This window comes from Salmo salar, chromosome 19 (assembly GCF_965601325.2).
Source record: "Salmo salar chromosome 19, fSalSal1, whole genome shotgun sequence".
In the NCBI taxonomy this organism is placed as follows: domain Eukaryota; kingdom Metazoa; phylum Chordata; class Actinopteri; order Salmoniformes; family Salmonidae; genus Salmo; species Salmo salar.
The window spans coordinates 18,763,358-18,832,622 of record NC_138309.1 but is presented as its reverse complement, the minus strand read 5'-3'; the positions used below and the strand labels follow the sequence as shown (position 1 = coordinate 18,832,622).

Here is a 69,265-nt window from a genome sequence, read left to right as displayed (position 1 = left end):
TCCCTCATTAAAATGCAAATAATTTTATAACATTTTTGACATGCGTTTTTCTGGATTTTTTTGTTGTTATTCTGTCTCTCACTGTTCAAATAAACCTACCATTAAAATTATAGACTGATAATTTCTTTGTCAGTGGGCAAACGTACAAAATCAGCAGGGGATCAAATACTTTTTTCCCTCACTGTATGTTAGCTTAGTAGAAACCCAGCCCCGGGCCCTTAGACTCTAAGGGAATGCGATACGCATTTCTCTAGTAAAAAGACCGTTGCTGCTGATAATACTGCCATCGTCGTTAAGGTAAGAGACATGTATGTGTCACCCATGTATTGGATGCTGTCTTGCCAAAGAGAGTATGGCATATCACTAACTGTAAGTTGCTCTAGATAAGAGTGTCTGTTAAATGACTAAAATGTAAATATACATGGGTTACATATAGTCCTAGTAAGACAGAAAGACGCTGTTTCGCTCGCTCGTATGCTTTCTCCAGTACGACAGTTTCAGCCACTTGTGAATTGAAGGAAAGTTGTCGGGTGCACAGTGCACTGTTCGGATGCTGGAATTATTTGGATGAACTTGCTAAGGTAACCTACTTCTTGAAGGGATTTGTTTGACAGTCAGATGAAAACATAATGACTGGTTGTGTTCATGACACATTAAAAGGTAATACATTGTACATGTCTTCACTATAAAACCCATATATTGTTTGGGAACCCATATATTGTATGAGCAGCAATAGGAGGGATGGGGTGGGGGGTGGGGGGGGGGGATCAGACTGGCCTCTGACTGGAGCCTCCAAATCACTAAGTCCGCCCCTGCAAACAATCAAAACATCAGTCCTGGTAGCTTGACTGTTCCTGTTTAAAACCTCTTAACGATCGGACCCTTTTTTTCAATGTTCCCCGAAAATGACATACCCAAATTTCACCGCCTGTTGCTCAGGACCTGAAGCAAGGATATGCATATTCTTAATACCATTTGAAAGTAAACACTTTGAAGTTTGTGGAAATGTGAAATGAATGTAGCAGAATATAACACATTACATTGGGTAAAAGATAATACAAAGAAAAAAACACTGTTGGGGCTAGGGGGCAGTATTTTCACGGCCGGATGAAAAACGTACCCAATTTAAACAGGTTACTACTCTGGCCCAGAAAATAGAATATGCATATTATTAGTAGATTTGGATAGAAAACACTCTGAAGTTTCTAAAACTGTTTGAATGGTGTCTGTGAGTATAACAGAACTCATATTGCAGGCAAAAAACCTGAGAAATATTGAGTCAGGAAGTGGGAAAAATTCGAAATGTAGTTTTCTTTTGAATCCCTTGAAAAACTACAATGACATAGGATTTACGTTGCACCTCCTAACTCTTCCATTGGCTGTCAACAATCCCTTAGGAACTCCTTTCATCCGTCATCTGTAACCGGGCAGAAAATTCTGGCTTGTTCAATCCCTGGCCAGTCTGAGAACAGGTGTCTTATGACGCGCATCCACGTGACTTAGCTGTTGTTTTATTTTTCTTGTATGACGAATACCTATTGCCCGGTTGTAAAATTATCGCAATTTTACGTAAAAAATTACGCTAAAGGATTGATTGTAAACATCGTTTGACGTGTTTCTACAAACGGTAATGGAACTTTTGGCCATTTCGTCTACGGATTTGCGTCCACGCCACATGGCATTGTAAAGTGTTCTGGATGGGTCAACAAAATGGATGTATTTGGAAATAAATGATGGGCTTTGCAGAACAAATGAAAATTTCTTGTGGAAGTGGGTGCCCATCCGAGTGCATTCCGCCGAAGATCAGCAAAGGTAAGTAAATATTTCGAACATATTTTTAGAGATTTGTTGACGTCGGGGTTGTAGGCTAACTGTATAGCTTAGCATTGAAGGCTAAGTTCTGTACTCAGAATATTGAACAATGTGCTTTTTCCATACAGTTATTTTGAAATCTGACAAAGTGGCTGCATAAAGGAGTAGATTATCTCTAATTCTTTAAATAATTGTTGTAATTTTTTTTAAACGTTATGAGTTCTTCTGTAAATTAAATGTGCCTATTCACCGGAGGTTATCGGGGAGAACATTTTCTGAACGTAACGCGCCAATGTAAAAATTGGGTTTTTGGATATAAATATAAACTTGATTGATCAAAAAATGCATGTATTGTCTAACATGATGCCCTAGGAGTGTCATCTGATGAAGACTGTCAAAGGTTAGTCCTTAATTTTAGCTGTATATCTGATTTTGTGATGGCTATCGTGCTTCTTTTTTTTTTTTTTGCTGAGGTGCTATGCTAAAATAATCTAATGTTTTGCTTTCACCATAAAGCCTTTTTGAAATCGGACAATGTGATTGGATTAACGAGTAGAGTATCTTTAAAATGCCGTTTAATACTTGAATATTAATTTTGAGATATTTCTTTTTTAATTTCGCGCAGTGTTATCTCACTGGTTGTTGTCCAACCAATCCGTATCCCCAACAGGTTTAAAAAAATAAATAATTGTACCTTCATCTTTGAAATGCAAGAGAAAGGCCATAATGTATTATTCCAGCATAGGCACAATTTTGATTTTGGCAACTAGATGGAAGTAGTGTATGTGCAAAGTTTTAGACTGATCCCATAGAGGTTAATCCCTGGGATCTATTTCGAGAGGAACTTTGTTCTTCGTCTTTATTTTCATTCAGCACTCTCATCAGGGTCATTACAGTTCCTTAATCACTGCCATATTGTATTCCCCTGGCCCAATCATGCAACTACTCTACAGCTACATATTGCCCACTCCCAATTCCAGATGTTGACCTATCCTTCCTGGCTCTTGAATAACTATGATAATAATTCACAACTGTGGAAATGTTTTCTTGCACAGAATTTTTGTCACATTAGAGAATCATTTATACAACTATTTATAACTATTTATAACTCTTATCCAGAGCGACTTACAAATTGTCGCCCTGTGTGAGGGCGACAATTTGTAAGTCGCTCTGGATAAGAGCGTCTGCTAAATGACTTAAATGTAATGTAATTGTAAATTTATAAAACTTTATAAAACTACAAGGGGATGGATTTTATTGTGTATGTTTTGTCATCAAGTGTCTGTCATCAGATTTCCTTTCATCAAGAACATTATTAGGTCTTGATTGTATTTATATATCTAAACAGTAGGCCTTGTGGAACTTTCTTCCAAACGAAATACAGGATAAATAGATAGAAAATGAACCCCAGGCAGTATCTGTTATCAGCTAAAGCCAAGCAAGCACACCCATAAGAACTGCCAGGTGTTTAGTACCTGTGGCCAAGTTTGCAGGCCAAGGATTGAGCTGGGAAACAATCTATGCCTGAAGCTATATGGTATGCAGACATGAAGATTCTGGCTCTCTTTTCCTTCTTATAAACTCAGCAAAAAAAGAAATGTCCTCTCACTGTCAACTGCGTTTATTTTCAGCAGACTTAACATGTGTAAATGTTTGTATGATTAAAACAAGATTCAACAACTGAGACATAAACTGAACAAGTTCCACAGACATGTGACTAATAGAAATGGAATAATGTGTCCCTGAACAAAAGGGGGGGGGGGGGGGCGTCAAAAGTAACAGTCAGTATCTGGTGTGGCCACCAGCTGCATCAAGTACTGCAGTGCATCTCCTCCTCATGGACTGCACCAGATTTGCCAGTTCTTGCAGTGAGATGTTACCCCACTCTTCCACCAAGGCAACTGCAAGTTCCCAACATTTCTGGGGGGAATGGCCCTCACCCTCCAATCCAACAGGTCCCAGATGGGATTGAGATCCGGGCTCTTCGCTGGCCATGGCAGAACACTGACATTCCTGTCTCGCAGGAAATCAAGCACAGAACGAGCAGTATGACTGGTGGCATTGTCATACTGGAGGGTCATGTAAGGATGAGCCTGCAGGAAGGGTACCACATGAGGGAGGAGGATGTCTTCCCTGTAACGCACAGAGTTGAGATTGCCTGCAATGACAACAAGCTCAGTCTGATGATGCTGTGACACACTGCCCCAGACCATGTCGGACCCTCCACCTCCAAATCGATTCAGCTCCAGAGTACAGGCCTCGGTGTAACGCTCATTCCTTCAACGATAAACACGAATCCGACCATCAACCCTGGTGAGACAAAACCGTGACTCGTCAGTGAAGAGCACGGTGGGTTTGTGCCCATAGGCCACCATGTTGCCGGTGTTGTCTGGTGAGGACCTGCCTTACAACAGGCCTACAAGCCCTCAGTCCAGCCCCTCTCAGCCTATTGCGGACAGTCTGAGCACTGATGGAGGGATTGTGCGTTCTTGGTGTAACTCGGGCAGTTGTTGTTGCCATCCTGTACCTGTCCCGCAGATGTGATGTTCGGATGTACCGATCCTGTGCAGGTGTTGTCACACGTGGTCTGCCACTGCGAGGATGATTATTATGAGCTGCAATTCAGCATTGCGTCATAGCGAATGAGTCAAAGGCAAAAATGTAATGATATAGTTGTTTATACGTTTTTCCTCTAAGCTTACATGTTTCTACTCCCTTGAGTCTCCTTGTGGCCCTTTTAGTCATTGCACATGGGAACAGCCACATATGCCAAGTTATTGTTGCTTTTTGAAAAGTCCTGATTTAGTGTGTCTATTCTTTAATCCTACTTTTTGCATAGTAAAAACACAAATGAATACCTGCCATCTTGTCTGGATTTTGAAGCCAAACTACTACAGAGGCAATTGACAATGGTCACAATTGACCAAGGTCACAATCACATGGAAATCATGAGAAACATATACAGAAAGACATTCAGTAGCCAGACTCAAGCCCCCACAGTGACGTACGTGTTGCTTTTGGCAGTGTGGATCAGCTTTAAGGGTCTATCAGAGTAACAAAGGTGTGTACGCACAGCAGTCTTCTAGAATATTGGACCGTTGGCATTCACACTTCCAAATTGTCAGCGCAGCTCATTTAATTTCTCCAACTGTCAACACATTCAAATGAATAGATGTGTACCGGTAGATTTGTTGGTTGGTAGGCTAATTGGGGGGAGGTGGGTGTTCGGGCTGTGCGTCCCCCAAAGATGGTGGTCTAAGAGCTGGTACCTATGTCACAATGGGACGATGGACTATGTCTGTAATGAGTATTTCTGTCTGTAGTAAAGCCCTTTTGTGGGGAAAAACCCATTCTGATTGGCTGGGTCTGGCTCCCCATTGGGTCGGCCTGGCTCCGAAATGGGTGGACCTATGCCCTCCTAGGCCCACCGATGGCTGCGCCCATGGCCAGTCATGGGAAATCCATAGATTAGGGCAGAATTTATTTATTTAAATTGACTGATTCCCTTATATGAACTGTAACTCAGCAAAATCTTTGAAATTGTTGCATGCTGCGTTTATATAGTACCGGATCGGACCCTCCTTTGCCTCCAGAACAGCCTGGATGTTTTTTGGTTGTCACACCATTTTAATAAACACTAGACACTGTCATGAATGAAAAGCTCAGGAGGGCGAGTTACTTAGGTCACTCGTTTTGCACATTCTAATGTTCAATCGAACAGTAACTAAATGCCTCGATGCCTGCTTTATACGGCCACGAGACTCACTGTCTGTAGGCCAGCTTCCTTCCCTATTACGCCTGCCGAACACCTGCTCTCGCCACCGGTAACAGAACTTCAGGAAAACTGTGCCTGACAGGTGGGGGCGACGGATTGTAACTCAGCAAAATCTTTGAAATTGTTGCATGTTGCGTTTATATTTTTGTTCAGTATAGTACCGGATCGGACCCCCCTTTGCCTTCAGAACAGTCTAAATTCTTAGGGGGATTCTACAAGGTGTTGGAAATGTTCCACAGGGATGTTGGTCCATGCCGACGCGATGGCATCATGCAGTTACTGCCGATTGGACGGAGGTACATTCATGCTGCGAACAGCCCGTTCCATCTCATCCCTAAGATCCTCTATTGGGTTGAGGTCTGGGGACTGTGCAGGCCACGCAAGTAAACTAAACTTGCTGTATTACATTTACATTACATTTAAGTCATTTAGCAGACGCTCTTATCCAGAGCGACTTACAAATTGCTTCTGAAGGCACTGTACAAGGACAAACCATGACAGTCAACATTTTTATAAAACAGTTTTATGAGTGTGCCCAGTTATGCCATTCTAGGCAAGATCAACACATGCCATCTGTGTCATCTATAGTATGGCAGATAAAGATTTCAAATGGGTGAATAGACTAGAATAAGGATGTGTATCATGCACAGCTGGTGCATTTTAGCTGAACTTGCTAATTCAGTAAGACCTGGAAACGAAACATCATTGGCAACTATTCACATCGGCGAGTTTAATGTTGCAATCACTAGGCAGCCAACTGCCTATAGTAGGAAACAGATTTCTAACTTATAATAAGTCACGTATCTAACACATCGCAACACCACAATTTCTTAAAATTTGATTTTAAACCTAACCGCACTGCTAACTTTATGCCTAAACTTAAATTAAGACCAAAAGCACATTTGCTTAACATAATTTTTAAGACAGAAAATTTTGATTGTGGCTGTGCCATCTAGTGGAAACCTATCAGTATTCAACGAACGTATTGTTCCAAGCAATATTTTTCCACTCTTCAATTGTCCTGTTTTGGTGATCGTGTGCCCGCTGGAGCCGCTTCTTCTTGTTTTTAGCTGATTGGAGTGGAACCCGGTGTGGTCGTCTGCTGCAATAGCCCATATGTGACAAAGATTGACAAGTTCTGAGATCCGAGATGACGTACTTTGCAGTTTGTGGCCCGCCTATTAGCTTGCACGATTCTTGCCATTCTCCTGCGACCTCTCATCAACAAGCTGTTTTCGCAAACAGGACTGCTGCCTACTGGATGTTTTTTGGTTGTCGCGCCATTCTCAGTAAACCCTAGTCACTGTCACGCGTGAAAAGCTCAGGATGGCGGACGTTTCTGAGATACTGGATCCGGCGTGCCTGGCACCAACGATTATAACGTGCTCAAAGTCGCTAAGGTCACTCGTTTTGCACATTCTAACGTTCAATTGAACAGTAACTAAATGCCTCGATGCCTGCTTTATACGGCCACATGACTCACTGTCAGTAGGCCAGCTCCCTTCGCTATTACGCCTGCCGAACCTTCGCTGTAGTTACCAGAACTTCAGAAAAACTGTTCCTGACAGGTGGGGGTGAAGGACACTGGGAGACTCTCCATTACATACTCCTTTCCCATTGGATGAGAAAGCCAGAGGTCCCTCCCCTCTGACCTTCTCCTCCAATGGATTTTGAGGAGGCGAGGACAGAGGAGAGAGGATGCGAATAGTATGCAATTGAGATTCCTTTGTATACCGTTGTCCTAGCTAGCTAGCTACCGTGTCAACCTCCGCCTCTTCTTCTGTGGGGTTTATCGCCAGTTGGCATCCAACGATAAGGTGCATTACCGCCACCTACTGTACTGGAGCGCCCCTGCCTCCCACCTGTGAACGGGAGTCCTAGACCAATAGAAGTATAAAGAGGGGTTCCTGCAGATGCAGGAATGCCCCGGAATGCAGGCTGCAATTGCACCCTTCTCGAATATTCGTGACTCATGTTTTGGAAACATAGTTTCAATATTTATTTTATTACGCCTTCTTTTTGCTGACTGCAAGACAAGGCAAAAAGGTTGATCGCCGATGGACACACACTGAAGAACCTTTCAACAGATAAAGGTTGCGCAACCAATGGTTGTGTGCCACGTCATCGACTGTGCATACAGGCACAACATTGCTATAACATAATGATGTTAGCTGATATGTAAAATACCTATCCAGGCGTTGTAAGATCTGACCTGGATCAGCAATGTCTGGGCAGAGGAACACGACCAAGGTAAGTCCTGTACCCTAGCCAACCTACATTGGATTTGAGAGTTTGAATTGTCTACACGTGTCTTTGGCTTCCCGCTTGATTTTGAATGAAATTTGTCCGCTGTTCTGATAGGCAGCTCTGTAATTGGATGACCTTATTTGTCTGTGTTCCCGGTTCAACCGAGGTACCGGGTTAACTTTGGTCCTGTTCCCCTGCTCAGACATTGCATGCATCAACCAATGGTTGGGTGCCATGTCATTGACTGTGCCATCAGGCACCAGATCGCTATAACACCCAGCCCTGTGATTTCAAAAGCTAACTTGTATCAGTATGTCTTCAGAACAAAGTTCACAATTTTTTACATTGTTCAACATGAAACACAATAGTGCAATGATCACTTTTAAAACATCATTGTAAAAGTTCTTAGTACTTCTTCATGCATTATATGTTATCTGATGACAAGTTTAGAATCAACCAATGGTTTTCTATGATTGACAATTATGCCAATGTTGAATGTTTATCCTTTAAGCTTGGAAAAGAGACCCTTAAACCCAGACTTGGACCACACACCCACTCCACTGAATAGCAGGCTAGTCATTGCTTTGCAATGCTTGCAGTTAGCCACTGATTCCCTCCAAACCACTCATTGTTGAATGTGCAATTTCCAACTTGTTGTGTAATGTTTATGTCCAATAGCCAATGAGAACTGATACGTTTTATCTCTAATTTCTCTTCATTATTTCTCTTCATCTCTAATTTCTCTTCATTATTTCTCTTCATATGACAAGGATTGAAAAGGATTTGCCAGTAGATTGTCGACGTGATTCATGATGATTGGCTGCTAGCTTGCTAGCTAAGATTTAGAAAGTATGATGTTGACATGATCAGTCTAATCAAAGCTACTGTAGATGTAACGTGATTTGAAGTCATTTTATCTGTGGCCAATGACCTTTAGACTTCATGGATGGGCACTTCTAATGTAATTCTATGACAGCACCCAAGGGGCTTGAATTTTTTAGCTCTACCCGTAGATTTTGAGGTGACGTAATGTCCCCATGAGTGACAGAACACTGAGACAATCACTGCACAACTAGAGAACATTACCAACCCCTATGTTCCATATTTTCCACTGCCTGCCGTACCACCACAGAAAGCACCAACATTTTGGAGCTGCCTTAAGAAACGAGAAAATAGATGATGTTTGTATGCAGCTTTATAAACTCAATGACAATTTTTTGTACATTGTTTGCAAACTGATATGTGACATGTATTAATGCCAAAATAACATGCAAAACAGGCAAACAGGTGGAGCTTTGCCTGCCCTCAGGGATGGGTCGCCACTGCTTGTAGATAGGGTTTTCGCCCTGGACGGCACAAGAGAAACAAGGAGAAAACGTTAGAATTGTAATGTACAGTCAGTCATAATATATCTGTCACATAACATGTCAGTCGTGTGACAACAGCTGCAACATGAGACAATTTATTAGGAAAAAACACCACTGCAGAATCCAAGCCATCCATTTAGAATATCAAACGATTATGAAGCATTCTTTGGACAGATCTTTCCAACTGATCGTGCTATCACCTGGATACGCTGCTGTCATTGTGAGTGAGCATTTATGTTGTCATCCATGGAACACTTTTAGAAGAAATATCAACAAACGTCACAGTCACAACATGCCATTTCCATCATACTGTAGCATTAAATACAATATAAATATTAGACTTAAACTGAAGTGTACTGGGCCTACATGTAACCACCTGTTAATACTTACCTCCATTTAAACTACTAACAGATGGGACAGCTTGTGTTGACCAACAAAACAATAGATATTATTGTGGGTTTTAATATCCCCTCATATGGATCTTTCTGCATAGTTTCATCAACTGTCTTATTTGGCCCAAAGAGACCAAATGAATGCCAGAAATATTGAGATGGATGAAAAAGTGACAGTTTACAGTATGTCGACAGACACAAACATATAAACAAACAAACAAACAGGAAACCCATGCAGGAAAACAGAGGAGAGGGAAAGTAAATACAAACTTATAGAACCACAGCTTTATGTCCATAGTTCGGATTCTGGAACTTATTAATAGGGCTCTTGTAAATGGGATTCTCTTGCAATGGGGAGAGAGTGGGGCAGAAAATGAAGAACAGGAAACAGAGAATGAAATGAAAAGCATGGGTGAAGACAAATGAGAAGGAATGAAACAATGATATGACAAAGAAGTGAAAAAATGAATCCCCTGAAAAAGGGGTATTTCTACATCAGGATCCAAGACTCAGAGGTTGATCATCTCCCTTTGAAAATCATCTTACAGTGCTGGTTATATTCCCCTTTAATATGTAACAAGTCAGGTCAGTCTGCTCTCTCATACAGTCATTTAGGTCTGGTGTCTTCTCCATGTACCATAATGAGAGGGTCCAGAAGCCTCAGTGCCCTGCCCATGTCACCAGACCAGAGAGGCTATCACATGTGGCTGGTCTGACTGGGAGTAATCAGGATGAGCTGAATCATTAAGGATTTCAAACCCTGCCTGCTGTCTGGAATTTAACCTCTCCTGCAGTGTAGATGACATGCCACTAGGTTGAAGTATAACACAGAACAAACTAAGCTGCTGTAGCCACTCCCATGAAAAGACAGATGTGTGTCCAGACCTTTGCATTCCAAAAAGGCTTCCTTTTTTCATAGCCATATTTTGCACAGAGATTACTTAAAACTACAGGGTTTTAAGAACATTTTAAACAAATTGTTGGGTAGGACTGTGGAAAAATGTGTGTGACATCTTATGAAGTCATCGTCAAAAGCAACTATCATCAAAGGTTGAGAGAGAGTAAAACATTTCCAATTCTGTATTCCTTCAGGAGTCTGTTCTCTGCGTAAGAAATTCACACAGTGGCCATATCTATAACACCAGTTTTCCAGATCTCAATCAACTTACTGAAATTACAGTCAGGGAGAATACAAACTAGGACCTGCAAAAGTACATCATCATCATCATCATCCCCATTATGGGCCATAATGAATAGTGGTCCTGTATCTACCACCTCCACTCTCTTACTGTGTCCCATTTAGCATTCATCTTCTCCTTCTCAAACTTGGCGAACTCTCTCCTGTCGTGGATGATCATCAGCAGCTTCCAGATGAGAAGCAAAGCCAGGCCGATCAGCACGATGCCCGCCACCACGCCAGCCCACAGTTGGGATGATCGCAGGGCAGTCTGGAACACAGGCAGGAAACACACAGTCAGGAACATTCAGTTATACCAACTTGTGTTTATTTATTTAACCAGGCAAGTCAGTTACTGTAAGAGCAAATGCTGATTTACAATAAAGTCCTTCCTGATTTGCATTATATATAGGCCCAGGAACTTTACCTGACCATGTAAGCTGACTAGGAAAAACTACAAGTAGTGCCTAGAATTCTTCCTAGTCAGGTCAAAAACTCCTAGCTCTAATCACAAAAGGACTCATTAGACAAACAAATAACTTCCCTTTTCACTGTAATATCCTCAGTCACAATGATATAGTAGGCTGTATGTAATATGCTCTCACCTAGTGTTTCCACCACATGGACCTCCTTCTCTGTCTTGTTGTTGACAGCGTAGGTGTAGTAGAACCAGCAGTCGTTGGCATCCCTCTCCTTACAGTGCATCAGGGGGAAAGCCTGTCCTGGCTGAGGCAGCTTGCCCCTGTCCTTCACCTTGATCAGGTTGAAGTAGCTACAGTCTCTCTCACACGTGTCCTTCTTCTCCCCCGTCCCAAAGGCCCTGCACTGAACACACTCCCTGTGGAAGACAGGACATTGACATGTAACTCTGTACAGATGGAGTAACACACGCAGGTAGTCTCGCATTTGGATGCTTGCTAGACTTGTGACATATTCACTAGTAGGACTGTGGCAGTCACAAAATGTATCGTCAAGCAAATAACTGTCGGTCTCATGGTAATTGATGCTAATTAAAACACATTTATCATCTCCTGGCTTCCACACTTACAAACCACTGATGCAGACCTTTGGAACATCTACATTTTAAAAAGTCTAATAAATCCATGTAATATAGCCTACACCTTCACAATAAATCCATTATTTATTTTAGACAGGTTTAAAGAAACATGATATGAAGAAAATATAGTCTATTTCAGAAGAACAGAATAGCATACTCTTAGTTGTCCTTATGTTAGGTCCTGATCTGGCTATGATAAATGGCTATATGGGCTACAAAGATTTGCTTTGAATTCCGTGGCATTATTTTATATTATTTCATAGTATGAAGAATATAATTGAACAAAGCTGAATAAAATAGAAAGGATATTTTCTCCAAATGATTTTAGGGAGTGCGTATTCTGTGTTGAGTGATTAACAAAGAATGAGGTATTCCTATATGCTTCATTTAGAGTTATTAACGTAACTTTAGTTGTACAAACGTTGGGCTATATGCTTTAATATGTAATACTTTGTAAGGATGCGTGATGTGACTAATGATGATTTGAAAAAAGTTGCTTGAAAGGCATGAGCTCTGCTTAGTGTTTTTGCACAGGCTGTACACACTTTATCAGTCTCTCATTCACAATTTGACAAGCACTTGACAAGGCCTCAAGTGCTGCGTTGTACCGTTCTATCTGGGTGCTGCGCGCTCCGAAGCACCTCTCACTCCCATGGTTCTCCATCACGTGATCGGGTCTTTCTCACAGGCTACAAGTGAAGACAGACACATCCGGGACGCAGCTGCCCACGTCCTTATCCAATTCTGAGGTGAATATTTGAAGATATTGGAAGAACTGTCCACATGTACGTTTCGTCAGCCAACAAAATGAGTAGGCCGAACGAACAGCAAAAGTACTAGCCTATGTCAATCTACTATCCCCCATAGTACAAAAGTTGACCTATTCTATTCTGTGCGAGAAATAAATATTCCAAACAAAGTCTGTGACATTTGTGGGATGCGATAGATCCCAAATGAATGCAACCACTAGCATCAAAAAACATTTTTCAAGCTAAATGGCTAATGCAATAGATCAGAACGTTTAGCTTTAAATGTTGATAAACTATTAGGCTATTTCTTCATATTATAAACTCAGCAAAGCGCATATGGCAATAGGCTATAAGCGCGAATATTCCATTAGCGGGAAAACACCATTATTAAAACTGACCGCAAATGCGATTATGCATGTAATGCTTTTATTATAAAGGTGCATTTTTATGGTGAAAATGATCTTCCCCAAAATTGAAACTCATGCGCTGCTTATGTATGCCAGTTAGGCTGTACACCCCTTGTAAAGCAGATTAATGTGCTTAATTTTAAGACGTTATTTGGCCACTTTAGTTGCAATATGCCTATGGGCTAGGCTACATGAGGTGTGCGACTATGATTAGAAAAAGTAGCAAAAACAAGGCATTGTTTCTTGCCTTATTCTGGGCATCATTCACAAGTGATAACATATAATTCACAAGTTATTGGCTAATATTGTCACCCATCAGACTATTCTTGATTTAATCTTGTCTTTACATAAACTAAATACATGTGAAATAATTTTTTATTTAAAAATTGGACCATTATCATGCACTGGTCTCAGAACATGTCATCTATGCACTTAAATAGCGAACGGAGGACGTTTTTCCCGTGGTTCCTTTTCATGCCAACCAGGTAGACTATACTCCTCTTGTAAATATAAGCAATGTGCTTAATATTAGGAAAGTTGAGAAAAAAATACAGTAGGCCTAACCTATAGAAAGCTGATGAGATCCTCTTAATAGAGGACATGACTCACGCATATGCATAGCCTATAGAAATGTTGCACAACATCGGGGTGGCTGGTAGGCTAGGCTGTCATTGAAAATAAGAATTTGTTCTTAACTGACTTGGTAAATAACATGGGCTCTCATGCAGTGTGTGATTAGAGTGCTGAATACCAGGCAGTTAGCAAGTTTGGTAGGCTACTAATGACCATCAGAGCTTGGAGAAGCCTATTTACCGTGACTAAATGGTCATGTGGAATTTGACTGCCTTTGTGACTGCCGGTGTGGCAGAAACATGGTCACCGCAACAGCCCTATTCACTAGTCTACTGGAATGCAAGAAAGCTGGATATTGAGGTTCCACTCCACATGCAGGTGTTTGTAGTGGACAATGCTGTACCCTTGCCACCACTACTGGTTTTAGATAGCACAGTTGTGTCTAGACTGTTCATTGGTCCCCTTTCTTGGAATTATCAGAAGAAAGTAAACAAAGGTCACAATAATAATTGAGGTTAAGACAGATAAAGGAAGACATCTCTTTATGCCTACGTAAAAGGTTAAGAGGCATTCAACTCAGGCTGAGGAAAGAGAGAAGGAACCGGTCCCTCAGATTAAAAAAAATAAAAAGCAGAATTCATTTCAACCATCATAAAAAACCTTTATGTAATCCACACAGCATTCCCAGAAGGAAATACTATCACGACTTAGGATAACCAAGGGGCAGGCAAAAGGGCAGGTCGAGGGCAGGCAGAGGTTCGTAGTCCAAGGCAGAGTCAAAAAGGGACAGACCGGCAAGCAGGCTCAGGGCAGGCAGAAAGGTCGGAACGGGGAAGACTAGAAAACAAGAACAGGAGAAATGGGAAAGACGCTGGTGAGAGCTGACAAAACAAGACAAACTGGCAACAGACAAACAGAAAACACAGGTATAAATACACAGGGGATAATGGAGGAAAATAGGAGACACTTGGTGGGGGGTGGAGACAAGCACAAGACAGGTGAAACAGATCAGGGTTTGACAAATACAGCATATGAAGGAGTGGCTTCGGGAAAAGTCTCTGAATGTCCTTGAGTGGCCCAGCCAGAGCCCAGACTTGAACCTGATCAAACCTCTCTGGAGAGACCTGAAAATAGCTGTGCAGTGACGCTCCCCATCCAACCTGACAGAGCTTGAGAGGATCAGCAGAATAGAATTGGAGAAATTCCCCAAATATTGGTTTGCCAAGCTTGTAGCATTATACCCAAGAAGACTTGAGGCTGTAATCGCTGCCAAAGGTGCTTCAACAAAGTACTGAGTAAAACGTCTGAATACTTACGTAAACGTGATATTTCAGTTTTTATCTTCAATAAATGTGCTAAAAAAAACGTAAAGCCTGTTTTTGCTATGTCATTATGGATTATTGTGTGTAGATTGATGAGGAAATAAAACAATTTAATCAATTTTAGAATAAGGCTATAACATAACAAAATGCGAAAAAAAAGTCAAGGGGCCTGAATCATTTCCGAATACAATGTATCACAGTCAAATATATAGGATACGAACATTCCATTCCAGCTAAACAATGGACAGACAGGACCTGAGACTAAAGCATACATTTTGCATTGTGGTTCACAAAAAATAACATATTTCATCTAAAATCTATGAATAAAAACATCTGAGAACAGTAATATTTTACACACACACGAAGGTACCCATAAGGAATCATTTCTGATGTAAAAACAGAAAAGTGAATTTTTTTCAATATAGCGTTTTGGAAATAAACTCGTTGTATATTATTGTTTTCTGCATAGTTAAAACAGAATAAAATAAACAAATACAATTCATTCATTCATTCCTTTATTCAACTCACTTGTGTTCTGTGCAGACCCCTGGACAGGTAGGACAGATCTCACAGCTGGGGCCCTGGAACTTTGGGTCAGTACACTTGCAGGTGCCACACTCACAGGTGCCTCGTCCGTTACAGATCTGCTTGTTGGAAGCCAGGCAGGTCGTGGTGTCCAGAGAACAGTCACAGGCACTGCCTGTCCAGTTGGCATCACATATACACACCCTACACTCACAGTGACCATGTCCTGCCACAACACAACACACAGGGTCAGAGATGATCCTCTAAAGTTCAAACATCATTTGATATTATAGATAATATTCTAGATTAGAGATGAAATGAAGCTAAATTGAACACGGTAAATCTCACTTCGTAAAAGGCGATGTCTGATTTGATCAACTGATCTCTAATTTCATTGGGAAATGACCCATTACACCACAAACACAGAGGTAGTTTGTGCTCTGAGGAAGATGTTACACTTGTCTTCAGATGTAACACAGGTCTTGACCATCATTTCACAGCAAACACAATCTTTATTGATCATCCAATGAACTGAACTCACGTACCTCCACAGAGTTTGTTGTTGGAGCGGTCACAGTTGAAGTTGTCACACTCGCAGAACTTCCCACTGTAGCGTTCCTCTGGGTTCTCTCTCTTCTTACACTCACAGGTTCCACACACACAGTCTCCGTTGTTGCTGCAGATGTCTGTACCGTTGTCTTTACGGCAGCTCTTATCCAGGTCTTCGCTGGTCACCTCGTTGGTGCTGCACTCACACTGTCTACCAATACGGCCCTCATTGCACCTGACAGATAGTAAAGGAAATGTAATGTTATTAACAACAACAAGGGAGGACTGCATAAAAGACTGCCTATGTAAAAATATTCACATGCAAACAGTCACATGCTAATGGCCCATAGAAATAGATTTACAACACATTATATATACAGTATCTAATATCATAATGTATCTCTATGCCATGGAAATGATTACAATATGGAAGGAGAATAAGGGTTTAAATCTTCTGCTAGTGAAACATAAGTGCCTTACCTGCAGGCTCCACATTCATATGTCCCGTTGCCGTTGTGGCAGATCTCACTGTTCTCAATGCCATGTTTGTGACAGTCACACTCGCAGATGAAGTTCAGAGTGATCTCCACCTCCTCATTGAACCCTAGGGGTTTGATCTTGATGGTCTCTGGTTTGCCCATTTTAGGACACTGCTTAGCTGTGATGCTTATGATGAAAAACACCTACAGATCAGGGATGACATTTTGTAATAAAAACAATGACCTTGACAACTCAGACACCTACAGATATGGAAAACATTATATTTACTTGATCAGAAAGCTAAAATAATAATTGTACCAAAAAGCTGAAGAAAAAAAAAACATATTTAGAATAGAAAACATTCAATGGCGTGTTGTTTTGGTTTCTCACCTCGTCACCGATGGAGATATTGGAGCATTTTCTTCCCATCTCTCCCTCACCAGTCACTCCGTTCTTGCAGCGTGACTGGTACATTATGGTCACTCCCTCTGGTAGCTTGCTGTTCTCCAGAATCACCTCTGAGGAAAGAGACTAGCACATAAAGAACAATAATTAGCCCTTTGTACAGGATATACAACATATACAACATTTTCAGTAGACTTCAGTTTTACAAAAGCAGAAGAGCATATTTTTGACTATTCCCATAGAAAGATCAGTTCAGAAAGAGAAATGTGATGACTTAACAGTAGCAGCAGCATGGTTTTGCCAACTATTTTGAGGATGAAAGTGCATCTTCTCCAGTAACTAAACCAATCCAATCTATACTTACATTGTAGGCATCAATAATGAGGTTGATAACATTGCTGGAGTTGGCAGAGAGTGTCCCCACCGCAGATTTAGGAATGAGATTCTTTAACTCCTGAGAGAGAAAACACAATACACTAAATGATCATGTACTAGAATGTCAATCTCTAAATACTCACCAGAAAAGTCTAGAGCAAAACAGTTTTGTCATGTTTTGCCTGACCCATTTAGATTGCGGAGTAGTTTGATTGTGGTCTGCATCACATAGTGGTAAGGTCAATCTAAAGTTACAACTTTTTGCAGTGTTGTGAGGTTCTAAATTCAGAGATCCAAGGATGCGTCCTAAATGGCACTCAATCCCTACATAGTCCACTACTAATATCGGGAATAGGGTGCCATTTGGGATGCATCGTGGAATCAACTAAATGAGAACGCCATTCTACCGAGGTTGACAGATTGCAAATATTGTCCAAACATTGGACTGATGGGGATATGATAAAAGGTCATTACGGAACTCCAGACAGACTTCTAATTGGCTTGAAAAGCACTAGAGGGCAGCAGGGAACATTGAAAGGATGCTGCCCAAATGGAAACCTATTCCCCACAAAGTGCAGTACTATTGACCTGGGCCCATAGGGCTCTCGTCAAAAGTAGTTCACTTTTTAGGGAACATGGTGCCATTTGGGGAACAAGCAGAGCTCTAAAGAGATGCTACTGGTAACAAGGAGCAGATGCTGCTTTCAAAGAGTTGGGCTTCTTCTAACAGACAAGCACAGGAAATTGAAAAGAATTCCACACACACATCCACACACACACCCACGTACAAACACACACAGACACACACCCACACACAGTGTAATGGAACAACTGACTGACCAAGTAAACAGGCTGGAACTCCTCTGTGATGGCAAAGATCGTCTGGATGTTGTTGTCGCTCAGTTTCTGAACCAGGTGAGCGATGGAGGGGTAGTCCTGTTACAGGGAGACAATGAGGAAGTACAGGTACCAGGTAAGCCCTTCGATGACATCACTAAGGGCAAGTAGCTCATTCCCTTTAAATATTGTCATATTCAAAATACAGACCACACAGAAGACTAGAAAGAAAAGTCACAATACATACAGTACATAGGAGTGCATCATTATACTACATATCGCATTATTATACTACATAGTGCATTACTATAATACATAATGCATTATTATACTACATAGTGCATTATTAAACTACATAGTGTATTATTATACTACATAGTGTATTACTATAATACATAGTGCATTGCTATAATGCATAGTGCATTATTATACTACATAGTGCATTACCGTAATGCATAGTGTATCATTATACTACAAAGGATATTACTTTAATGCATAGTGCATTATTATACTACACAGTGTATTACTATACTACATAGTGCATTACTATAATGCATTATTATACTACATAGTGCATTACTTTAATGCATAGTGCATTACTATAATACATAGTGCATTATTATACTACATAGTGTATTATTATACTACATAGTTCATTACTATAATGCATAGCGCAGTACTATAATACATAGTATAATATTATACTACATAGTGCATTATTATACTACATAGTGTAATGCAAAGTGCATTACCATAATACATATTGTATTGTTATACTACATAGTGCATTACTATAATGCATAGTGCATTACTATACTACAGTGCATTATTATACTACACAGTGTATTATTATACTACACAGTGCATTACTATAATACATAATGCATTATTATACTACATAGTGCATTATTATACTACATAGGGCATTATTATACTACATAGGGCATTACTATGTGTATTATTATACTACATAGTGCATTATTATACTACATAGTGTATTACCATAATGCATAGTGCATTACTATAATACATAGTGCATTATTATACTACATAGTGTATCACCATACATACATAGTAGTGGCTCATTGTGTACATGTTGTTCTCCAGGTGACATTTCCCATCGTTGGGCAGAACTATCCCTCCCAGTTTCCCGTCTCCAGCAAAGTGGAAGCCAGCATCAGTGGAGAACACCAGCAGACGGGTGACATTCCTCCAGCCAATGTGCTCCTGGGGAAGGGAGGGAGGAGGCCTATTAAAAAATTAACCACATACAGAAAAAGGACACAGCCTACAGAAATACCAGAGAACAAAATTACAAGACTTACAAAAGATTCAGGAAGTATATATCAAAAACTATGAACAACTATGTCAGAGGTTGCCCTCTTAAAAACAGAAGTTTAGCACCCTAGAGTGAATGAACTCTCAAACGTTTTATAAAAAGGCCTTCTCTAAGCATATACACATTGTCGTGTCTTTGGCTATGCCGGATATCATAAGTAATGACCTGTGTGTGACCTGAATAATTCTTCAGGAAGGAAAGTACTGGTGACTTCTTCAGAGGTCCCTGCTGGCACACGCTGAAATCAAGAGGAAGTACCCGGGGCGGGACTTCCGTTCCGCAAGGCGGAGGAATTTCAACGTGGCCCAAGAAAACAAAATGGCTGTTTTCCCTTTGTTAGTTTAGGATTTCGTGCAAGCTAATCCTACTTTATGCCTGAAAAAGGCACAACATAGGATTCCCTTGGCAAAGGAAAGGTTTTACTGATAACATATTATGTTCAAACCCTTTTTGCCGTTATTTAACGATGTTTTAACCGGAACTTGCGGCAAACAACGAAATGCACCGTGGTCTACTCACATGGAAACGCAAGAGAGACAGAGAGATAATTATCGCTGGTCAAGCTAATATCTCCTGAATTTCAATCGGCTGGTTCTTTGTCCTCGCTCGAGAAATTAATAATGACCGAGCCTATACGCGTCTGAAACAGCCCTGCGTTTGGCCAAACGCTCTATTTCTCAGATAGCTTTATCAGCCCTCATACAGAAATGTACAGTTTACGCTACCCACTGACTACGTCAGAGCACAACACGGAGGCATTTCTCCAGAGCACACGCACCAATAATTCCTGTCTTCAACTCCCATAATGTGTATAATAAACTTGGTATATTATATAATCTGCTTTTAAATTTTATATAGGCTGAATCAAAATGAAAGTGTCATCCTATTTTAGATTCCTCGCACGGGGGCTCCAATTATGTCGTGTCTTTGGCTATGCCGGATTAAGTGATATAACATGCTATTCTATAAAATCCTTTCTCTGTAATTAATATTACCTGATTAAGCTAATCATGTAAATGTAATTAACTAGAAAGTCGGGGCACCACGAAAGAGAGTTTATAGAGCTGTTATCTTCCGAATAAACTCTTAAAGACCTAGTAATATTTTACATCAATAGCAGTCAATATTAATCGTCACCTTATTTCAGTCTCATCTGAAAGTTGTAAATTCTTGGTTATCTTCACGAACCCTGGCTAACAAGTTGAATCAGCAATACAAAATTGGGTTTAATTATTTATTTACTAAATACCTAACTAATCACACAGAATTACATATACATAGAATACAAATTATGTCATACAGAAAACGTCCCTGGTGGACGGAACCTGTATGACGGCTGGTTACACAAAGAGAGGGGGTTGGCTTGAATGAAAGAGCGGGAAGACTGAGGAACAAAGGGAGAAGCTATGCTATCGTAAATACAGTATGTTAAGCATTCTAAATTACCGCCCATTTGGAAAAGGAAAATGCAATAAATATTTACTCTGAGCTGCGCTTCGGTAGGTTGGTCATAGATGCTGGCCGTGTTGGCCAACAGAGATCTTCCTGTCCTCGGAAGAATGTCACTGGTGGTAAATTGCATACGTTGTAGTATCGTCATTGCGTGTTAGATTGGATACGTCGTCCGTCCTTTCCTAGCCCACGTTTACAGCGGCCGCTGCTAACTTAATGGCTAGGAGGTATCACTTCTGTAGTGAATAAGAGTTCAAAGTTCATACCATTCACAACCAAAGCTCACGCTGAGGTTGGATTCGTTCTGTAGTTATTATCTGAATCCTTCTGACATTGGACCGTCGCCCTAATGTACCCGGAACAGAATGTTACATTTTCGTCAAGGGCTTATATGGTGGAGGGAGAGAAGGGTGTGTTTCATAGTTTATAACCCATGTCTCTTCACAGGGGCGGGCCACTGATTGAGCAGAGCTCTAACCTTATGAAAACCCAATTCTCTCATTTGGAAGCTAAAATTACATTTCATCTTTTCACAAATAGTTTCATATTTAAACATTTAAATTGCACAACAATTCCATGTGAATCTGATAAATAGAATGTGTAGACTTTCCCAGATACAGTTTATGTCGTCCTGTCATCAGCCATAATGTCTCAGATGACAACCGAACTGACATCATATTCATTAAGTACCAACGCATATTTTCCACTGGTTGGATTACCGAAATATGGTTCCTTTCCCCCCACCGTTTGATGTTCCCAGACTCTATATGTTTAACAAAGGCTATTCAAGAGTCCTTCAGTCGAGTCAAGAGAGAGAGGGGAGAAAGGTATTTATGGGGGGGGGGGTCATAAACCTTACCCACAGGCCAACGTCATGACAACGTTAACTTGTTATGGATAGGGGGCAGTATTTTCACGGCCGGATAAAAAACGTACCCGATTTAATCTGATTATTACTCCTGCCCAGAAACTAGAATATGCATATAATTATTAGCTTTGGATAGAAAACACTCCAAAGTTTCTAAAACTGTTTGAATGGTGTCTGTGAGTATAACAGAACTCATTTGGCAGGCCAAAACCTGAGAAGATTCCAAACAGGAAGCGCCCTCTCTGACTATTTCTTGGCCTTCTTGATCATCTCTATCCAAAACAGGGGATCTCTGCTGTAACGTGACATTTTCTAACGCTCCCATAGGCTCTCAGAAGGCGCCAGAACGTTGAATGATGACTTTGCAGGCCATGGCTGAAAAACAGTAGCGCATTTGGATAGTGGTCGATCTGAGAACAATGAGACTGGGGGCGCGTGCACGAGACGACTCCATGTTTTTATTTTTTCGTCTTTGAACGAAAACAGGGTTTCCCGGTCGGAATATTATCGCTTTTTTATGAGAAAAATCGCATAAAAATTTATTTTAAACAGCGTTTGACATGCTTCGAAGTACGGTAATGGAATATTTTAAAAAATTTTGTCTCGAAACGCGCCGGGCACGTCACCCTTCTTTACCCTTCGGATAGTGTCTTGAACGCACGAACAAAACGCCGCTATTTGGATATAACTATGGATTATTTGGAACCAAACCAACATTTGTTATTGAAGTAGAAGTCCTGGGAGTGCATTCTGATGAAGAACAGCAAAGGTAATCCAATTTTTCTTATAGTAAATCTGAGTTTGGTGAGTACCAAACTTGGTGGGTGTCAAAATAGCTAGCCATGATGGCCAGGCTATCTACTCAGAATATTGCAAAATGTGCTTTCACCGAAAAGCTATTTTAAAATCGGACACCGCGATTGCATAAAGGAGTTCTGTATCTATAATTCTTAAAATAATTTATGTTTTTTGTGAACGTTTATCGTGAGTAATTTAGTAAATTCACCCGAAGTGTTCGGTGGGAATGCTAGTTCTGAACGTCACATGCTAATGTAAAAAGCTGGTTTTTGATATAAATATGAACTTGATTGAACAAAACATGCATGTATTATATAACATAATGTCCTAGGAGTGCCATCTGATGAAGATCATCAAAGGTTAGTGCTGCATTTAGCTGTGGTTTTGTTTTTTGTGACATTATATGCTAGCTTGAAAAATGGGTCTCTGATTATTTCTGGCTGGGTACTCTGCTGACATAATCTAATGTTTTGCTTTTGCTGTAAAGCCTTTTTGAAATCGGACAGTGTGGTTAGATAAAGGAGAGTCTTGTCTTTAAAATGGTGTAAAATAGTCATATGTTTGAAAAATTGAAGTTTTGGGATTTTTGAGGAATTTGTAATTCGCGCCACGCCTCATTGGATATTGGAGCAGGTGTTCCGCTAGCGGAACGTCTAGATGTAAGAGGTTTTAAGCCTCGACTCCAGCCATTCTCAAATGAGAATAGGGTGTTGAGGTCTGATACCATGAGACAGTCAATATAAAGCCCTGATAAAAGTATTATTGGAACTTTATGGGCTGGTTTTCTGGACAGATATCAAGCCTTGTCCTGGAGTAAAAAGTACGCTCAATGGATAAAGCTTTTCAGTCCAGGACTAGGCTTGATCTATGTCCGGGAAACTGTTCCTAAATATGATAATAAAAACATATTACTTACACCACACACAGCCACTTGCATGATGGCATCGAAGCCTCCCTCTGGTGAGTCCAGGTTTCCATCGATCTGCTGTTGACCAACCAGGGTGTTAAACTCCTGTCCATTGCTGGTCAGCTTCAGGAGGTTCTTATAGCTGAAGGGACTGGTGCAGTTCTGGTCCCCAGTACAGGGGTTCCGCAGCTTCTTCTCTACAAAGGAACCAAAACCTAGAAGAAGAAGAAGAGATCCATCCCATATATAAACTGTATTGTTAGAGAGACGGGACACCAATTTCTTAGCTTCAAAACATCTATACTAAGATCAAACCGGAAATCTTTATGGGCATTATGGGTATTGTAGTACAGTGGTGTTTGGAGGATATTTTGGCACGGGTGTTGTTATTGGCATTCAAACCGTGCCAATATATCCTCTCAACACCGGCTTTGAGGGCATCATCACTTTTGCACTTTTATAGCCAACATATTCAAATAATGATTGACAGATCTTCATTAAAAATGTTTATTTTTTTATGAATTCATTCATACTATGTCATCCTTCCACAAGATATAGGCCCGACACAAATCTAGGGTTGCTACCTAAGCCGGCTGGTTGTTCGTTCTATCGGTTTGGTTGCTAGAGACTTGACCCAGTCGTTCAGTCTTTATGTTCTGTATGAATGCGACCCAGTCGTTCATCCTAAATGTTCCATTGCCATACTGGCTGGTAACATTCTTATCCCTTGCTTCCTAGCTGGCCAACTATGGGTAACTTACAGTCAAGTCAAAAAGTGCATCCAGAATAACAACAAAGTTGCTGGACTGTCACATGTGTCGTAGTGGAGAGAAGCCCAAGGCGCAGCGGGAATGTGGATACTCATCTTTTTAATCAAAACACGAGAAAAGCATCCACAGGGAAAAAAACGATAAACATTACTCACGACGGCAACAGTGTAGCAGGCTAACAAACGCAGTGCTCACAAACAATTACCCACAAACACACAGACAAACACACCCTACTAATATAGGACTCCCAATCAAAGGCAACTCAACACCCCTGCCTTCAATTGGGAGTCCCACCCCAATTAACTATACATTTCTTTGTATATATCCATAAAAATTATGCAAGTTGATTCATGATTTTGACTGGCTGAGAAACACTGCCTGTGTCTGTCTCGTCCCAACACGTACATTATTATGGGACAGCTTGAGATCGAATTTGAATATTGAAACAATGTTGCAAATGTCAGAGAGGCAGACAGCAAAGTTTATACAAATCTCTGCTGTTGAAAACTAAAGGTTGTCTAAAAGAAATGTGAGATCATGTCTAGATGCTTTTTATAGCAGAGATCAAGTTTATAAAGTGCTTGGCGGGGGCTGATGAGACAGTGGATTGCACAGCCAGATGGAACAGAGTAAATAGTCATTTTAAAGTCATAGCCCATGGTAACTTGTGGAATAGACACCTGCTGGATTGCGGTTTTAACCAATCAGCACTCAGGATTAGACCCACCCATTGTATAACTATGCAATATCCACCCAACCCGAACTGAAAGCAGAAGAGATCAATTTAAAATGGAGAAGAGGTTCAAAAAAATATAAACATCCCCAATCCTCATACAACCAGGCTGATTCTCAATCTCACCGATTCTGAAATCAGATGTGATCTTTGACATCTCCAGCATCAGCTGTGTTCCCAGGTTCTTGACGTTTTCCAGATCATCCTTCATGGAGTAGGACAGGTCCACCAGGTAGTAGAGGTCGATGGGGTAATCCTCAGCAAGTTTGAACTTCAGGTTAAAAGACTGGGGTTCACCTGCAGTACACAGACAAATGGGCAAGGTTAAGCCGGGGACTACTGACTTGCTAACTCTGGCATATTTACATTGATGTGAACACTGAAATCTTGATTCATGTGCACCTTCCCTGTCAAATAAGGTGCTGGCCTTCACATGAAAGAGTATAAGGAACATTCCTTCCAAATCATAATAGCTAAAACACTCAAAAGAAAATGGAGGCTACTGTAACTAATCAACATAACAGTGAAAGACCGCGGAGGAACAGCAGGAGAAATAAAAAAGACCTTCAGCAAAGCTGCGTCAACAATGGTTGTCAAGCAATATGTTTTGGCTGAAGCAAAGTTAACTAAGACTGCATCCCTAATGGCACCCGATTCCTAACATAAAGCACTACTTTTGACTAGAGCTAAAAGTAGTGCACTAAATAGGGAAAAGGGTTCCATTTGGGACGCTACCCAATCAAACGTAACAGTTCCATGTAAGTTTTTACCAGATCTGAGGCTGAGGGTGAGTTTCTGTGGCTGGATCTGTGTGATGTCCTCTGGTCGGAGTTTCCCTTCTCCCTGGTTGCGGTTGGTCACAACCTTGTCCTTCAGGACCCGCTGGCTGCCTCGGGGGTTCTCTACCTTGGCGGAGCTGCAACCTCTCTTCCACAGGGACTCCAGCTCGTCACAGCGGGTCGATGTGGCCTCACCCTGCTTCAGGAACTCCTGGGAGAGAGGAGGTATAAGTATTATGAAACATTGCATTATGGCACTCAGAGGAAATCCACCCAAAAATGTAAGGTCCTTATTTTCTGAAAATGTATTTCCTACAGTCCCAAGCAGGTTATAAAGGTTACAAACAATATTGCCTGACACACTACTGTTTTAATTACAAAGAACAGTTTAGATTCTTCTTTCTATGATTTGCATACACCTGCAAGTTGTAACGCTGAGTCAGTGGATATTTTGGGTGTGTAGCATCAATGCAGTAACAATGTTATTGGAAAATTCATATCCACGTACTGGGTTCATGCACCAGCCACATTTCGCTCCCACTTGAATACACTCCCCACAGGATTTGGCATTAGCCTTGATGCACTCATTTCTTTCTGGAATGGAAAAACAAAGATTGCTTCTTTTCAAACTCATCATAGACTCCTAAAACCTGACCAGGAAATAAGCCAGAGTGTACACATTGTGTAATTTGGAAAACTGTGTGGCTCAGAGATAACAGTAAATGGAGTCAGAGACAGAATGGAATATTCCGCTGTTCCATGATGTCTTCACTGCTATGCTCAAAGAAATGCTCAAAGAAACAAACACTGTAAACCCCAGTGCGATGTCATTACTCATCTTTTGAGGAAACTTGTTGCACTTAATATATCTGAGTACAGTTACTTAAAGTGATTTTGAGTGCCTTCGGAAAGAAATCAGACCCCTTGAGTTTTTCTACATTACAGCCTTATTCTAAAATATATATATATTTTATTCTCAGCAATCTACACACAACACCCCATAATGACAAAGTGAAAACAGGTTTTTGCAATATTTTGCATATGTATTGAAAATAAAAAACAGAAATACCTTATTTACACAAGTATTCACACCCTTTGCTATGAGACTTGACATTGAGCTCAGGTGCATCCTGTTTCTATTGATCATCCTTGAGATGTTTCTACAACATCATTGGAATCTACCTGTGGTAAATTCAATTGATTGGACATGTTTGAAAAGCCTCACACCTGTCTATATACGGTCCCACAGTTGACAGTGCATGTCAGAACAAAAACCAAGCCATGAGATGAAAGGAATTGTCTGTAGAGGTCAGAGACAGGATTGTGTCGAGGCACAGATCTGGGGAAGGGCACCAAAACATTTCTGCAGCATTGAAGGTCCCCAAGAACACAGTGGTCTCCATCATTCTTAAATGGAAGAAGATTGGAACCACCAACACTTTTAATTGTTGATGGTTCATTGAACAAGCATGGGAAACAGTGTTAAAATCCTTTACAATGAAGATCTGTGAAGTTATTTGGATTTTTACGAATTATCTTTGAAAGAGAGTCCTGAAAAAGGGACGTTTTTTTGTTGTTGCTGAGTTTGTATGTGTATATGCATGTATGTTATATATGTGGGTATGTGTATGTATATATATATATATATATACTGCTCAAAAAAATAAAGGGAACACTTAAACAACACATCCTAGATCTGAATGAAATAAATAATGTTATTAAATACTTTTTTCTTTACATAGTTGAATGTGCTGACAACAAAATCACACAAAAATAATCAATGGAAATCCAATTTATCAACCCATGGAGGTCTGGATTTGGAGTCACACTCAAAATTAAAGTGGAAAACCACACTACAGGCTGATCCAACTTTGATGTAATGTCCTTAAAACAAGTCAAAATGAGGCTCAGTAGTGTGTGTGGCCTCCACGTGCCTGTATGACCTCCCTACAACGCCTGGGCATGCTCCTGATGAGGTGGCGGATGGTCTCCTCCCAGACCTGGACTAAAGCATCCGCCAACTCCTGGACAGTCTGTGGTGCAACGTGGCGTTGGTGGATGGAGCGAGACATGATGTCCCAGATGTGCTCAATTGGATTCAGGTCTGGGGAACGGGTGGGCCAGTCCATAGCATCAATGCCTTCCTCTTGTAGGAACTGCTGAATCACTCCAGCCACATGAGGTCTAGCATTGTCTTGCATTAGGAGGAACCCAGGGCCAACCGCACCAGCATATGGTCTCACAAGGGGTCTGAGGATCTCATCTCGGTACCTAATGGCAGTCAGGCTACCTCTGGCGAGCACATGGAGGGCTGTGCGGCCCCCCAAAGAAATGCCACCCCACACCATGACTGACCCACCGCCAAACCGGTCATGCTGGAGGATGTTGCAGGCAGCAGAACGTTCTCCACGGCATCTCCAGACTCTGTCACATCTGTCACGTGCTCAGTGTGAACCTGCTTTCATCTGTGAAGAGCACAGGGCGCCAGTGGCGAATTTGCCAATCTTGGTGTTCTCTGGCAAATGCCAAACGTCCTGCACGGTGTTGGGCTGTAAGCACAACCCCCACCTGTGGACGTCGGGCCCTCATACCACCCTCATGGAGTCTGTTTCTGACCGTTTGAGCAGACAGATGCACATTTGTGGCCTGCTGGAGGTCATTTTGCAGGGCTCTGGCAGTGCTTCTCCTGCTCCTCCTTGCACAAAGGCGGAGGTAGCGGTCCTGCTGCTGGGCTGTTGCCCTCCTACGGCCTCCTCCACGTCTCCTGATGTACTGGCCTGTCTCCTGGTAGTGCCTCCATGCTCTGGACACTACGCTGACAGACACAGCAAACCTTCTAGCCACAGCTCGCATTGATGTGCCATCCTGGATGAGCTGCACTACCTGAGCCACTTGTGTGGGTTGTAGACTCCGTCTCATGCTACCACTAGAGTGAAAGCACCGCCAGCATTCAAAAGTGACCAAAACATCAGCCAGGAAGCATAGGAACTGAGAAGTGGTCTGTGGTCCCACCTGCAGAACCACTCCTTTATTGGGGGTGTCTTGCTAATTGCCTATAATTTCCACCTGTTGTCTATTCCATTTGCACAACAGCATGTGAAATTTATTGTCAATCAGTGTTGCTTCCTAAGTGGACAGTTTGATTTCACAGAAGTGTGATTGACTTGGAGTTACATTGTGTTGTTTAAGTGTTCCCTTTATTTTATTGAGCAGTGTATATAAATATATTTACCCCAAAAATATATGGGGGATTAGAAATGATGCAGACAATTACATTGATGGAAGCTACAATCTGCAATATTAAAGCTGATCTACCCCCTTAAAAAAAAGGTACTAGCTAAAGGGCCTGAATACTTAAATGTGATATTTCAGTTCTGTTTTTAAAAAGATTTGCTAAAATGTAAAAAAAAAACTAAAACATTTTTTGCTTTGTCATTATGTGGTATTGTGTGTAGATTAATGAAGAAAAAAAATATTTTATACATTTTAGAATAAGGCTGTAATGTAACAAAACGTGAAAAAAGTCAAGGGGACTGAATACTTTCCGAATGCACTGTACATGCAAAAACACAGATATTAATTTTTTTATCTTTTTTTAATCTACCTGCAGTAGATTTTGTTGTCATAAATAAAAAGTTGATGTGACTTCTCATTGTCCCCCACAATGAAATCAGGGAGGGAACTGTGGATCTGTGACACATCAGACAGCATTGGCCCGATTTTGACGAAACTTGGGTGGATGACGTGTCTTGCCACAGAGATACGGCATTTAGAAAGTTACACTGATTGGCCTAAACTGGGAGCTATAGTAATTAACTGAAATGTGTTAGTCACACACAATCTCAATTTGCTCAACGGGGGGGGGGGGCACTGCATCATTTGTGTGGGATGACATGTTTGCTGTCGGCTTGTTCAGTTTTGAGTCAGGACAACTTAAACATTTTAAGAAATAATGACTTTTCATTGACTTTGAGATCAACTTACTTGAAGTATTTGAGTAAAAAATGTCTTGGGGTTTACAGTGTAGGTGGAGCTGCTTCTTCTTCTGGCAAATGACATCATTACAATACAGCAACATTCTCAGTTGGGGTCGGCTCACCCTTATGGAACATCAGGCAGTTAATCACTATTCTGTACTGTATATTTATGATGCGGTTTAGTAGAAATATATTATGATTAGATGATGTACTGTGTAGTCAGTGTACACAAACAGAATACTGGTGTTACTGTTGGTTTTGTCTAACAAGGTGGAAGTTTCAGTAAGCAAGGCAGAAACTTGAGATAGGATGGAAAAAATACATTTTCCATCCTATCTCAAGTTTCTGCCTTGCTTACTGAAACTTCCATATTCATTTTATTTCACCTTTATTTAACCAGGTAGGCTAGTTGAGAACAAGTTCTCATTTGCAACTGCGACCTGGCCAAGATAAAGCGTAGCAATTCGACACATACCACAACACAGAGTTACACATGGAATAAACAAAACATACAGTCATAAATACACTAGAACAAAATTAAACAAAAAGTCTATATACAGTGAGAGCAAATGAGGTAAGTTAAGGCAATAAATAGGCCATGGTGGCGAAGTAATTACAATGTAGCAATTAAACACTGGAATGGTAGTTGTGCAGAAGATGAATGTGAAAATAATCTTACCTTGCTGAGCACTGCTGTAACAAATGACTCCTAACAACGTTGAAATCAGAAGTAGTTTCAGGTCCATCTGAAAAAAATAAAATGTGTGGGGATACAGTAATAAAGGTGGCGGTGAATACTGTGTTTTTGTTTACATTTCTTGTACCATAGAAGACAGACGTTGTGGATGTATTTACATATGTAGTACCATATAATGCATTAGGCTTGGTGACCTATTGCATACATTTTCCTTCCCTTGACAAAAAGGACCAGTTAACTGATTAAGCCGTAGAGCCCGAGTTCTTCCTGGTCAGGTGGTCACATGGTCTTGACCCCTATATATTCCAGATATAATCAGTAACTGTATTAACTCATGACGTGGGCCATTACTCTCCTTATGGTCCCATGTAAGCTGTGGTTCTCTAATGGTCCGTTTAGCCAGGGAAGCCAGAGTGTATTTAGTCTCCCTGTCGTTAAGGAGGGTTGAGCTGGGGACTGAGTGTAAAACGGGGAATGATTCATTGACCTGAGTCGTCAAAGGTTGTGTGTGTGTGTGTGTGTGTGTGTGTGTGTACCGGATGGGGATCGATATACATGGCAGGAAGACTTTTGACCCTATGGACCCTAGCTCGGCTATTTACAGGCGGGAGGAAGGGAGGGAAGGAGGGAGGGTGATGGAGAAGGAAAGAATGAGAGAGAGAGAGGGAGGGGAGACTGCAGGCTAGTGAAGGAAGAAGAATGCCATGTGAGAGGAGGTTGTTTTATTGAATTAACTCCTGACTGTTATCCTGTGACACACTGAGAATAGCAGACCTCTGCCTCCCTGCCATCAGATAGTTTATTACCTCCCATTATAACCAGGCCTTTTACAGATAGCCGAGAGAAATCAGCCTCAATGTTTCAACTCTATTTAGTAGTACAGCTTTAACAGAAGCTGTTATCTCAGGGTAGTAAGTTGGTGGTTTGAAGATATCCCTCTAATGGTGTGGGGGCTGTGCTTTGGCAAAGTGGGTGGGGTTATGGCCTGCCTGGTTGGCCCCGTCTCGGGGCATCGTCGGACAGGGCCACAGTGTCTCCCAACCCCTCCTGTCTCAGTCTCCAGTATTTATGCTGCAATAGTTTGTGTCAGGGGGCTAGGGTCAGTCTGTTAAATCTGGAGTATTTCTCCTGTCTTGTCCTGTGTGAATTTAAGTATGCTCCCTTTAATTCTCTCCCTCTCCCCTCCCGGAAGACCTGAGCCCTGGGACCATGCTTCAAGACTACCTGGCCTGATGACTCCTTGCTGTCCCCAGTCCACCTGGTCGTGCTGCTGCTCCAGTTTCAACTGTTCTGCCTGCGGCTATGGAACCCTGACCTGTTCACCGGACGTGCTACCTTGTCCCGGACCTGCTGTTTTCGACTCTCTCTCTACCGCACCTGCTGTCTCTAACTCTGAATGCTCTGCTATGAAAAGCCAACTGACATTTACTCCTGAGGTGCTGACCTGTTGCACCCTCTACAACCACTGTGATTATTATTTGACTTTGCAGGTCATCTATGAACATTTTAACATCTTGGCTATGTTCTGTTATAATCTCAACCCGGCACAGCCACCTCTCAGAGCCTGGTTCCTCTCTAGGTTTCTGCCTTTCTAGGGAGTTTTTCCTAGCCACCGTGCTTCTACATCTGCATTGCTTGCTGTTTGGGGTTTTAGGCTGGGTTTCTGTATAGCACTTTGTGACATTGGGCTTTATAAATACATTTTATTGATTGATTGATTGAAATGGGTGAGTGGACAATGCTATTATGCTGATGGAGAAGATACATCCATGACACAATCCCCTAAGGTGGAGAAGGGGGTTGAGAGTGCACCAATGTGGAGAATTTACCAGAAACTTCCTGTCTCAGTACAACAGACCAACCCTAGCGAGTTTAGTAGGCATGCATCCTATTCCTTTGGGATGCAGACTTCAGCTGGTAGGCTACAGGACAATCCTCTGCATTGTCTCTCTACTGAGGCCATCCATCCAACACAGAACTGCTAATCACCAGCATGCTGTCCTAACATCAATGCACATGGTTTACATTAAGGATAGGAGGGCTAGTGATGAGGAAGCTCAAGAGGAATTCTCCCCCATTTTACAGTGGTGGGAAGCTGTCAAATGACCAAAATATATACCCCTGGCCTGTCAATGACAGCTAACACTACACAGTTACTGCACTGAGGGTGCTGTGCGCGTCTGTATGTTGTCGTTTGTATGTGTATGTTTTGTAAAACAATACATGTAATTAAATCTTGCAAAAGATTGCTGCTGCATTCTCAGCACTGTACGTGGTGAGAAATAAGTTCTGGCAGTCAGTACTGTATGGTGTTGAGTGAAGCATTCCTTGGCACCTTGTGTGTGTGTGTGTGTGTGTCCCATCATGTTCTATATAGAGCCTAGCAGGACAGACAGCCTGTCTTCAACCCCCAGATTAGATCAGATGGACTAGGGCCTCTGACTGACTGACTGGCTGACTATAATTCAGTTATTGATGAGTTGTTGACGAAACAAATGTCTTAGAGAAAGAGATTAAGGCAGCCTTTTGCTTTAGCTAAAAGCTTCTGCAAAGTAGTTGAACTCCACACAACAACAATGTGTACAAACGGCCCTGAAAACCCTTTGTACCAGATAGAATAAACATCTGTGATCTCTGGACAGAACCAAAACCACAGCCTCTGTTGGTCCAGCACAGAGTTCCAGGGAACCATTATGTGTGAAACTATGCCTTTAGAATGCCAGCGAGGGGTCAAGTTAGAAAAACAAAAGGGCTGCTTCTATTCTATGAAGTTTAGCAGCTGGTGACAGGAATGCTCTTCAAGTCCTCCACTGTCAGAGGGAAAGGGACTAGTGGACAGAACGATATGTAGACCAAAACACTGGTACTGTACTAACCCCTATTTAAGACACATTATTGCTTTTAAGGAGTTACATCTTAAACTCCATTAGTAACTTAAGAATCAGTTTCTTATACCGTAAAACGTATAAAGGTTAAGAACTTTCGTGAAAGAGCACAGTTTGAAAGATATGGAAAATAGAAATCAAACCAGATGGACATCAGAAATAGATGGTAGAGGTTGAGGGTAGAGGAAGGACAGGAGTAAAAACAAACACAATAGAACTGCTGTAAAACAGTGTCCATAAAATGTACGTAGTATGTATAAGCTGGAAATACAGGCCTAAGCGTTGTTGTTTACGAGTTTGCTCCAATCGGGGGAGGGGTGGTTGGGTTGGAGGGTAATATACATTTTTTTAAAGATATGTAAGTTTTGTATGTGTATATGTACGTTTTGTAGGTGTATATGTAAGTTTTGAATGTGTATATGTATGTATTTATATGTGTATATATACACTGCCGTTCAAGATTCTGAGGTCACTTAGAAATGCCCTTGTTTTTGAACGAAAAGCAAATTTTTTTGTCCATTAAAATTACATAAAATTGATCAGAAATACAGTGTAGACATTGTTAATGTTGTAAATGACTATTGTAGCTGGAAACGGCAGATTTTTTATGGAATATCTACATAGGCGTACAGAGGCCCATAATCAGCAACAATCCCTCCTGTGTTCCAATGGCACGTTGTGTTAGCTAATCCATGTTTATCATTTTAAAAGGCTAATTGATCATTAGAAAACCCTTTTGCAATTATGTTAGGGAAGCTGAAAACTGTTGTGCTGTTTAAAGAAGCAATAAAACTGGCCTTCTTTAGACTAGTTTAGTATCTGGAGCATCAGTATTTGTGGGTTTTATAACAGGCTCAAAATGGCCAGAAACAAATAACTTTCTTCTGAAACTCGTCAGTCTATTCTTGTTCTGAGAAATGAAGGCTATTCCATGCGAGAAATTGCCAAGAAACTGAAGATATCGTACAACGCTGTGTACTACTCCCTTCACAGAACAGTGCAAACTTGCTCTAACCAGAATAGAAAGAGGAGTGGGAGGCCCCGGTGCACAACTAAGCAAGAGGACAAGTACATTAGAGTGTTTAGTTTGAGAAACAGATGCCTCACAAGTCCTCAAGTCCTCTAAATAGTTCAACATTCACAAGACCACAGGGCCAGACGGATTACCAGGACGTGTACTGCGAGCATGCGCTGACCAACTGGCAAGTGTCTTCACTGATATTTTCAACCTCTCCCTGTCCGAGTCTGTAATACCAACATGTTTTAAGCAGACCACCATAGTGCCTGTGCCCAAGAACACTAAGGTAACCTGCTTAAACGACAACCGACCCGTAGCACTCACGTCTGTAGGCATGAAGTGCTTCGAAAGGCTGGTCATGGCTCACATCAAAACCATTATCCCAGAAACCCTAGACCCACTCCAATTTGACTACAGCCCCAACAGATCCACAGATGATGCAATCTCTATTGCACTCCACACCACCCTTTCCCACCTGGACAAAAGGAACACCTATGTGAGAATGCTATTCATTGACTACAGCTCAGCGTTCAACACCATAGTGCCTTCAAAGCTCATCAATATGCTAAGGACCCTGGGACTAAACACCTCCTTCTGCAACTGGATCCTGGACTTTCTGACGGGCCGCCCCCAGGTGGTAAGGGTAGGTAACAACACATCCGCCACGCTGATCCTCAACACAGGGGCCCCTCAGGGGTGCGTGCTCAGTCCCCTCCTGTACTCCCTGTTCACTCATGACTCCATGGCCAGGCATGACTCCAACACCATCATTAAGTTTGCCGATGACACAACAGTGATAGGCCTGATCACCGACAACAACGAGACAGCCTATAGGGAGAAGGTCAGAGACCTGGCCGTGTGGTGCCAGGACAACAACCTCTCCCTCAACATGATCAAGACAAAGGAGATGATTGTGGACTACAGGAAAAAGAGGACCGAGCACACCCCCATTCTCATCGACGGGGCTGCAGTGGAGCAGGTTGAGAGCTTCAAGTTCCTTGGTGTCCACATCACCAACAAACTAACATGGTCCAAGCACCCCAAGACAGTCGCGAAGAGGGCACGACAAAACCTGTTCCCCCTCAGGAGACTGAAAAGATTTGGCATGGGTCCTCAGATCCTCTAAAGGTTCTACAGCTGCACCATCGAGAGCATCCTGACTGGTTGCATCACTGCCTGGTATGGCAACTGCTCGGCCTCCGACCGCAAGGTATTACAGAGGGTAGTGCAAACGGCCCAGTACATCACTGAGGCCAAGCTTCCTGCCATCCAGGACCTCTAAACCAGGCGGTGTCAGAGGAAGGCCGTAAAAATTGTCAAAGACTCCAGCCACCCAAGTCATAGACTATTCTCTCTGCTACCGCACGGCAAGTGGTACCAGAGCGCCAAGTCTAGGTCCAAGAGGCTTCTAATCAGTTTCTACCCCCTATAAGACTCCTGAACACCAAATCATATGGCTACCAAGACTAAAATTTGATTTGATTTGAGAGGGTGGGAGAGAGGCTGTGTTATTCTTTGGGACACAGCTAGCCCTGATGTTATCTTTAGGTCATGACGCCAACACATCTCATCAAGACGTTTACTCCCCCCCCCCCACACACACACAAACCCCTCACTCAAGGATCAATACCACCACACATTAGATAATGTGATGCTGACCATAAACAGAAGCAGCTGCATGTCTTTAGTCCATAGCATCCTTATTGTCAATTTGACACAGACCAACTTGTATAAGATTCCAAGGAGCTGATTTCTTCATCCCTCAACCATGACCAACTATAGTGTATATTATCTATTATAGGCCTGTGGTCCTAGAGTTGAGCCCACTGTAGGGTCTCAAGCAAGGTAACCTAGGCAACGCATCTACAAAAACGTCCAACATCAACATTACAGGAAACATGACAATTACATGTTTGTTGTTGAATAGGAAAAATAAAGCAAAATCGTCAAATAAAATGAAGTTTGGAACACTATTTAAAAAATAATATCTTGCCCCAAAACATATTTATCTGTACTAGCGATTATGAAAATTCAACCTTTCCATCATCGCTCAAAAAGAAGACAGATTGAGATCCATCTGGAACAATTATTCCCTCTCCTCTCCACTCAAAATATTTATTCTGGTCCAAGTTCGAAGACTGCCAAGATCCTACTGTCTCTGTCTGTGAAAAACTAGAAATCTGTATAAGGTACAGTTAGAAATTTACCGGGGTGGGCGTGTCTAAAATAAGGGAGGGTTGTCTTCTACATCTGCATTGCTTGCTGTTTGGGGTTTTAGGCTGGGTTTCTGTATAGCACTTTGTGACATCGGCTGATGTAAAAAGGGCTTTATAAATACATTTAATTTGTCAAACTTTTTTTTTTTAATTTGAGGAGGGTTGTGTGTTTTTTTTTCCATTGGGCAGTGTGTTTTTTCCCTGGTTTACATTTGCCCTTTTTGCAGGTTTTACTATAAAAATGTATTCCATCTTAACCAAATTTCCTCATCTGCTTGAATGTGTCTCCCCCTATATCAAGGTCCCTTATGCACTACGCTTTTCCGTGTGCTAACTTTTACTATACCGCAATCTACCAGTCTAACTCTCTATCTTGCCCTCTATCCACTAGTCATAGTGACAATACATTTATATTTACATTTATATGTATTGTCATTTAGCAGACACTCTTACTCAGAGTGACGTAGACGGGCAATTAGGGTTAGGTGCCTTGCTCAAGGGCACAGACAGATTTTTTCACCTAACGCTCTAACCGCTAGGCTACCTGCCATCCTACCACAATAGTGGTAGGTGGATCATTTGTCCAGATCCGCAACAGGGTAACAAATGATACCACACATAAAAGCATTCAAAGCTGCATACATTTTCTATATGAATCCACAATAACAAATAGGAATAGCTCATAGGCAGCAGAGAGGCTGGTGCGTCACTGCGCATGAAAGAACAGTAAACATATGAGACACGCAGCTCAAAAAGCTCCCACTATTGCTCTCGTTTAGGGACAATAGAATAATCCTACCTAGACTAGCCTACAACACCACAATGCAATGAATAATTGCATTATTGTTTTCAAGTGAGTACAGATTTCTACTCTAGGCTGCAGTGAAAATGTCATTTGAATGATGATGCAAAAGCCCTGTGATTTGAAAGTATCATTCCATTTGGATCAGTTGTGTGTCTACTCTCGACAGTTTATTAGTTCTAGAAAGGCAGAGTAGCAGGCCCAGTCTGGCTGTATTTTAACTTCAGATACTGAGATACGCTGTCTGTTGTGGATCATCATTCTCCCAAGTCGTCCTATAATAATGTGGCCATATATGCTCCCAGCAGGCCCAGTTATTCAGGAAAGCTTAACGCGCGTTCTGAGTCCTCTCCAATCCGAGAGGCTATTCCTTGCGCATCTTTAATATTGCCTAAATATTTGTCATTTAACTTTTAAAATGTATTACCTTCTATATGTGTATAAACACAACCAGTCAATGTTTTAATCTGATTAAGGTACATCAGAAATATCCTGTAGGCATGCGCACATTTGTCCAAAATATCATTCCAGCATCCTCAAAATGGCTTGACATTAACCAGATTTTCATCCAACCTTTATATGAGAGTAAAGTACAAATCTGACCCCCCCCCCAATGTAGACAAAACTAAATACGCTGAACAAGGTGGGCTATTTTTGTGTCTGTAAAATTAATTATGCGAGAAATAGTGGTGGAAGCGCTTTTATGCTCAAATATTGCTATAATAACCATCATATGGAAGTAAACTTGGAGTCACACGATGATATGTTGTGTTATGATGAACTTCACAGGGTGGTGAAAGTACATGGTGATGACGTTCCTTTCAATAAATATCGAGGGTCTTATTCTGGTGACATGATGATGTATCTGTGAGCTGTTGGCTAGAGGGCACGTGCCAATACCAGAGTGAGCACATTCGCTATACCGACGCAACATTTTTTAGTGACAAAACAACTAGTAGGCCTAGACTTGAAAATGCGATGGAAACCCATTGAATTGAGTTATTTTTTGTATTTTTATGTGCGCTATTTATTTATGCACAGACTTCTATCCACAACAAGTCAATTAGATGGAAACACAACTCTGATGGGAAAGTGCACTTACTGTTTTTATGCAGATTTTAGAATATTAACATGAAAATCTGTCTCCAATAGCTAAAGACACCCTAAAGACTCTGGCAAGTGTGCTAGTCCAGTGTCACTTTGATTATGCCTGCACATCACGGTTCACCAGCAGCCCCAAATGTCTAAAGAATAAGCTACAGACCAGCCAAAACAAGCTTGTAACAATTGTACTTAAACTTCCCCCTCATACTCATCTGGAGGTTGAGCGTTTTAATCAGCTAGGCTGGCTATCTGTGGAAAAAAAGGATAGCATTAATTCAACTTGGTTTGGTCCACAGAATTATCCCGGACTCAGCCCCGAGTCCGGGATATCCAACTAGTTTTCATTTGTTAAAGATATCCACCAGCATAACACCAGAGCCTCTAATATTCTCTGTTTTAAATATAAGAATCTATCTGGTAAGAACACATTTTTATATCCCGGCGCTGTTGAGTGGAACAAACTACCACATCAACTCAAAGCCAAACATAACCACTTTTAAAAAGAATGTCAAAAGCTGGCTATTGTGTGAACAGTAAAGCCTATTTTTGTCTGTATCTCTGTATCTCTATCACTGTATGTAAAAAAAAAATGAAAATAGGGACCACAATGGAAATAAGTCCTCGGCTTTATGGTGCAATCCTGGTCACTTTTTAAAATCTTTGTGCTGTGTGAATATGTATTTTTTTTACTGACAAATTTAATCAATTATTCAATCCAAACTGTGCAGCGGACATTTGATGAATGGAAAGAGACATCTTCATCTTCATGCTTGCACCCCTGTCTCCTGCCTATATATTGGAGTCATAGTTTAACAATGGACCAATAGAAGTATAAAGAGGGGTTCCTGCAGATGCAGGAATCCCATATGCAGGAATGCCCCGAATTGCGCGCTGCAGTTGCACCCTTCTCAATGAAACAGGCAGGGAGAGTGAGCTCGTCCGTGATGGTTGGCAAACCCTCAACCCTCAACCAAAGGCCTGTGGCCTTGCGTGGTATCTACAGTGCCACAAAAGCATGCTGAAGTGGCAAAGTCGATATCCACGTTTATAAACACAGGGTCACTACAATTATTGTTATTTGTGGTCGTAAACATTATTTTGAGTGAAAGATGCACTATGCAGAAATCGCTCAGCCATTTCTTATTTGCAAAATTGTAATAGTTTGCCTAATTTCAGTTTGTGACAAAGTATAGTGTACAGAAAAAATGTACCATTTAAACCGCTGTGAAATATAATTTTCCATAACCAAAAATATTGTATTTCCAGTAAGTAAAAAGTAAAAGACGCCAAAAGAAACTTAAGAATGGGAAGCATAGAAATAGCTCTCATAGAACAGATATACCGCTTCTTACACTTGCTTTCAAAGAGAATGATAGATCTATAACACACATTTCTATGTGAATTTTGTTGGGTCGCAAAATAAATGACACATTGCAGCTTTAATTGTGTGTGTGTGTGTGTGTGTGTGTGTGTGTTTTTTTTACAGTACAATGGGAGTGTTACATTGGGAAGCAGGGTAGAGGCCTTCATGGGTCCGAAATTGACCTGGGGCTTTCCCATCCGGAGCTAATATGCATAAATAAATGTTTTAAATATAGAGATCCGTTCCGAACGGATATACCCGTTCCGTATAGACCTGGCTGGATCATGACCAGGTCCGATTCGAGTGAGGGAAGAAGCAGAAAGGTTAATTTTTTTAGATAGACTACTTTATTAAAACCATAGCTGATAAAGCGCGAAAGAGAAGAGGGAGAACGTGGCGACGCTCTAGCAGGGGCCGTGCTGTGTGTGTAGGCTACTACTGTGAGTATCATCCAGGGGCCGTGCTGTGTGTGTAGGCTACTACTGTGAGTATCATCCACGGGCCGTGCTGTGTGTGTAGGCTACTACTGTGAGTATCATCCAGGGGCCGTGCTGTGTGTGTAGGCTACTACTGTGAGTATCATCCAGGGGCCGTGCTGTGTGTGTAGGCTACTACTGTGAGTATCATCCACGGGCCGTGCTGTGTGTGTAGGCTACTACTGTGAGTATCATCCACGGGCCGTGCTGTGTGTGTAGGCTACTACTGTGAGTATCATCCACGGGCCGTGCTGTGTGTGTAGGCTACTACTGTGAGTATCATCCACGGGCCGTGCTGTGTGTGTAGGCTACTACTGTGAGTATCATCCACGGGCCGTGCTGTGTGTGTCGGCTACTACTGTGAGTATCATCCACGGGCCGTGCTGTGTGTGTAGGCTACTACTGTGAGTATCATCCACGGGCCGTGCTGTGTGTGTAGGCTACTACTGTGAGTATCATCCACGGGCCGTGCTGTGTGTGTAGGCTACTACTGTGAGTATCATCCACGGGCCGTGCTGTGTGTGTCGGCTACTACTGTGAGTATCATCCACGGGCCGTGCTGTGTGTGTCGGCTACTACTGTGAGTATCATCCAGGGGCCGTGCTGTGTGTGTAGGCTACTACTGTGAGTATCATCCAGGGGCCGTGCTGTGTGTGTAGGCTACTACTGTGAGTATCATCCAGGGGCCGTGCTGTGTGTGTAGGCTACTACTGTGAGTATCATCCACGGGCCGTGCTGTGTGTGTAGGCTACTACTGTGAGTATCATCCACGGGCCGTGCTGTGTGTGTAGGCTACTACTGTGAGTATCATCCACGGGCCGTGCTGTGTGTGTAGGCTACTACTGTGAGTATCATCCACGGGCCGTGCTGTGTGTGTAGGCTACTACTGTGAGTATCATCCACGGGCCGTGCTGTGTGTGTAGGCTACTACTGTGAGTATCATCCAGGGGCCGTGCTGTGTGTGTAGGCTACTACTATGAGTATCATCCACGGGCCGTGCTGTGTGTGTAGGCTACTACTGTGAGTATCATCCACGGGCCGTGCTGTGTGTGTAGGCTACTACTGTGAGTATCATCCACGGGCCGTGCTGTGTGTGTAGGCTACTACTGTGAGTATCATCCAGGGGCCGTGCTGTGTGTGTAGGCTACTACTGTGAGTATCATCCACGGGCCGTGCTGTGTGTGTAGGCTACTACTGTGAGTATCATCCAGGGGCCGTGCTGTGTGTGTAGGCTACTACTGTGAGTATCATCCACGGGCCGTGCTGTGTGTGTAGGCTACTACTGTGAGTATCATCCACGGGCCGTGCTGTGTGTGTAGGCTACTACTGTGAGTATCATCCACGGGCCGTGCTGTGTGTGTAGGCTACTACTGTGAGTATCATCCACGGGCCGTGCTGTGTGTGTAGGCTACTACTGTGAGTATCATCCACGGGCCGTGCTGTGTGTGTAGGCTACTACTGTGAGTATCATCCACGGGCCGTGCTGTGTGTGTAGGCTACTACTGTGAGTATCATCCACGGGCCGTGCTGTGTTTGTAGGCTACTACTGTGAGTATCATCCAGGGGCCGTGCTGTGTGTGTAGGCTACTACTGTGAGTATCATCCACGGGCCGTGCTGTGTGTGTAGGCTACTACTGTGAGTATCATCCACGGGCCGTGCTGTGTGTGTAGGCTACTACTGTGAGTATCATCCAGGGGCCGTGCTGTGTGTGTAGGCTACTACTGTGAGTATCATCCACGGGCCGTGCTGTGTGTGTAGGCTACTACTGTGAGTATCATCCACGGGCCGTGCTGTGTGTGTAGGCTACTACTGTGAGTATCATCCAGGGGCCGTGCTGTGTGTGTAGGCTACTACTGTGAGTATCATCCACGGGCCGTGCTGTGTGTGTAGGCTACTACTGTGAGTATCATCCACGGGCCGTGCTGTGTGTGTAGGCTACTACTGTGAGTATCATCCACGGGCCGTGCTGTGTGTGTAGGCTACTACTGTGAGTATCATCCACGGGCCGTGCTGTGTGTGTAGGCTACTACTGTGAGTATCATCCACGGGCCGTGCTGTGTGTGTAGGCTACTACTGTGAGTATCATCCACGGGCCGTGCTGTGTGTGTAGGCTACTACTGTGAGTATCATCCAGGGGCCGTGCTGTGTGTGTAGGCTACTACTGTGAGTATCATCCAGGGGCCGTGCTGTGTGTGTAGGCTACTACTGTGAGTATCATCCAGGGGCCGTGCTGTGTGTGTAGGCTACTACTGTGAGTATCATCCAGGGGCCGTGCTGTGTGTGTAACCGATGTGAAATGGCTAGCTAGTTAGCGGTGGTGCGCGCTAATAGCGTTTCAATCGGTGACGTCACTCGCTCTGAGACCTGAAGTAGTTGTTCCCCTTGCTCTGCAAGGGCCGTGGCTTTTTTGGCGCGATGGGTAATGATGCGTCGTGGGTGTCAGTTGTTGATGTGTGCAGAGGGTCCCTGGTTCAAGCCCAGGTTGGGGCGAAGAGAGGGACTGAAGCTATACTGTTACATGTGTGTTGGCTACTACTGTGAGTATCATCCAATATGATTACGTAGTACCTGTCTTGACTGCATCAAACTGGGAAAAGCTAGCTAATTGAGGCTACTCCAGAATATTAAGTAGAAGCCTACCTGTTGGCTCTTGGACGTTGTAGCCTATCCTCCTCCTTTAACTTCTAATTCCATCTTCCACTGATTAGTTATCTCCTAACTTTTGCCACACACGGCGGCTCTATGACTGTAGCCTATTGCCGCTTTGATGACTTATGATTATTCTTTTTATTTATTTTTATTTCACCTTTATTTAACCAGGTAGGCAAGTTGAGAACAAGTTCTCATTTACATTTGCGACCTGGCCAAGATAAAGCAAAGCAGTTCGACAACATACAACAACACAGAGTTACACATGGAGTAAAACAAACAATGTCAATAGTACAGTAGAAAAATACGTCTATATACAATGTGAGCAAATGAGGTGAGATAAGGGAGGTAAAGGCAAAAAAGGCCATGGTGGCAAAGTAAATACAATATAGCAAGTAAAACACTGGAATGGTAGATTTGTAGTAGAAGAAAGTGCAAAGTAGAAATAGAAATAATGGGGTGCAAAGGAGCAAAATAAATAAAATAAATAAATACAGTAGGGGAAGAGGTAATTGTTTGGGCTAAATTATTGATTAAATTATTAAATTATGATTGGCTGACAACAAGCTATACGGCCACTCTCCAGAAAAGCAACACATGCAGCATCAATTATACAATTTCTCTCTCTCTCTCTGTCTCTGTCTCTCTCTCTGTCTCTGTCTCTCTCTCTGTCTCTCTCTCTCTCTCTGTCTCTCTCTCTCTCTCTCCCTCTGTCTCTCTCTCTGTCTCTGTCTCTCTGTCTCTCTCTCTCTCTCTCTCTCTCTCTGTCTCTCTCTCTCTCTCTCTCTCTCTGTCTCTCTCTCTCTCTCTCTCTCTCTGTCTCTCTCTCTCTGTCTCTCTCTCTCTCTCTCTCTCTCTCTGTCTCTCTCTCTCTCTCTCTCTCTCTCTCTCTCTCTCTCTCTCTGTCTCTCTCTCTGTCTCTCTCGCTCTCTCTCTGTCTCTCTCTCTCAGCAATGGGCATTCTGAATATTTTCGGTGTTCCGGATCATTTGGCTTCGTTCACGTTAAAAGAGCAAGCTCACTTGGCTCCCAAACAGCTCTTCCTTCAAAATGCTTAAAAATCGAACTAGAACTATTTTTAACCCCCAATGTAAAGCCAAAAAGGCAGGCTACCATTATGTCAGATTGTGAAATGCATGCTCAAATGCATATTTACCTTGCCAAATGATTAAAGCCATGCACATTTCTTTTACGCACTGAAAGAAATCACTGTGGACCAGATTGGTGCGCTCTCCCTATTGTCTATTGTTTCTGCAGAGGATTCACCCTCTTTGGATAATTATTTTGTTTTGAGCTTAAAATGCAGCACGCAAAAAAATGAACGGCTCTTTCACCAATGCGATTCGGTTCTGACGTTCACCAAAAATATCCTTTCAAAAATAGTCACCCATCACTACTCTCTCTCTACTGCAGCAGTCAAGTTCGGATCTGTACGGGTCCTTCCGGACAAGTGAGTTAAAATGACATATACCCAATCATATTAGAACCCGACCCAGACCCTTGACAATATTTGTAATTCTGGATCTGGACCCGCTCGGTCCCGGGGATTCGGGTACAGGTGAATCCATGAAGACCTCTAGAAGGGGCTGTTTTTTATGACACCTTGAGTTATACTAGTCCCCCCAGTAGAAGTCGAACTGTCATTAAGATATCCATCATCCAAGTCCTTCAGTCATGTGGAAAATGCATAGACGTATTGGAGAGTAAATCAAGAACGGATGAAAAACAGGATTCATACAATTATATTTACCTTATCGGCGTGATTTATTTCCAAGGCAACATACATACAGTAAACGTATCCTCTTTAGAATCCAGTCGTGATCCGCTACCCAGCGTAGACACCGCAACAATTGCCTTTTTGGCAACGGGAGCTACTTTCTCCTCCTGCGAAAAGTCACAGACAATTCACTACTCCTACGCAGGTCATTCCTTATTCAGTTACTCCATTGATTAAAGAGAAAAATACAGTCTACGATTTAGTTGTATAAAAGTGTTGGCGTATTTAATTAATATATATATTTAGTATATTCCCGTTGCCGCGTGAACTTATTTTTATTTTCAAATTAGATTATGAGACAAGTCCGCAGATCCTCTCCGCTGAAGCTAAGCCCCGCCTCCACAGGAAATGCAGAAACGCACATATTCTATTACAGTTAACGTTATGTACGATAATTTTGTATTTTTATTTATCTAGCCAAGTCAGTTAAGAACAAATTCTTATTTACAATGACGGCCTACCCGGGCTAAACCCTAACCAGGACGACGCTGGGCCAATTGTGCGCTGCTCTATTGGACTCCCAATCACGGCCGGTTGTGATACAGCCTGGAATCGAACCAGGGTCTGTAGTGACGACTCTAGTACGAGATGCAGTGCCTTAGACGGCTGCGCCACTCGGGAACCAAGAGACCTGGTCACTTTTAAAAATCTTTGTACTGTATGTATAGTTGTACTGTGTGTACATATACCGGGTTACCTTTAGTCTGAAGGTAACCCGGTACTTACCGAAAAATGAATGGAAGTAGATAGGGCACGCAAAAGGTATACGGGTAATTCCACAGTAAAAAAAAATTAAAAATCCAGAAGAAGAAAAAAATAAAGATTTTTAAATGTTCTTATATCTCTCAGATATAGGACAGACACTTCAAAACATACTTTTGATTTAATTTTAGACTATCTGTTTTTCCATGCATGAATCTGTTATTCAATGTGTTTCTATGGGCTAATATCAGTAAGGCCAAATTCAATGTTTTATCAAATAGTTTTTTAAATATATTTTTATACCTACAGGGGTCCCAAATAGCTAAATGATCCTTGATATGACCATCTTAAAACAATTCCATATGTTATCTTAGTATAAACCCAGCCTCGGGCCCTTAGACTCTTGGTGGATACAGTATGCATTTCTCTAGTAAAAAGACAGATGCTGCTGATAACTGCCGTTTTCGTCGCTAACTGTAAAATGCTCTAGATAAGAGCGTCTGTTAAATGACTAAAATGTAAAATGTAAATATACATGAGTTACATATAGTCCTAATAATACAGAAGGACACTTTCTCCAGTAAGACAGTTTCAGCCACTTGTGAATTGAAGGAAAGTTGACGGGTGCACAGTGCACTGTTGGGATGCTTTGAATATTTGGATGAACGTGCAAAGGTAACCTACTTTTTTAAGTGATTTGTTTGATAGTCAGATGAAAACATCCTGACTGATTGTGTTCATGACACATTAATTAAAGGTAGTACAATTTTACATGTCTTCACTATAAAACCCATATATTTTTTGTGGCACCCGTAGGAGGGGGGGGGGGTGGGGGGGTCTCAGACTGGCCTTCGCCCGGAGCCTCAAAATCACAAAGTACGCCCTGCAAACAACCAAAACATTAGTCCCGGAAGCTTGACTTTTCCTGTTTAATCCCTGGGATCTATTTCCAGAGGAACGTTCTTATTCATTTTTCCTTTCATTCAGCCCTCTCTTCAGGGTCATTACAGTTTCTTCATCACTGCCATATTGTATTCCCCTGGCCCAATCATGCAACTACTCTACAGTACATATTGTCCACACCCAATTCCAGATGTTGACCTATCCTTCCTGGCTCTTGAATAACTATGATAATAATTCACACCTGTGGAAATGTTCTACTGTACAGCCTTTTAGACACATTAGAGAATCATTTATGCAACTCTTTATTAAACTTTATAGAACTACAAGGGGAAGGGATTTTATTGTGTGTGTGTTTTGTAATAAAGTGTTGGTCATAAGATTTCCTTTCCTCAAGAATGTTATTAGGTGTTGATTGTATTTATATATCTAAACAGTAGGCCTTATCGAACTATCTTCCAAACAAAATAGAGAATAAATAGATAGAAAGGCCAGGGATTGAGCTGGGAAACAGTCTATGCCTGAAGCTATATGGTATGCAGACATGAAGATTCTGGCTCTCATTTCCTTATAGTTTGAGTCTTATCTATATCCCTTTTTATCATATCGAATTTATCACCAGTGCAAATTCACACCTACAGTATATGCACAGATTATTATGAGCTGCAATTCAGCATTGCGTCATAGCGAATGAGTCAAAGGCAAAAATGTAATGATATAGTTGTTTATACGTTTTTCCTCTAAGCTTACATGTTTCTACTCCCTTGAGTCTCCTTGTGGCCCTTTTAGTCATTGCACATGGGAACAGCAACATATGCCAAGTTATTGTTGCTTTTTGAAAAGTCCTGATTTAGTGTGTCTATTCTTTAATCCTACTTTTTGCATAGTAAAAACACAAATGAATACCTGCCATCTTGTCTGGATTTTGAAGCCAAACTACTACAGAGGCAATTGACAATGGTCACAATTGACCAAGGTCACAATCACATGGAAATCATGAGAAACATATACAGAAAGACATTCAGTAGCCAGACTCAAGCCCCCACAGTGACGTACGTGTTGCTTTTGGCAGTGTGGATCAGCTTTAAGGGTCTATCAGAGTAACAAAGGTGTGTACGCACAGCAGTCTTCTAGAATATTGGACTTTTTGGCATTCATACTTTTCGAATTGTCAGTGCAGCTCAATCCATTTCTCCAACCTTTAACACGTTTATATGATTAGAGGATGTGTACCGGTAGATTTGTTGGTGGGTAGGCTAATTGTGGGGAGGTGCACATTCCGCAGATGGTGGTCTAAGAGCTGGTACCTATGTCACAATGGGACGCCGGACTATCACGTCTCAGTGTCTGGGGACTATGATTTATGCTTAGAGGGTTTATCCAGAGCCATATACTCTTACCTGGACAGTTTATTAGGGACACCCATCTATACTGAACAAAAATATAAATGCAACATGTAAAGTGCTGGTCCCATGTTTCATGAGCTGAAGTAAAATATCCCTGACATTTTCCATATGCACAAAAAGCTTATTTCTCTAATTTTAGCACAAATTTGTTGACATCCCTGTTAGTGAGCCTTTTATCTTCTGTCAAAATAATCCATCCACCTGACAGGTGTGGCATGTCAAGAAGCTGATTAAACAGCATGATAATTACACAGGTTCACCTTAAAATGTACAGTTGTGTCACACAACACAATGCCACAGATGTCTCCAGTTTTGAGGGAGCGTGCAATTGGTATGCTGACTGAAGGAATGTCCACCAGAGCTGTTGCCAGAGAGTTGAATGCTAATTTCTCTACCATAAGCTGCATCCAAAGTCGTTTTAGAGAATTTGGCAGTATGTCCAACCAGCCTCACAACCACAGACCATGTGTAATCATGCCAAGGAGTGCTGATGAGTATTTCTGTCTGTAATAAAGCCATTTTGTGGGGAAAAACTCATTCTGATTGGCTGGTCTGGCTCCCCAGTGGGTCGGCCTGGCTCCCAAGTGGCTGGGCCTATACCCTCCCAGGCCCCCAGTCATGGGAAATCCATAGATTAGGGCATCATTAATTTAAATGGACTGATTTCCTTATATGAACTGTAACTCAGCAAAATCTTTGAAATTGTTGCATGTTGCGTTTATATTCTTGTTCAGTATAGTACCGGATCAGACCCCCCTTTGCCTCCAGAACAACCTGAATTCTTTGGGGATTCTACAAGGTGTTGAAAATGTTCCACAGGGATGTTGCTCCATGCCAACGCGATGGCATCACGCGGTTGCTGCAGATTGGACGGCCGTACATTCATGCTACAAACAGCCCGTTCCATCTCATCCCAAAGATCCTCTATTGCAGGGGTTCCCAAACTTTTTATAGTCCCGTACCCCTTCAAACATTCAACCTCCAGCTGCGTACCCCCTCTACCACCACGGTCAGCGCATTCTCAAATGTTGTTTTTTGCCATCATTGTAAGCCTGCCACAAACACACTATATGATAGATTTATTTAACATAAGAATGAGTGTGAGTGTTTGTCACAACCTGGCTCGTGGGAAGTGACAAAGAGCTCTTATAGGACCAGGGCACAAATAATAATATAATAATAATCAATAATTTTGCTCTTTATTTAACCATCTTACATATAAAACCTTATTTGTTCTTCGAAAATTGTGAATAACTCACCATAGGTTGAGAAGTTTGTGCTTGAAAGGATGTGCATAACTCTGCATTGTCTGTGCCTGTATTTAGTTTTCATGCTAGTGAGGGCCGAGAATCCACTCTACATAGGTACGTGTTTGCAAAGGGCATCAGTGTCTTAACAGTGCGATTTTCCAAGGCAGGATACTCTGAAATCTGGCAGTGGCAATTCAATTTTCACAGAACCACTTGTTGCAATTTCGATGAGGCTCTCTTGTTCAGATATCGGTAAGTGGACTGGAGGCAGGGCATGAAAGGGATAACGAATCCAGTTGTTTGTGTCATCCGTTTTGGGAAGGTACCTGCGTAATTGCGCATCCAACTCACTCAGGTGCTTCGCTATATCACATTTGACATTGTCCGTAAGCTTGAGTTCATTTGCACACAAAAAAATCATACAATGATGGAAAGACCTGTGTGTTGTCCTTGTTAATGCAGACAGAGATCAGCTCCAACTTCTTAATCATAGCCTAAATTTTGTCCCGCACATTGAATATAGTTCCGGAGAGTCCCTGTAATCCTCGATTCAGATCATTCAGGCAAGAAAAGTCATCACCCAGATAGGCCAGTCGTGTGAGAAACTCGTCATCATGCAAGCAGTCAGACAAGTGAAAATTATGGTCAGTAAAGAAAACATTAAGCTCGTCTCTCAATTCAAAAAGACGTGTCAATACTTTGCTCATTGATAACCAGCGCAATTCTGTATGTTGTAAAAGCGTTACATGGTCGCTGCCCATATCATTTATAGTGCAGAAAATACACGATAGTTAGGGGCCTTGCTTTAACAAAGTTAACCATTTTCACTGTAGTGCCCAAAACGTCTTTCAAGCTGTCAAGCATTCCTTTGGCAGCAAGAGTCTCTTGGTGGATGCTGCAGTGTACCCAAATGGCATCGGGAGCAACTGCTTGCGCGTGCGTTACCACTCCACTATGTCTCCCTGTCATGGCTTTTGCGCCATCAGTACAGATACCAACACATCTTGACCACCAAAGTCCATTTGATGTCACAAAGCTGTCCAATACTTTAAAAATATCCTCTCCTGTTGTCCTGGTTTCCAGTGGTTTGCAGAAGAGGATGTCTTCCTTAATTGACCCCCTATAAACGCAACGGACATATACCAGGAGCTGTGCCAGGCCCGCCACGTCTGTTGACTCATCCAGCTGTAACGCATAGAATTCACTGGCTTATTTGCGAAGCAGTAATTGTTTCAAAACATCTCCTGCCATGTCACTGATGCGCCTTGAAACAGTGTTGTTTGATGAAGGAATTGTCTGTATAGTTTTTGGGGCCTTTCCCCCAGCATTGTCCCAGCCATATCCGCTGCAGCAGGAAGAATTAAGTGCTCCACAATAGTAAGGGGCATGCCTGTCCTAGCCACTCGGTAGCTCACCATATAAGACTCTTCTAGCCCCTTCTTATTAATGGTGTCTGTTGCTTTTATACATGTCTTACTACTCAAAAGTTGTCTTAATTCTTTTTCATTTTTGAGCAACCGGAATGAGCAGCAGCTACGTTTGGCTACATACGGACCGTTAGAGTAATGGTTAATGTGATTGGATGTTAGTTATTTGACTTGGCTACCTGTATTTTACTTTGTGTTGTTATTTCACTGAACAATTTTATTTTTGGCAGTGAATTGAGGCTACTCGGGCGAGAAAAAAACCTCACCCAAATGTATAGTCCTGTTGGAAAATATAAATAGACTGTTTGAAAATGTGAAGAATATTTTTGTACATTTAAAAAAATATATTATTATTATTATTATATATATTTTTAAAATGTCAATCACATTTTTATTTGGCGTACCCCCGTCGGCATTGTGCGTACCTCTGGGGGTACGCGTACCCCAGTTTGGGAATACCTGCTCTATTGGGTTGAGGTCTGGGGACTGCGCAGGCAACTCAAAGTGAACTTGCTGTCATGTTCCAGGCAATGTTTTTCCACTCCTCAAATGTCCACTTTGTGACCGTGTGCCTACTGGAGCCACTTCTTCTTGTTTTTAGCTGATAGGAGTGGAACCCGGTGTGGTCGTCTGCTGCAATAGCCCATCCATGTCAAGGATTGACGAGTTGTGCGATTCGAGATGTCGTTCTACACACCACTGTTGGTTGTACTGTGCAGTTTGTGGCCCTCCTGTTAGCAGGCATGATTCTTGCCATTCTCCTTTGACCTCTGTCATCAACAAGCTTTTTTGCCCAAAGCACTGTCGCTGACTGGATATTTTTATTTTGCAGCACCATTCTCAGTAAACCCTAGTCACTGTCACGCGTGAAAAGCTCAGGAGGGCGGACGTTTCTGAGGTACTGGATCCGGCGTGCCTGGCACCAACGATTATAACGTGCTCAAAGTCGCTAAGGTCACTCGTTTTGCCCATTATAAAGTTCAATCGAACAGTAACTAAATGCCTCGATGCCTGCTTTATATAGCAAGCCACGGCCACGTGACTCACTATCTGTAGGTCAGTTTCCTTCGCTATTACGCCTGCCGTCGCCGTCGTTAACAGAATTTCAGGAAAACAGTGCCACAATAGGTGGAGGCGAAGGACACTGGGAGAATCTCAATTGCATACTCCTCGCCCATTGGATGAGAAAACCAGAGGTCCCTCCCCTCTGACTTTCTCCTCCGATGGATTTTGAGAAGGAGGCGAGGACAGGGGAGAGAGGATGCGAATAGCATGCAATTGAGAGTCCCCTTTTGTATACCGTTGTCCTAGCTAGCTATCTACCGTGTCAACCCCGCCTCTTCTTCTGTGGGGTTTATCGCCAGTTGGCATCCAACGATAAGGTGCATTACCGCCACCTACTGTACTGGAGCGCCCCCTGCAGATGCAGGAATGCCCCGAAAAGCAGGCTGCAATTGCACTGTTCTCGAAAATTTGGGGCTCATATTATGGAAACATAGTTTCAATATTTTTTTTACTACACCTGCTTTTTGCTGACGGCAAGACAAGGCAAAAAGGCTGATCGCTGATGGACACACGCTGAAGAACCTTTGAACAGATAAAGGTTGCGCAACCAATGGTTGTGTGCCACGTCATTGACTGTACAGAATTGTCTAGACGTGCCTTTGGCTTCCCGCTTGATTTTGAATGAAATTCTTCCACTGTTCTGATTGGCTGCTGCAGCTCTGTAATTGGATGACCTTATTTGTCTGTGTTCCGGTTCAACCGAGGTACCAGGTTAACTTTGGTCCTGTTCCCCTGCTCAGACATTGCATGCATCAACCAATGGTTGGGTGCCATGTCATTGACTGTGCCATCAGGCACCAGATCGCTATAATATTTGGGGTGCATTCCTCTGCCCAGGCATTGCTGACACCTGCCAGATCTTACAATGCCTGGATAGGTATTTTACGTATCAGCTAACCACATCATATCAAATCAAATGTATTTATATAGATCTTCTTACATCAGCTGATATCTCAAAGTGCTGTACAGAAACCCAGCCTAAAACCCCAAACAGCAAATAATGCAGGTGTAGAAGCACGGTGGCTAGGAAAAACTCCCTAGAAAGGCCAAAACCTATGAAGAAACCTAGAGAGGAACCAGGCTATGAGGGGTGGCCAGTCCTCTTCTGGCTGTGCTGGGTGGAGATTATAACAGAACAAGGCCAAGACGTTCAAATGTTCATAAATGACCAGCATGCTCAAATAATAATAATCACAGTAGTTGTCGAGGGTGCAACAAGTCAGCACCTCGAGTAAATGTCAGTTGGTTTTTCATAGCCGATCATTGAGAGTATATCTACCGTTCCTGCTGTCTCTAGAGAGTTGAAAACAGCAGGTCTGGGACAGGTAGCACGTCCGGTGAACAGGTCAGGGTTCTATAGCCCCAGGCAGAACAGTTCAAACTGGAGCAGCAGCACGGCCAGGTGGACTGGGGACAGCAAGGAATCATCATGCCAGGTAGTCCTGAGGCATGGTGCTAGGGCTCAGGTCCTCCGAGAGAGAGAAAGAAAGAAAGAGAGAAAAAGAGAATTAGAGAGAGCATACTTAAATTCACAAAGGACACCGGATAAGACAGGAGAAATACTCCAGATATAACAGACTGACCCTAGTCCCCCGACACATAAACTACTGCAGCATAAATACTGGAGGCTGAGACAGGAGGGGTCAGGAAACACTGTGGCCCCATCCGATGATACCCCCGGACAGGGCCAAACAGGCAGGATATAACCCCACCCACTTTGCCAAAGCACAGCCCCCACACCACTAGAGGGATACCCTCAACCACCAACTTACCATCCTGAGACAAGGCCGAGTATAGCCCACAAAGATCTCCGCCACGGCACAACCCAAGGGGGGGCGCCAACCCAGACAGGAAGACCACGTCAGTGACTCGACCCACTCAAGTGATGCAACCCTCCTAGGGATGGCATGGAAGAACACCAGTAAGCCAGTGACTCAGCCCCTGTAATAGGGTTAGAGGCAGAGAATCCCAGTGGAGAGAGGGGAACCGGCCATGCAGAAACAGCAAGGGCGGTTCATTGCTCCAGAGCCTTTCCGTTCACCTTCACACTCCTGGGCCAGACTACACTCAATCATAGGACCTACTGAAGAGATGAGTCTTCAGTAAAGACTTAAAGGTTGAGACCGAGTCTGCGTCTCTCACATGGGTAGGCAGACCATTCCATAAAAATTGAGCTCTATAGGAGAAAGCCCTGCCTCCAGCTGTTTGCTTAGAAATTCTAGGGACAATTAGGAGGCCTGCATCTTGTGATCGTAGCGTACGTGTAGGTATGTACGGCAGGACCAAATCGAAAGATAGGTAGGAGCAAGCCCATGTAATGCTTTGTAGGTTAGCAGTAAAACCTTGAAATCAGCCCTTGCCTTAACAGGAAGCCAGTGTAGGGAGGCTAGCACTGGATTAATATGATCAATTTTTTAGATTCTAGTCAGGATCTAGCAGCCGTATTTAGCACTAACTGAAGTTTATTTAGTGCTTTATCTGGGTAGCCTGAAAGTAGAGCATTGCAGTAGTCCAACCTAGAAGTAACAAAAGGATGAATTTTTCTGCATCATTTTTGGACAGAAAGTTTCTGATTTTTGCAATGTTACGTAGATAGAAAAAAGCTGTCCTTGGAACAGTCTTGATATGTTCTTCAAAAGAGAGATCAGGGTCCAGAGTAACGCCGAGGTCCTTCACAGTTTTATTTGAGACGACTGTACAACCATCAAGATTAATTGTCAGATTCAACAGAAGATCTCTTTGTTTCTTGGGACCTAGAACAAGCACCTCTGTTTTGTCCGAGTTTAAAAGTAGAACGTTTGCAGCCATCCAATTTTGGGGCTTCACCATGTTTCATTGAAATGTACAGCTGTGTGTCATCCGCATAGCAGTGAAATTTAACATTATGTTTTCAAATGACATCCCCAAGAGGTAAAATATATAGTGAAAACAATAGTGGTCCTAAAAGGGAACCTTGAGGAACACCGAAATGTACAGTTGATTTGTCAGAGGACAAACCATTCACAGAGACAAACTGATATCTTTCCGACACATAAGATCTAAACCAGGCCAGAACTTGTCCGTGTAGACCAATTTGGGTTTCCAATCTCTCCAAAAGAATGTGGTGATCGATGGTATCAAAAGCAGCACTAAGATCTAGGAGCACGAGGACAGATGCAGAGCCTCGGTCTGATGCCATTAAAAGGTCATTTACCAACTTCACAAGTGCAGTCTCAATGCTATGATGGGGTCTAAAAGCAGACTGAAGAGTTTCGTATACATTGTTTGTCTTTAGGAAGGCAGTGAGTTGCTGCGCAACAGCTTTTTCTAAAATGTTTGAGAGGAATGGAAGATTCGATATAGGCAGATAGTTTTTTATATTTTCTGGGTCAAGATTTGGCTTTTTCAAGAGAGGCTTTATTACTGCCACTTTTAGTGAGTTTGGTACACATCCAGTGGATAGAGAGCCATTTATTATTTTCAACATAGGAGGGCCAAGCACAGGACTACAACTCTTTCAGTAGTTTAGTTGGAATAGGGTCCAGTATGCAGCTTGAAGGTTTAGAGGCCATGATTATTTTCATCATTGTGTCAAGAGATATAGTACTAAAACACTTTAGTGTCTCCCTTGATCCTAGGTCCTGGCAGAGTTGTGCAGACTCAGGACAACGGAGCTTTGGAGGAATACGCAGATTTAAAGAGGAGTCCGTAATTTACTTTCGAATGATCATGATCTTTTCCTCAAAGAAGTTCATGAATTTATTACTGCTGAAGTGAAAGCCATCCTCTCTTGGGGAATGCTGCTTTTTAGTTAGCTTTGCGACAGTATCAAAAATAAATTTCGTATTGTTCTTATTTTCCTCAATTAAGTTGGAAAAATAGGATGATCGAGCAGCAGTGAGGGCTCTTCGATACTGCACAGTACTGTCTTTCCATGCTAGTCGGAAGACTTCCAGTTTGGTGTGGCGCCATTTCCGTTCCAATTTTCTGGAAGGTTGCTTCAGAGCTCGTGTATTTTCTGTATACCAGGGAGCTAGTTTCTTATGACAAATGATTTTAGTTTTTCGGGGTGCAACTGCATCTATGGTATTGCGCAAGGTTAAATTGAGTTCCTCAGTTAGTTGGTTAACTGATTTTTGTCCTTTGTCGTCCTTGGGTAGGCAGAGGGAGTCTGGAAGGGCATCAAGGAATCTTTGGGTTGTCTGAGAATTTGTAGCACGACTTTTGATGCTCCTTGGTTGGGGTCTGAGGAGATTATTTGTTGCGATTGCAAAAGTAATAAAATGGTGGTCCGATAGTCCAGGATTATGGGGAAAATCATTAAGATCCACAACATTTATTCCACGGGACAAAACTAGGTCCAGAGTATGACTGTGGCAGTGAGTAGGTCCAGAGACATGTTGGACAAAACCCACTGAGTCGATGATGGCTCCGAAAGCCTTTTGGAGTGGGTCTGTGGACTTTTCCATGTGAATATTAAAGTCACCAAAAATTTGAATATTATCTGCTATGACTACAATGTCCGATAGGAATTCAGGGAACTCAGTGAGGAACTCTGTATATGGCCCAGGAGGACTGTAAACAGTAGCTAGAAAAAGTGATGGAGTAGGCTGCATAGATTTCATGACTAGGAGCTCAAAAGACGAAAACATCATTGTTTTTTTTTTTGTAAATTGAAATTTGCTATCATAAATGTTAGCAACACCTCCGCCTTTGCGGAGATTATAACATATGTTATGTTATAATCTGTCTGTTGATGACACAGTTGATGACGTGGCACACAACCATTGGTTGATGCATGCAACATCTGAGCAGTGGAGCGTGACCACGATGTGGTTGTCTGAAATACCTATCCAGGCGTTGTAAGATCTGGCATGTGTCAGCAACGTCTGAGTATGGGAACATGACCAGTGACTGCATTTGTTTTGTAAAAAGCGGGCAGCCTCCCGTGCATGAGCCCAGACACGGTCAGGTAGAAATATTATTTGGAGAAACAACATGTAATTATGTTTTTGGGCAAATTATTCCGGGGCTAATTGAAATCAAATGTCTGCTAATTAAACATCAATCTGACAATCCAATTTCTGTAGGCATATGTGGTTGTTGTGGCATAGACTAATAGGTTTGTTGCCAAGTTTTCAATCTGTAATTTTGCAAATGGGCCTTAAATCAAGTGATTTTGAATGGTAATAAGGCATGTTCTGTAGTAACAACGTTACGGGGTTGCAATAGCCGTTTGCAAAAGTGTGGTTGTTTGGTAAAGTAAAACTTTTGAAATGTGAGTGCTTGCTTCAGTTGTCTAAAGAATACATTAGGTATTTGACTGTAATCCATTGTTCAGATATCTGTTTAATTGTATCTGTCCCTCCACACCATCTCAAGCTATTTAAGACATTCAATCATTTTCACATGTAAAACCCCTCTTAGTAATCCTAAACCTAATTTGTTCACATGGAGCTGAGTGGCGGACGTATTGGCAAACTGCTGCCCTGTGCAGTGCTGGGTAATTCTGCAATGGGGCTTATAGCCGGACATCTTCATTGAGAGTTTTGCTGGCTTTCTGTAAAGGTTAAGTGGTCTCATCATAAAGTCATTTTGGGTTTCCCTCTGCTGGATTCTGCATTTCTATGGAATTATAGTGGTTCCAAATGCCAGTTGCCGCTGCTAGCAACACTGGCCCATTGCCACAACAATAGCATTGTTGACTAATAGGTCCCAGAAAACAACAGTCCCTGCAAAGCAAGAATGTTGAATAAAATGTCTGCCAGTTGTCTGGGTGGTTGGTCCTTATGCAGCGGGTTTGTCATTTGTAGTTTAGAGTGTAATTTGCTCCCAGCCTTGACAATGTGCCTTTCAACTAATCTATTTGTTGTTCCAACCCTCAGGAGACTATGAGAAAGGAGTAGGCCACCTGACCAATCTTTATGTGCTGGCAACGCCAGAAGCTCCTCCAGTGGACTTTACCACCTCCTGTGTCCCAGATTTAGCTGAAACTGCCCACCATTAGCTAGGTGAGGATGTACTCCCATTGGAAGCCAGGTTTAGAGTACCACCGACTGCTGGGCCAGTTCCAGGTCCTGTGGTTGATCGACCTGTCCCAGTTCCTGGCTGACAAACAGACCCATTCACCTGTGTCTGGAAGACCGCTAACCCCTTCTAATTGACCAGCAGATGGCCAGCCATGCCCTTTGGTTACTGAGCTAAGCCCCCCCACCTCCAGAACCACCAGTTTAGTATTCCATGGGCAGCCAGGGGTCCAATGCCATGCCACTGCCTGCAGTCCCCTGATGGGGCGGCGCTAAGCCCCTCTGCCTCCACCTACACCCCCCAACCTTTCAGAACTCATAAAGAACAGAATTTCCCTTTTTGATACATGTTCCGTATTTGGAATGGCTGTAGGAAATTTCCAACACTAACCTTGACTGACTTTCCCCATTACCCAATACCCATCCAGTTCCTGCAGCAGAGGCGGGACTTCCTCCGCACCCTTTAAATAGACTCACCTATGGCTAATCACTGTGGCGGCCTGGCAAACTGTTCAGTTCAGTTGTGTTGTTAGTTTTATTCCTTTTCAACTTCTCATTTACCTTTTGGATGCGTTATAGTTTGTATGGCTTAATCTTGTATCTTTGATTTGATCACATTTATTATGATTGTTAGCCTAACTGATTGTTGCCATGTGCTCGTTGTACCTAAGTAACTCCTTTACCTTAGGATGTATGTTGTATATATTAATTAATTTACTTACATGCTGTTTCATACAGTATAGTTAAATAAAGGTTAAATTAAAAATTATATACTGTTGAAAAGTTTGGGGTCACTTAGAAATGTCCTTGTTTTTGAAAGAAAAGCACATTTTTTTGTCCATTAAAATAACATAAAATTGATCAGAAATACATTGTTAATGTTGAAAATGACTATTGTAGCTGGAAACGGCAGATTTTTTATGGAAAATCTACATAGGCGTACAGAGGCCCATTATCAGCAACCATCACTCCTGTGTTCCAATGGCACGTTGTGTTAGCTAATCCAAGTTCATCATTTTAAAAGGCTAATTGATCATTAGAAAACCCTTTTGCAATTATGTTAGTATGGTGTTTTGCGGGTACTATTTAATGATGCTGCCAGTTGAGGACTTGTGTCTGTTTGTCAAACTAGACACTTTAATGTACTTATCTTCTTGCTCAGTTGTGCACCGGGGCCTCTCACTCATCTTTCTATTCTGGTCAGAGACAGTTTGTGCTGTTCTGTGAAGGGAATAGTACACAGCATACGAGATCTTCAGTTTCTTGGCAATTTCTCGCATGGAATAGCCGTCATTTCTCAGAACAAGAATAGACTGACAAGTTTCAGAAGAAAGTGCTTTGTTTCTGGCCATTTTGAGCCTGTAATCGAATCCACAAATACTGATGCTACTCTAGTCTAAAGAAGGACAGTTTTATTGCTTCTTTAATCAGAACAACAGTTTTCAGGAGTGATGGTTGCTGATAATGGGCCTCTGGACACCTATGTAGATTTTCCATAAAAAAATCTGCCGTTTCCAGCTACAATAGTCATTTACAACATTAACAATGTCTACACTGTATTTCTGATCAATTTTATGTTATTTTAATGGACAAAAAATTTGCTTTTCTTTCAAAAACAAGGACATTTCTAAGTGACCCCAAACTTTTGAACAGTGGTGTTCATATTGTAGTCATTATTCTGCTACAGTATATTAGAGTATACGTTTGGATTTATTTGTATTCTAATAGTTTGACTACCATGTATGTTCTTTACCTTGTTTATAGATCAATCATCCAGAACCTTGTACCATACAAGATTTGGCATGGGTCCCCAGATCCTCAAAAGGTTCTACAGCTGCACCATCGAGAGCATCCTGACCGGTTGCATCACCGCCTAGTATGGCAACTGCTCGGCATCTGACCGTAAGGGGCTACAGAGGGTAGTGCGTACGGCCCAGTACATCACTGGGGCCAAACTTCCTGCCATCCAGGACCTATATAATAGGCGGTGTCAGAGGAAAGCCCATAAAGTTGCCAGAGACTCCAGTCACCCAAGTCATAGACTGTTTTCTCTGCTATCGCACGGCAAGCGGTACCGGAGCACCAAGTCTAGGACCAAAAGGCTCCTTAACAGCTTCTACCCCCAAGCCATAAGACTGCTGAACAATTAATCAAATGGCCACCAGACTATTTACATTGACCCCCCCCCCCCCCCCCCCCCCCCTTGTTTTGTACACTGCTGCTACTCGCTGTTTATTATCTATGCATAGTCACTTCAAACCTACCTCCATGTACAAATTACCTCGACTAACCTGTACCCCCGCACATTGACTCGGTACCGGTACCTCCTATATATAGCCTCATTATTGTTATTTTACTGTGTTACTTTTTATTATTTTTTACTTTAGTTTATTTGGTAAATATTTTCTTGACTCTTTCTTGAACTGTACTGTTGGCTAAGGGCTTGTAAGTAAGCATTTCACAGTAAGGTCTACACTTGTATTCAGGGCATGTGACAAATAAAGCTTGATTTGATATCACCCCTTTCCTTCCATATAAATATAACTATATAAACTGGGAATTGGCCCTTAATCTGTGCCTCTATATCCTCCTGTGTTATCAACACAGCGCCGCGGTAGCCCACACGACCAGCATGTTCACCTCCAAATACAGTCCTACCAACCACAACCAGAACAATACAAATGTTCCGCCCAGATTTTTCTTTTTAAGGCTTGCTGTTTATTAATCTTTTCCTACAACAGCAAATTACAGAAGCAGTATTGAAAATAAAAGTATTTTTTTTTTGGTAAAAAAAATGTGCACAAAATTTGAATGACAGTACAAAACGAAGCGATAATAATCCAGGTAAATGGGGACATAACTATAGGAATTTTGTATACCTTTTTCAATAATGAAAACATCTCAATTTGTACATTTCTGAATTATATCACAATCTGAAACTATAAAAAAGAAGAAAGAAAATGAACACAGTTTTTTTCAGTTTTAGATTTTCTTTACAAATTAATGCTATAAACACAAACTCCTTAAATATATTTATCAGTGCAACATTGTTTCTTTTTAGTTTCCACCCTACAGTATCCTTTTCTCTAGTTACCAGAATGAGGATACTGTCCTCAAAGCTGAATGCACAAAACAGTAAGCATTGCAAAGTGGGACATCAAACCTGAAATGAACAAAAGCCAAGCTGAGCATGTGTTCACCACAGCACACGACATAGTACACGGATATAGCAGATGTCCTCCTGTTCAACATCATTATGTCTCTGATTGTTGTGGTGTAGAAAATCCAATGGGCTTTTCCAATGGTCAAGTCCTCCTTAGACCTTTACTTCCCCATCCATAACTCTTTTGGAGCATTGCTAGATCCATCGGTAGGTCTCAAGAGATTTCAGAGTTCACATTGACGCAAGATATGCAACTTCAGCTGAAAAACATGTATAAAAATGAACCATCAAACATTGCAGTTTATAGTCAACCCACCTTCCCCTTTTTGAAATTGCCGGGAGTCCATTCCAGTCAGTGCAACGCAAGAGGTCAATTTCCTGTGAACGTTCATTGAAAAAGGTGTGGATGTGGTTGAAAGGCTGCGGACCGTCCAGTAGTAGTGTGCTGATCACAAACCCCTCCCCAAGTAGAAAAGGTATCCAATCATCCTTTGGTAAAGACAACAGGGCGAGTGACCTGATTCGCCATGCGTGATGACATCACTCGTCCGCTTAGCTCTGTACCAGCGTCCTTCCCTCATGACATCGGCCCTGACATCACAACATTTGGCTGCTACACGTTTTATAGATGTAAACCTAGGCCGTAGTGTGTCCAATATGTGACAACACAATACAAACCTATGATCATGATTATGAAAATCTAGCCTGCTGTGTGAATGTGAAAGCCAGTTGTGAAAGCCATTCTTCAGTAAGCCCTCCCCTGCCTAAATCACTCTAGTGAGGATTTAGATGTTGAATGACAAAGTGCATTCTAAGTTGCAATGTTTTTTTTGTAGGACAATCCACAGATGCCTGGGAAAGGAGATACCTAGTCAGTTGCACAACTGAATGCATTCAACCAAAATGTGTCTTGTGCATTAAAGCCCTCTGAAGGGGGCTGCCTTAATCGACATCCACGGCACACAGTTGTTTTGAACAGCAGATTTTTCCACCTTGCCAGCTCAGGGATTCGAACAAGAAACCTTTCAGTTACTGCCCCAACACTCTTACCCGCTAGACTACCTGCTACCCCATACCTATGGAACTGGAGGTGGTCAACTCCACTGGTCAACTCATACAGCTAAAGCAAAGCAAAAGCAATGGTTGTTTTTTGGTATGCTGGCAGACAGACATTCCATATATCTTCCTCTACTGCTGCTGTTGATATGAGAAAAGAGGACAGACCCTGTGTGAGGGGAGGAGGATAGGGGTGTGTGGCTGCCATATGTTAGTTAGTGTATAAAAGTTAATAACATGAATACAACTGTTTGTCTTTTTTCATTTGTGTTTATGATAACTTCTTCGTTGTCCCCTCCATGGTGTCATGAAGTGGATTGCATCTAGAAAACGTAGATGACATTGACTGGTCGGTCAGATTGAACAAGCAAGTCTCCTTTGAATGTGCACTGAATTGTCATAACAGCGGCCTATCTTCACACAGCACACAGAGTCTGCTCTCTCTTCTGGAGAGCAACGAAATGAAACAATAAAACCACAACACTTCACTCTTCACAACAACAGTCAAACGATTGTATTTACAACACACAACCCATTGAAAAAAGGGATACTGCAGCTTTTTTTTTTTTTTTTACCTTTTACTTTCTTAAAAAAGGGCATTAAAATATATTAAAACTTATGTACAATATTATGTGTGTCTGGGACAGAGAGAGAAAAGCGCCATGGAGGGATTGGATCATGTTTTGCAGACTTGATTATTAGCTAATTTAAAGCCCCTGCTTTAGTTTTCAGATCATTATCATAACGTTGTCAGAACTTTGTCAGAACTTAGTGGAGGAAAAAATGGCAACTAAGATGTATTAAAGGCACTGTCAGAACCATCTACTGCCAAGGGGAGTGACCGTAACCCTTAACCTCTGATCCGCACCTGCAGACAGAGGCAGAGGGCAGTGGCAGTTCAACCAACAACATAGTCAGTTATGGTTCATTTTGGATTTTGATACTTCTCTTTCAACACAAAAATAACAACTTTGATGTAAAATAATAATAACTAAATGTTTTTTTCCTCCCAGAAAATGATAAATACTTTAAACATTATAATCATTAAATTGGTCTCAACACCAGCATCCGATTGTAAAAATGAATGAAAATCAAATAGAAAAATTAAAATAATCATCTAATCATCTGTACAGATTTTTTCTCCTGTATTTATTTTTGTACACAGTGCCCCCTACTGGTAGGTTCCTGTTACTGCAGCTCCTGAGAAAAGCAATGGATCAGTCACAACCTCCCATTGGTTCCTGAACCTGGGCCTTCTCCGATGAGAGGCTTCCGGCAGTCCCTTTAGGCCCGGCAACTTATTGAGTCTTGGCTATGCCTACAGTCTTGTGCACTCCCCACACGCACGTCTCACTTCCCCCTTCCTATTCACGCCTCTGTGTATGAGTTCTGTGAATTGAGTTTGTCCTTCTTTAGCTTGACTCCATCCACCAGCTCAAAGTTATAGTTCTCCAGAGCGGATAAGTTCCTGTCAGCCATGTGGCCATGTGAGCAGGCACAGTAGAGGACGACCCCACAGATGGCCCCCAGGAAGACCCCTAGGGCGCTCATAGCGATGATGGTGATGAGGATAGGGTCCAGTGTCTTCAGCATGTTACCTGCCCCGCCACTGACACCGTTCAGGATCTCATTGTTCTCCACGATCTCAGGGAAGTCTGTGATGTCCACAACTGCAGGAGAGAATGAGCAAAAGAGGGTGAGTAGACTGGCGTAATGTGACCTATAAGGACAACATTTATCTCATATTCAACCGTCCCACTATTCAGGGAAATCTACAGCTTTGTAGATAGCTGTTGCATATGTTTGGACAATGCTTTTTTTTGTGCTTATTTTTCAACACTAAATCCCTATGCTGTGTGTAACAGAGAAGAGAGAGTGAAGAAGAGGTTGAGCAGATGGACGTATTAGTGAAATCTGTGGTAATCTCGTAAACGTTTTGTATCAATACGTAATAGGGTGACTTACTGATTTCATTGAATCTGTCTTCAGGCAGCATGGGCTCTGTAGGAACATCAGGATCTGTTGAGGAAGACAGAGAGATAGTTAGAAAAGTCCTTCCCTCCAGCACAATAGTAGAAAAATCATTTCACTCTTTACACTGAACATGATATAGAGGGCCGGTTTCCTGGGACACAGATTAAACCTAGTCCTAGACAATAAAAAAAGTACCTTCAAAGGAGAGTCTGCTTTTTAGTCCAGGACTACGCTTAATCTGTGTCTGGGAAAGCATCTGAAAATGTTAGGCCTGTACAGACTGGTGTTCTTAGGTCACTGGCTCAAATCCGGCTTGAACGATCAATGCAGCAAAGAAACACTCACCCTTGCAGTCAGCCATGTTCAGATTGTCCAGGATCTTGATATCGTCCACAGCGATATCACCCCAGCTCTTCCTCTCCACCAACCCTTCAATCACCACCTGGAAAAAAGAGAGAACAACCTTTTAATAACTTTACAACAACCTCTCGAAAAACTCATTTCCAAATTTATATCACCTCGCTAATCACCAAGTAGCACTAATCAAACTAAACGTGCCCTGCAATTAAAAAAGTGTTGAATTTATACATATCAAACAGACATTACATGATCAAAAGTAGGACACCTGCTCGTGGAACATCTCATTCCAAAGTCATGGGCATTAATATGGAGTTGGTCCCCCCTTTGCTGCTGTAACAGCCTTCACTCTGAATCGTCATTTTATGCTGTAGCATTAAGATTTCCCTTCACTGGAACTAAGGGGCCTAGCCCGAACCATGAAAAACAGCCCCAGACCATTATTCCTCCTCCACCAAACTTTACAGTTGGTACTATGCATTGGGGCAGGTAGCGTTTTCCTGGCATCCGCCAAACCCAGATTCGTCCATCGGACTGCCAGATGGTGAAGGGTGATTCATCACTCCAGAGAACATGTTTCCACTGCTCCAGAGTCCAATGGCGGCGAGCTTTACATCACTACAGTCGACGCTTGGCATTGCGCATGGTGATCTTAGGCTTGTGTGCGGCTGCTCGGCCATGAAAACCCATTTCATGAAGCTCCTGTCGAAAAGTTATTGTGCTGACATTACTTCCAGAGGCAGTTTGGAACTCGGTAGTGAGTGTTGCAACTGAGGACTGATGATTTTTATGCACTATGCGCTTCAGCACTCCGTTCTGTGAGCTTGTGTGTCCTACCACTTCGCGGCTGAGCCATTGTTGCTCCTAGACGTTTCCACTTCACAATAACAGCACTTACAGTTGACCGGGGCAGCTCTAGCAGGGCAGAAATTTGACAAATTGTTGGAAAGGTAGCATCCTATGACGGTGCCACGTTGAAAGTCACTGAGCTCTTCAGTAAGACCATTCTACTGCCAATGTTTGTATATGGAGATTGCATGGCTGTGTGCTCGATTTTATACACCTGTTAGCAACGAGTGGGGCTGAAAAAGGCAAAATCCACTGATTTGAAAGGGTTGTTCACATACTTTTGTATATATAATGTAGTTGTAATGTATATGAGACATACTACATTGATCTGTCCAATCCTATAGATCAGAGACTCTCTCTCCATACCTGATAGGGTTTACTGGAGTGCGGCACCAGCACGCGTCCCTCTCTCCAGCGGTTGCCCTGGTGACCGCTCACGGTCCACAGAAGTATGTCGGCCATGCCGTCCACCGTCTCCTTCCTCTGTTTGATGTGTAGCGTGCCGATGTGCGAGCCAAACATGTGGTACCAGAACGAGACGCACAGGTCAGACTGACCGACTGTTACCCCTGGACTGACCAGCCTAGCAACCTCCGTTTCCTGGGCGCCTGTCGCTAGGGTGTAGATGAAATTACCAGATCCACCTGGATGGGACATGACAAGGGGGAAGGGCCAGTGAGAAAAGGAATATGTGATGTCATCACTCTTCAGCTAAAAGGCAGTGGTGGGAAAACCTATCACCCAATGGAAACCTTGGTTTTGACAGTTAGAATACGTGTGACCAGCTTTGTCATGAAGGACTTAGAAAAATAGATAGTGTGTGATACAATGTGTCAGAAGACTAGGTCAACTGGATATAAATGACTTACACAGTTATCATTAGCTTACGTTGTTGTTTTTAATGTGTCTGTACCTGTGTGGTCCATGTTGGGTCCAGTGTTGAGCGTGGGCGTGCCGCTGGACTGTATCTGCCATCTGAAGCCGCTGTCCTCTGAGGTCCAACCGCAGAACGAGGGGTCGTTGGCCCAGCCAAAGTCACACGCAAACCACAGGAATGCTGCAGAGCAAGGGGGACAGATCACAGGTCAGTGTGTCATATAGAGACACATATAAATATTCTAGATTCTGTAGTAGGCCAGACCACAAACTGGTTGAAATAGACCATTGTATAAACATGAATCAGAGGGGATTTGGGATGACCTGAGGGCTCACTAGATTAGATACAGCGAGTGTTGTGGAGATGATTTATTTGGGTAAATCGCTAGAGGGAAGCAGAGAACTGTGAAACTTGAATATCAGAAGAAAGGGCTCCTGAGCTTCATAAAAAACCTACGAGACACAGCGAGAGGGAGTGACAATGAGAGGAGGGTAAATCCTGCCAGAATAGGGTGGATGGCGGGTGGGACTTTGCACGGAGATGTTGAATAAATCCAGTTAACGTTCTCTTTTAATAAACAGAGCGCATGAACAGGATATGGGCTCATAAAAAAAGATGTACAATGACAATAAGATAGCAGGAGAGGAGAGAGATAGAGAGAGAAAGGAGAGGAGAGAGATAGAGAGAGAAAGGAGAGGAGAGAGATAGAGAGAGAAAGCGAGTATGTGTGTGTGTTCACAGCAGCCTACTGAGAGAGATGACTTTATAATGAGACCCCCCCACCCCACCACACACACACACACACACACACACACACACACACACACACACACACACAGAGCTGAAAGGCCTTCTGAGAGTACAGTATGTATGTAAGAGTGGGGCGATGGGGAGCTTCGTTTTGTTATCAAATTGGATAAAGAAAGAGACTTCCAAAGAGGCAGCACAAGGGAGATATGTTAAGGATGTCAGCTCTGCCTCTGAAAGCCTGTATGTCTGTGTCTGTGCAAACGCTAAGGCCCCAGCTCTCCAAAGAATAAAAAATGTGAGCCAATATTCCCTTTAATAATCTCTGGGTTTTAACTAGTTTCTGCAGGCAGCAGAATATATTTACCCATTAAACACAAAGGATGGAATTCCCATGTGGAACCACATTTCAGGCACACAGACACATTTTTCTGAAGAAATCCTGTTCCCAATTAAGAGGTTTTTGGTTTTTACATTCTAAGGAGGACTGGAGCAGGGATAGTGACAAGCTCTCTGTAAGATGAGCAGCCCCACAGTTCACATCTGATGAATACTAGAGGACAGATTTTTCTTCAGTAGTCTACTACTGGAAAAAACGAGTTCAACCCACACACGAATGAACCTCACACACATCGATTCTAAGCCCCTCACACACGCATACAGTCACACAGACACCAGTCTCGTATACAGTACACTGATAATACAATGGGTACTAACCTGGGATGGTGTCCACATCTGTCATAGCCTCTGGCATTGTGGTTCCACCTGTCAGAACAACACAGTGTTAGCACAGTTAGCCTAGCCGTAGTCTAGGAAATCCCAGACATAGGGCAACCGCACTAGGAACATTAGTTACATTGTGGGAGGCGACCCGTCTGTCTAGAGAGACTAGCCTAGCCGTGACACATAACAGTGTAGCATAGTTAGCCTAGCTGTAAAACATAAAACATAGCATAGTTAGCCTAGCCGTAAAACATAGCATAGTTAGCCTAGCCGTAACACATTAAACATAGCATAGTTAGCCTAGCCGTAACACATTAAACATAGCATAGTTAGCCTAGCCGTAACGCATTAAACATAGCATAGTTAGCCTAGCCGTAACACATTATTCTGGTGCCAAACGGATGCCCCCTCTCCTTCTATGTCTCTTAACTCTTACCAAACACGTCCACACTCCCTCTTTCACTATATGTAGGGCCAGGAGGCAGAGAACCAGAGTGACTGAGAGTGCCATGCACATCACTGAACACTGGAGACTGCTGCATTGAAATGGGGCTAGGAGAGAGGAATAGCCAAAGAGCGAACTCCATGTCCCAAATGGCACCCTATTCCCTATGTAGTGCACTGCTACTGACCAATGCCCTAAGGGCCCTGGGAAAAAGTTGTACACTATAAAAGGAACAGGGTGCCGGTCAGGACATATCCATAGGGAACAGCATTGTATAGAAAGGTGGAAGTCAGGGGCAGTACGGCAGGTTATTATCCGGTTAGTGGGGAAAGAGGCCAGGCTAGAAAGAGACCAAGGCTGCTGAGAGATAAAAGGCTGAGAGGGAAACACAGCTGGGTGGGGGATGGGAGAGGAGGAGAGGCAGACAGGTGCAGGTGAGAGGGAAACACAGCTGGGTGGGGGATGGGAGGAGGAGGAGAGGCAGACAAGTGCAGGTGAGAGGGAAACACAGCTGGGTGGGGGATGGGAGGAGGAGGAGAGGCAGACAGGTGCAGGTGAGAGTGAAACACAGCTGGGTGGGGGATGGGAGGAGGAGGAGAGGCAGACAGGTGCAGGTGAGAGGGAAACACAGCTGGGTGGGGGATGGGAGGAGGAGGAGAGGCAGACAGGTGCGAGGGCAGGTCAGATGTGAGGGAGGACGTCCGGTTGAGGGTGGAAGACAGGCTCTGAGGTGCATGAGATAAGGTTTCTCATTAGGTTGTAAAGGGGTAAAGATGGGGTTGCAGGTGCAGGTGATTAGGTGTGTGTGTGTGTTTATCTAGGTATGTGGGCTTAGTATAAAGCGAGAGTAGGGTAGAGGAGTAGGGGTAGAGGAGTAGGGTAGAGGAGTAGGGGTAGAGGAGTAGGGGTAGAGGAGTAGGGTAGAGGAGTAGGGGTAGAGGAGTAGGGGTAGAGGAGTAGGGGTAGAGGAGTAGGGTAGAGGAGTAGGGGTAGAGGAGTAGGGTAGAGGAGTAGGGGTAGAGGAGTAGGGGTAGAGGAGTAGGGGTAGAGGAGTAGGGTAGAGGAGTAGGGGTAGAGGAGTAGGGGTAGAGGAGTAGGGTAGAGGAGTAGGGGTAGAGGAGTAGGGTAGAGGAGTAGGGGTAGAGGAGTAGGGTAGAGGAGTAGGGGTAGAGGAGTAGGGTAGAGGAGTAGGGGTAGAGGAGTAGGGGTAGAGGAGTAGGGGTAGAGGAGTAGGGGTAGAGGAGTAGGGTAGAGAAGTAGGGTAGAGGAGTAGGGGTAGAGGAGTAGGGGTAGAGGAGTAGGGTAGAGGAGTAGGGGTAGAGGAGTAGGGGTAGAGGAGTAGGGGTAGAGGAGTAGGGGTAGAGGAGTAGGGGTAGAGGAGTAGGGGTAGAGGAGTAGGGGTAGAGGAGTAGGGGTAGAGGAGTAGGGTAGAGGAGTAGGGTAGAGGAGGTAGCAGTCTCATGAGAGTGATGTTAGCACCTGTCACTTCGTAGTCATCACCTGTTCCACTGTGGCAGCTGGCCTGGTCATCATCACAGTCGTCTGATGGGGCGGTGGTGGGGGCCGGCGTGGTGGGGGTGATTGTGGGAGCTGCGGAGGAGAGAGGGAGAGAGAGGGGAAGAGAGAGAGAGGGGGAGAGAGAGAGGGGGAGAGAGAGGG

General features: G+C 42.7%; 2 protein-coding genes across 5 annotated transcripts in view; both read right to left on the bottom strand.

The window, feature by feature from the left end:
* Positions 1-9,011: 9,011 nt before the first annotated feature.
* LOC106578545 (integrin beta-1) lies at positions 9,012-44,982 on the bottom strand. 2 transcript variants are annotated; one of them, XM_082965656.1, is made up of 16 exons: positions 44,634-44,982; positions 30,352-30,418; positions 26,204-26,289; positions 25,687-25,906; positions 25,043-25,213; positions 23,423-23,628; positions 19,121-19,276; positions 18,053-18,148; positions 17,202-17,291; positions 16,823-16,963; positions 16,433-16,635; positions 15,949-16,187; positions 15,407-15,629; positions 11,376-11,608; positions 10,869-11,041; positions 9,012-9,180 (listed from the first exon to the last, which is right to left on the bottom strand). In XM_082965656.1, the coding sequence occupies exons 1-15, from the start codon at positions 44,667-44,669 to the stop codon at positions 10,914-10,916; spliced, it is 2,295 nt and encodes a 764-aa protein (XP_082821782.1). In that variant the 5' UTR covers positions 44,670-44,982; the 3' UTR covers positions 9,012-9,180; positions 10,869-10,913. The 2 variants fall into 2 exon arrangements, with proteins under 2 accessions (XP_082821782.1, XP_082821781.1); XM_082965655.1 differs by having other exon boundaries at positions 10,883-11,041; positions 44,634-44,981.
* Positions 44,983-60,110: 15,128 nt separating this feature from the next.
* Positions 60,111-69,265, bottom strand: part of LOC106578544 (neuropilin-1a) — an 82,621-nt gene continuing 73,466 nt past the window's right edge. For 2 of the 3 annotated variants that reach the window (XM_082965653.1, XM_014157488.3), the window contains 7 exons: positions 69,086-69,196; positions 67,156-67,203; positions 65,728-65,871; positions 65,181-65,458; positions 63,954-64,050; positions 63,600-63,653; positions 60,111-63,304 (listed from right to left, as the gene is read on the bottom strand). In XM_082965653.1, the coding sequence (XP_082821779.1) occupies positions 63,003-63,304; positions 63,600-63,653; positions 63,954-64,050; positions 65,181-65,458; positions 65,728-65,871; positions 67,156-67,203; positions 69,086-69,196 (1,034 nt within the window). In that variant the 3' untranslated portion in view covers positions 60,111-63,002. The remainder of the gene's footprint in view (positions 63,305-63,599; positions 63,654-63,953; positions 64,051-65,180; positions 65,459-65,727; positions 65,872-67,155; positions 67,204-69,085; positions 69,197-69,265) is intronic. The other variant, XM_082965654.1, reaches the window with a different exon arrangement.

Excerpts from the sequence above, each read along its gene's own strand:
- LOC106578545 (XM_082965656.1), bottom strand. The coding sequence starts at position 44,669 with ATGTATGTTGCCTTGGAAATAAATCACGCCGATAAG. Across the intron at positions 19,277-23,422 it reads TGCAAGTGGCTGTGTGTGGT|GAGCACATTGGCTGGAGGAA; the intron begins GTAAGTAATATG and ends TCCCTTCCCCAG. Across the intron at positions 11,042-11,375 it reads CCATGTGGTGGAAACACTAG|ACTGCCCTGCGATCATCCCA; the intron begins GTGAGAGCATAT and ends CCTGTGTTCCAG.